This window comes from Salmo salar, chromosome ssa19 (genome assembly GCF_905237065.1).
Source record: "Salmo salar chromosome ssa19, Ssal_v3.1, whole genome shotgun sequence".
In the NCBI taxonomy this organism is placed as follows: domain Eukaryota; kingdom Metazoa; phylum Chordata; class Actinopteri; order Salmoniformes; family Salmonidae; genus Salmo; species Salmo salar.
In genome coordinates this window covers 1822046-1894134 of record NC_059460.1, presented here as the reverse complement: position 1 = coordinate 1894134, position 72089 = coordinate 1822046, and the positions used below count along the sequence as shown (strand labels likewise).

The window sequence follows — 72089 nt, the reverse complement described above, 5'->3', positions numbered from 1 at the left end:
CGCCCAGTATGTTAGGACTGTCTTGCAGCTTGCCCACACCTACCTGCTTGGGGCACAGCTGGGGATGGAGAAAACCAGGGAGCGGATCGGGAATCGGTTCCACTGGCCAAGATGTCAAGCGCGCCGTGGAGGACTACTGCCGTACCTGCCCGGAGTGTCAGATCACAGCTCCTAGGGGCACATTATAGAAACCCTTTGGTTCCCTTGCCAATCATAGGTGTGCCGTTTGAGTGGGTAGCGATGGATCTGGTGGGTCCATTGGGAGGGGACACCAATACATCCTGGTAATCGTGGATTACGCCCCCCTGAGGCGATCCCGTTATGCACGGCGGCAGCTAAAGTTATCGCGCGGGAGCTCTTCCATTTATTCAGCACAGTGACAGTTGGGAGTCACATCTCTATAGGTTACAGGCAGTGGTGGATGCGCTAAGGGATGTGGGGCTGACCGTGAACCCCCACAAGTACAAGCTGGGCTACGCCGAGGTGGAGTACCTGGGCTAGCAAATCGGGTGGGGAAATGTGAAGCCCCAATAAACAAAAATTGCCGCCATTTAGGAATGGCTGGTCCCCCGAATCAAGAGGCAGGTGAAGTTGTTCCTAGGGTTAGCAGGCTGCTACAGTCGATTTGTACCTAACTTTGCCGCAATAGCTTGTCCCCTCACAGACCTAATGAAGGCACGCCTACCCCAGACGGTGCGATGGACGGATGACACAGAGGTGGCATTCCAGGCCCTGAAGGACACGCTATGTTCGCACCTGGTACTCGTCACCCTGGACTTCTTAAAACACCTCCTGGTCCAGACAGACGCGTCTGACACAGGGGTAGGGGCCGTCTTGTCCCAAGAGCAGGAAGGCGAGGAGCACTCCATCATGCATGTCAGTAGGAAGCTCCTCCCGAGGGAGAAGAAGTACTCAATTGTCGAGATGGGGTGCCTCACTGTGAAGTGGGCACTGGACACCCTCAAGTATTACCTCCTTGGGAGGAAGTTCACCCTGATCACTGACCATGCCCCCCTTGTGTGGATGGCAAGAGGTAAGGACACGGATGACCATGTCACCTGGTTCCTGTCCTTTTTCTCTGTCATCCACAGGTCGGGGGCCCAGCACAGCAATGCGGATGTCCTCTCCAGGAGGGATGCAACCCTAGCCCTGAGCACGCCTCCATCCCGGGGTCAGGGCTAAGGGGGGAGGGAGGGGGGAGGGGGTATCCCAGGAGGTCTACCCTGGGGGTTGGTGATAGAGGGGAGGTACGTGGGAGTACTGGGAGTACACGGGCTGGGCACCCCGACACGGATGGCTCCAAGTAGAGGTAATTAGGGGAGAGTGCCGACCAGCTGTGGAGGCCACATAAAGGGAGCACCGTGGCACACCGCGGGAAAGAACAGAGAGACAGACACGGACCAGAAGCTGAGAAGAAGGACCAAGCCAAACCTACGTGATTTTGCTGTTATGTTTATTGTATTGTCTAGTAAAGTCATGTTTGCTGACTAGAACCTCCATCTCTGTGCTAATTTCTGCAAGCTCAACCCAACACCCCACGGTTTACCACACTGTGTTCTTTGTTTGTCTGTTGCCAGTTCGTCTTGTTTTGTCAGGTCTTACCAGCGTGTTTTCCCCGTCTCCCTGCTTTCTCAAGTTCTGTTCCCTAGTTTCCCCGGTTCTGACCATTGTGCCTGCCCTGACCCCCGAGCCTGCCTGCCGTTCTGTACCTGCCTGACTGACCAGTTTACGAACCTCTGCCTGTCTCGGCCCCGAGCCTGCCTGCTGTTCTGTACCTTATTGACTCTTCCCTGGATTACGGACCTCTGCCTGCCTCTGACCTGTCTTTTGCATTTGACATCTGTGACTCTAGCTGTCTGCATCTGGGTCTTATCCTGAGTTCTGATGTCCCCAAAGCACACACATCCCTGGGTCGCTCCTCTTTTCAGTTCACTGCAGCTAGAGACTGGAACGAGCTGCAAAAAACACTCAAACTGGACCGTTTTATCTCCATCTCTTCATTCAAAGATTCAATCATGGACACTCTTACTGACAGTTGTGGCTGCTTCGTGCGATGTATTGTTGTCTCTACCTTCTTGCCCTTTGTGCTGTTGTCTGTGCCCAATAATGTTTGTGCCATGTTTTGTGCTGCTACCATGTTGTTCTGCTTTTATGTTGTGTTGCTACCATGCTGTGTTGTCATGTGTTGCTGCCTTGCTATGTTGTCTTAGGTCTCTTTTAAAGTAGTGTTATGGTGTTTCTGTCACATGAAGACCAGTAAAGGGGTTATTTGTTATTATAGTTTGGTCAGGACGTGGCAGGGGGTATTTGTTTTATATGGTTTTGAGTGTGTGTTTATGTAGAGGGGTGTTTGATTAATGTATTCTGGGGTTTTTGGTTTAGTTCTATGTTGTATAGTTCTATGTCTGTTCTGGGGTATTTAGATCTATGTTAGGTAATTGGGATTGGGGCCTTCAATTGGAGGCAGCTGGTTATCGTTGCCTCTGATTGAAGTCCTTTAATTAGGAGTATGTTTGTTTTGGGAATTGTGGGAGGTTGTTCTTAGCACTGCTGTATTTAGCCTGCAAGACTGTTAGCTCGGTTCTTGTTTTGTTTATTGAAGTGTTCACAAATAAAAGTTAAGATGAGCACTCGACCCGCTGCGCCTTGGTCCATTTACTACGACGATCGTGACAGTCTCTCTTGTTGTGATGTGTGTTTTTCCTTATTTTTTTAATCCCCCATCCCCGCAGGATGCCTTTTGCCTTCTGGTCAGTGTAAATAAGAATTTGTTCTTAACTGACTTGCCTAGTTAAAGGTTCCAAAAAAATAATAATTCTGTTGTCAGAGTTTTGGTTGCACACATGTAAATTCTGCTGTTAAGAAATGTACTGAAATACCCAATGTAAACCTGACACACAACATTTTTTGGAATATCTTTAAATTATGTCTGAGGTACAGGAAAATAAACTCACACGGCTGACCTATGACCTATGTTCTGACTTCCTGGTGAGGCCTGATCACCTTCACTAGAAAGACTGGAGACATTGGGTGAGATTTAAATGGGCTGTGTAAACACCAATTAGAAGAAGTGTATAATGTATCAATATTCCTGTGTGTTTGGACCACGAGAAGGACAGAGCACTGCCCCTGAATGAGGACCAACTGTCTAATCTATTTTACCATTACCTTATGTGATACAATTATGTCCTTCTGGAGTTCCCCTACTTTGTCTACTGGGTTTTGTGGTGCTTACTTCCTGCAGGAGATTGGTGGGCGGAGCTGGGAGGGTCGTCAGTGCTGATGGGGCACACCTGTGAAAGCTCAGCTGTGGCATAAAGCCACTGTTTCCCCATTCAGCAAGATATTCCTATCTTCATGTATACATTTGGTTGTTTCACTGTGGCTTTGGCAGTTGACACCTAATTTACTGACCTTCACGCCTCATCTGATTACTGTTGAGTGTTCACTTTATTTATAGAATACATTTATTTTGTTATTCCTTTACTCAGTGAGTGGTTTCCCATTGTTTGTTACAGTCTTGAGCCAGGTTGTAGCAAGTGGGGGCTTGTCTGGGATCTCTGTGGAGTTATTCCCTGGAATTGCATTTGTTTGGTGGCATTTGCTAACTCGTATTTCAAAGTAAAGTGCTCTGTGATTTATTGTTTGGCCAACCCTTCTGTCTATGGGATTATGTTGTGGGCACTATTTTGATTGGGAGTTACACACTGAGGTACAAAGTATTTGTGACATTTGGATACTGCCTGTTGCTACTTTCTTTGGTTACATGCCTGTGGTTGGTGTTGAATTAGTGTTGGTTTGTGCTGCAGTGGAGTGAGGACCACAGTTTATCTTCATCCCCTGTTCCGGTTGGAGACCCTGCTTGTGTGTTTGTGCAGTGTTAGCAGTGAGAGATTGTTGGGCTAGTGTGGATTGGCTACCTGGACTCTTCTCCCCTGGTAGGTTTAGCGATGTGTGTCCCTTACAACACACATTGGGCAGCATTTGCTCTTTGTTGTTTTTGTGTGTTGCCCGAGGCTGGAGCAGTTGTCTCGGGAGCACATCCGTGGCTGAGGGTTAACCAGCTTGCTGGGAACTTTTTCGGTGACAGTGGGCTTAAGGGTATATAAATACCCACCGCCAGTAACTTCATGAAGACTAGGGTTGCGCTAGTAATAGGTCTTGGGGAAACTACATTTTTATTTAACTTTGTGTGGTTGACACTGCTTCTGTTTTTGTTTGGTGTACTCAATTGGGGCGAGAGCAGGTTGTTGTTCATCCATAGTTGGTTGACTGTTTGACTACGGCTAACATTGAGGAATTCTTCCAAGTCCTGAGGGAGGAGCTTCTGGATTGCTATACTAAAGACCAATTGTTATGAATTGCGACACATAACATTGAGTGATGACAAATGTCTGAAAGAGACGGTTAACCTGTTGGGGTGTAGGGGGCAGTATTTTCACGGCCGGATGAAAAACGTACCCAATTTAAACAGGTTACTACTCTGGCCCGGAAACTAGAATATGCATATTATTAGTAGATGGATATAAAATATTCTGAAGTTTCTAAAACTGTTTGAATGGTGTCTGTGAGTATAACAGAATTCATATGGCAGGCAAAAACCTGAGAAACATCCAAGCAGGAAGTGAAAAGTCTGAGAATTGTAGTTCTTCTTCTGATTCTCTATCGAAGCTACAGTATCTGTGGGTGACGTTGCACTTCCTAACGCTTCCATTGGCTGTCTAAAGCCTTCAGAAAGTGGTTTGAGCATTTTCCTGTCACTGGGCAGATAATAGGAGCTCAGTTACTGAGTGGTCTGCCTGGCAACAAAGGGATTGGATATGCTCGGTCCCGTGAGCGCGCCCCTCCTTCTTTTTCTTCTTGAATGAATATGCTATTGTCCGGTTGAAATATTATCACAATTTTACGTTAAAAATACCATAAAGATTGATTTTAAACAGCGTTTGACATGCTTCTAAGTATGGTAATGGAACATTTTGACTTTTCGTCTCTCGTTCCGCACTCGCGCGTTATGCCTTTGGATAAGTGATCTGTACGCACAAACAAAATGGTATTTGGACATAAATATGGATTATTTGGAACAAAAACAACATTTATTGTGGAAGTAGCAGTCCTGGGAGTGCATTCTGACGAAGATCAGCAAAGGTAATACAATATTTCTAATACTAATTCTGAGTTTAGGTTGCCCCGAACTTGGCGGGTGTCTGTATAGCTCGCTGTGATGGCTGAGCCATGTACTCAGAATATTGAAAAATGTGCTTTCTCCGTAAAGCTATTTTAAAATCTGACACAGCGGTTGCATAAAGGAGTAGTCTATCTATAATTCTTAAAATAATTATGTATTTTGTCAACGTTTATGATGAGTATTTTTGTAAATTGATGTGCACATTCACCGGACGTTTTGGTGGGAATACATTTTCTGAATATCACACGCCAATGTAAAATGCTGTTTTTGGATATAAATATGAACTTTATCGAACAAAACATACATGTATTGAGTAACATAATGTCCTAGGAGTGTCATCTGATGAAGATCGTCAAAGGTTAGTGCTTCATTTCGCTGTGTTTTGGGTTTTATTGACACATGTCCTTGCTTGGAAAATGGCTGTTATTATTTTGTCTATGTACTCTCCTAATCTAATGTTTTGCTTTCGCTGTAAAGCCTTTTTGAAATCGGTCAATGTGGTTAGATTAACGAGAAGTGTATCTTTAAAATGGTGTAAAATAGTCGTATGTTTGAGAAAGTTGAATTATCACATTTTGTTGTTTTTGAATTTTCCGCTCTGATATTTCACTGGCTGTGTCCCGCAGGTGGGACGCTGGCGTCCCACCTAGCCCATAGAAGTTAAGGCTCCTATCGAAATTCAGTGAAAAGGAATCAGAGATTTTTTTGTTCACTGTTTGAAAGGGTAGCAGATTCCAGGAATTGGCCTGACACTGACTGTACGTTGATGTTGCAATGTGCTAACTGGGAAAGCACGATGTCTACTTGGCTCTTAATGTTCCTGACAGCCAAAACTATGGCAAAGTTAAAGCTGTCATGTTGCACGCCTATGAGTTAGTTCCTGAAGTGTATGGCCAGCGGTTTAGAACCTGGAAAAAAGCTGACAGACTTATGTGGAGTTAGCATTGGATTTGCACACCCCTAGTCTGAAAGGGTTTGAGAAGGTCCTCCCGGCTGATGTTCCAAGTGTAGTACAGGGACACTACTTACAGCTTCAATTGTTGGTGAGGAAATGGCTGCCTCATGGTGACCATTTTCTGGGTGACCCTGTCATTCAAATTGTAGTACCATATACCTTCCGTGATTTGGTTTTGCAGTCCTCTCATGGGGATATTGCTGGTCATTTGGGTGTTCGGAAGACCTATAACCGTATTGTCATTTTTTTTTTTGGCCTCGGATGAAAAGTCTCAGCATTTATCAAACTTTGCCATACTTGTCAGTTGACTGGGAAGCCTAACCAGATATTAAAGCCAACCCTTCGAGCATCGAATTATTGATTATTGGCTCATTGCCTCGTTCCAAATAAGGTAGTATTTACCTGTTGACGGTTATGTGCCAGTGACCTGTTATCCCGCTGCTTATACTCTCCGTACCGTAACAACCAAGTCTGTTAGGGCATTGACTCAGTTTCTGTTTTTAGAATACCCCAAATTATCCAAAGTGATCAAGGTTCCAACTTCACTTCTCACATGTTTGCACAGGTGTTACACCAACTTCGCATCAGACACAATCTTGTGACCCCCCCCATATCCTGCACAGTCAGGGATCCCTGGAACAGTTCCATCAGACCTTGAAGTTGCTGCGTGCTTACTGCACTGAGCTGGACTGGGAGGAGGGGTTGCCTTGGTTGACGCTTGCAGCTAGAGCTTTTACAGGAAAGCACAGGATTTAGCCCTAACGACCAATTTTTAGGCACACCGTACATGGTCCACCAGCCGTTTTACGAGATGGCTGGGGTACTACAGAGCCCCCTAAGATTCTCATCTTATGTAAATTGCGTCAGGCAACGCCTGTATGCAGCTGGGGAGATGGCTAAGGAAAACTTAACATATTCTCAGTGTAAGATGAAGCAACTGTTTGACTGGCGAGCTGAGCGCTGCCAGTTCAGTCCTGGTGACCAAGTCCTTGCTCTGTTACGTATTGTTGGTTCTCCGTTTCAAGCTAAATTTAGTGGGTCATATACAATGGTACGTCAGGTTTCGAGTTGAACTATGTGGTTGCAACTCCTCAAAGGAAACAGGCTACACAGCTGTCATGTGAACTTGTTGAAGCCTTACTATGCATGTCCTTCCATCCCATTCTCTATTGCCTCAGATTTGCCTGTACCTGCAGGGGACACTAAACCTGTTCTTTTAACGTGTTTAGGACCTGAATTGTTATTGGGTCCTTCTGTTTCACCCACGGTGGCAGTGTGTTGTGAGGGGGAGGGTTGCTTAACCTGTTATGGCTAGGGGGCAGTATTTTCACGGCTGGATTAAAAACGTACCCAATTTAATCTGATTATTACTCCTGCCCAGAAACTAGAATATGCATATAATTATTAGCTTTGGATAGAAAACACTCAAGTTTCTAAAACTGTTTGAATGGTGTCTGTGAGTATAACAGAACTCATTTGGCAGGCCAAAACCTGAAGATTCTGTACAGGAAGTACCCTGTCTGACCATTTCTTGGCGGGGGGTATGCTAGTTCTGAACGTCACATGCTAATGTAAAAAGCTGTTTTTTGATATAAATATGAACTTGATTGAACAAAACATGCATGTATTGTATAACATAATGTCCTAGGTGTGTCATCTGATGAAGATCATCAAAGGTTAGTGCTGCATTTAGCTGTCTTCTAGGTTTTTGTGACATTATATGCTAGCTTGAAAAATGGGTGTCTGATTATTTCTGGCTTGGTACTCTGCTGACATAATCTAATGTTTTGCTTTCGTTGTAAAGCCTTTTTGAAATCGGACAGTGTGGTTAGATTAACGAGAGTCTTGTCTTTAAATAGCTGTAAAATAGTCATATGTTTGAGAAATTGAAGTAATAGGATTTTTAAGGTATTTGAAAATCGCGCCACAGGCTTCAACTGGCTGTTACGTAGGTTGGACGAATTCGTTCCCGCCTAGCCCATAGAGGTTAACTTCTATGGGCTAGGTGAGACGCTTGCGTCCCACCTACTCAACAGCCAGTGTAATCCCGTGGCGCAATATTCCAATACCTCAAATGCAAAAACTTCAATTTTTCAAACATATGACTATTTTACACCATTTTAAAGACAAGACTCTCGTTAATCTAACCACACTGTCCGATTTCAAAAAGGCTTTACAACGAAAGCAAAACATTAGATTATGTCAGCAGAGTACCCAGCCAGAAATAATCAGACACCCATTTTAAGCTAGCATATAATGTCACAAAAACCCAGAAGACAGCTAAATGCAGCACTAACCTTTGATCTTCATCAGATGACAACCCTAGGACATTATGTTATACAATACATGCATGTTTTGTTCAATCAAGTTCATATTTATATCAAAACCCAGCTTTTTACACTAGCATGTGACTAGCATTCCCACCGACCACTGCCGGTGAATTTACTAAATTACTCACGATAAACGTTCACAAAAAACATAACAATTATTTTAAGAATTCTAGATACAGAACTCCTCTATGCACTCGATATGTCCGATTTTAAAATAGCTTTTCGGTGAAAGCACATTTTGCAATATTCTCAGTAGATAGCCCGGCATCACAGGGCTAGCTATTTAGACACCCAGCAAGTTTAGCACTCATCCAATATCAGATTTACTATATGAAAAATGTTATTACCTTTGCTGTTCTTCGTCAGAATGCACTCCCAGGACTTCTACTTCAATAACAAATGTTGGTTTGGTCCCAAATAATCCATTGTTATATCCAAACAGCGGCGTTTTGTTCGTGCGTTCAAGACAATATCCGAAAGGGTAAATAAGGGTGACGAGCATGGCGCATTTCGTGACCGTACTTCGAAGCATGTCAACCGCTGTTTAAAATCTATTTTTATGCAATTTTTCTCATAAAAAAGCGATAATATTCCGACCGGGAAAGCCTGTATACGTACAAAGAGAGAAAATAAATACATCTCGTGCCCTCGTGCACGAGCGTGAGTCTCAGAGTACTCTGACCAGCCACTATCCAAACGCGATAATGTGTTTCAGCCAGAGGCTAACTCGATTTCATTCAGCTTTTTCCCAGGTTCTGAGAGCCTATGGGAGCCGTAGGAAATGTCACGTTACGGCAAAGATCCTCAGTCTTCAATAAAAAGAGCCAAGATGAACACCAACTTGTCAGAGAGGGCGCTTCCTGTTTGGAATCTTCTCAGGTTTTTGCCTGCCATATGAGTTCTGTTATACTCAGACACCATTCAAACAGTTTTAGAAACTTTATGGTGTTTTCTATCCAAAGCCAATAATTATATGCATATTCTAGTTACTGGGCAGGAGTAGTAACCAGATTAAATCGGGTACGTTTTTTATCCGGCCGTGTCAATACTGCCCCCTAGCCCTAACAGGTTAAGTATTGCGGTCAGTTTGTATTACCTTGTAAATTAAATAAAAATATAGTGGCTGGTGAGGGTCTACTTGGGTACAGTGGGTCCATCGAGAGACTGAAGTGAGATGAGTGGCGGCCTCACACACACCTCAGAGGTGTCTGGTTCCCTCCCAGTCACCCCATCCCAATGTCTCAGAGCTCCACTCTCACCAATAACCACCATTGAATCTTAGCTCATCGTCCTCATCTGTCCAGAACTCTAATTCATTTCACAGCAGGTTTGTAAGTCAAAAGCAAATACAATTACATTGTAGTATAGTTAAATCTTTCCTTCTCTCTCTGCGAAACCCATCCCTCTCTACCTTCCCCTCTGTGTTCCCCTCCTTACTCCACCCAAGCTAACGTTGTCCCAACCTACCATATTTCCCACCCTCCCTACCTCAGACACACTTACATCCATCCATTTTCATTCATTCCCGCCCAACATATACCCTATGCATCCAAACACCCATTCTAGCCCACCTTTCTACCCACATTCATATATTCACCATCCCTCACACTCCCATTCATACACACCTATACCCCCTCCCCCACCACACACATCCATAGAGCTGTTATTGACATACTGTATATAGCGCACTGCTAATTTCCCTTGTGATGAAGGACTCCTCCTCAACCATCTAGGAACAAGGTTGGTCTAACCAATAGAAATATAATTACTAGAATGGGTAAAGCCCCTGAGACCATATCCTTACACGCAATATGTTTCAGGGTAATGCTATATTTCCCCCTTTGAATTGTCTTTTCAGTGTCCATTTAGCCCATTGGCTACTTCTATCGTTACTTTACAGAGAATAACAGTTATTTGGGGAAAGTAGAGTATAAATTGTATTGGTTGGAGGGGGAAATGTTATTGTCTCAACTTACAATAAGTTGGTCTTAGGCATCACTGTATATAGCTTAGTGTGCTCATCGTTTTTCCTACTTCGTCCTCTTCTCAGAGCAGGGGGCTCTCCTTTAACTGGGAAGGTTTCTGTAGATTGATATGGCTTCATGTAACGGAATCATTTGATAATGCTATTGAGGCAAAAAAAAATCCTGAAAACAAATGTGCTTTTTGGTCTTAATTTAAGGTTAGGGTTAGGCATAAGGTTAGCAGTGTGGTTAGGTTTAATATCACATTTTAGAAATAGGCGGCCTGTATGACTTTGTGGCTGTGGTAACTAGTGACGACCTAGAGTTAGCTTGATCCGAGTTACTGCCCTGATGACACAGACGGCTTCATCAACAACGGTAATATGTGTTATGTGAAAAGTTGTATTAAAAAAAAAAAAAAACCTGTTTTGATAAACAAGTAGGTTAATTACCCTGCCAAGCAGATGCAGTAGTAGAGTAATTTTGGATAAGTGCATTATTAAAAAGCTTAGTCTTTTCCTTATAACAAAATGCAATTTACACTTCTGTCACAGGCCCTCCCAGTCATCACCACCACATAAGATGAGTACATTTTTTTACGAGGATTGCCTGCTGCAGTTGTTCAAGACATGTCCGGTTTGCAACCGAACATACAACATAACATTTGATTTGAGAAGACCAGCAAGGGTCCCCTCAGCATCATGCAGACATGCCCTCTCTGTGAGCATTCCTATAAAAGGAACAGGGAGGACACTTCAGGTTGGTGATATTTGACATTGTCAATTGTCAAAACAGTTTTGAGTTCTGTCGCAATTCACCTTCATACCCTAGCCTGGTGGAACTACCCTGATTGCTGCATTAACCATTCTATTTCACTTCACATATCATATCTGAAGTGAAATAGAAAGGTGAATGCAGTGATCGGGTTGGTTCCACCATGCTAATCATAACCACCATTGATGGTGTAATCAGTGCTCTGTGTGTTTGACCGACCAGTATCAATGAGGGGCCAGAAGCTGATCTACGCTGCCATGCCCATCAATGGGGCGAAGACCTTACTTTCAGCCTCACCTCTTGCCTGCTCACCAACGGTCATTTGATGGGGAGCCCATAATTGGGTAGGTTTAATCTGACCTGTTCAAACTTCAGCATAGTACAAGCTAATGATGGCGCCGACAGACATGGTCGCCTTGCTTTGCGTTCTTAGGAAACTATGCAGTATTTAGTTTTTTTAGGTATTATTTCTTAGATTGTTACCCCAGGAAATCTTAAGTCTTTTTACATACAGCTGGGAAGAACTGTTGGATTTAAGAGCAAAGTCAACTTACCAACATTACGACCAGGAATACAACTTTCCCGAAGTGGATCCTCTGTTCACCACCACCCAGGACAATGGATCTGATCCCAGTAGGTGACCCAAAACAACGACGCCGCAGACGGAGCGGCCTTCTGGTCAGGTTCCGTAGACCTGCACATCGCTCAACGCTCCTGAGTATACTACTCGCCAATGTCCAGTCTCTTGACAACAAGGTAGACGAAATTCGAGCAAGGGTTGCCTTCCAGAGAGACATCAGAGATTATAACATTCTCTGTTTCACGGAAACATGGCTCTCTCGGGATGTTGTCAGAATCGGTTCAGCCACCAGGCTTCTCCATGCATCACGCCAACAAAGATAAGCACCTCTTTGGGAAGAGGAAGGGTGTGGGTGTATGCTTTATGATTAATGACTCATGGTGTAATCATAACATACAGGAACTCAAGTCCTTCTGCTCACCCGACCTAGAATTCCTTACAATCAAATGACGGCCATTTTACCTACCAAGAGAATTCTCGGCAGTTAGTCACAGCTGTGTACATTCCCCCTAAAGCGAACACCAAGACGGCCCTCAAGGAACTTCACTGGACTCTATGTATACTGGATACCGTATATCCGGAGGATGCATTTATTGGAGCTGGGGATTTTAACAAAGAAAATTTGAGAACAAGAATACCTCAATTCTATTAGCATATTGATTGCACAACTCGCAGGGCTAATACTCTCGATCACTGCTACTCTAACTTCCGCGATGCATACAGAGCCCTCCCCCGACCTCCTTTGGCAAATCCGACCATGACGCCATCTCGCTTGTTCCATCTTATAGGCAGAAACTCAAACAGGATGTACCAGTGATGAGAACCATTCAACGCTGGTCTGACCAATCAGGAGCCACGCTTCAAGATTGTTTTGATCACGCGGACTGGAATATGTTCCGGTCAGCCTTGGAGAACTTCATTGACCCATACACTGACTCAGTGAGTGCATTTATTAAGAAGTGCATTGGAGATGTTGTACCCACTGACTATTAAAACCTACCCTAACCAGAAACTGTGGCTGGATGGCAGGATTCGCGCAAAACTGAATGCGTGATTCCTCGCATTTAACCATGGAAAGAGGTCTGGAAATGTGGCTGAATTTAAACAGTGTAGTTATTCCATCCGGTCAATCAAACAAGGAAATGCCGGTACAGGGTCAAGGTGGAGTCTCAATGCAACTGCTCAGACACGAGACGTATGCGGCAGGGTTTACAGAACATCACGGACTAAAAAAACAAAAACAGCCACCTCACGGACACCGAAGTCACGCTTCCAGACAAACTAAACACCTTTGCCCGCTTTGAGGATAATACAGTGCCACCGTCGCAGCTCACTAACAAAGACTGCATCCCCCCCTCTCCTTCTCCGTGGCTGACGTGAGTAAAACATTTAAACTTGTTAACCCTCGCAAGGCTGCTGGCCCGGACGGCATCCCGAGCCCCGTCCTGAGAGCATGCGCAGACCAGCTGGCTGGTGTGTTTACAGACGTATTCAATCGCTCCCTATCCCAGTCTGTTGTCCCAACATGCTTCAAGATGGCTACCATTGTTCCTGTACCCAAGAAGGCAAAGATAACTGAACTAAATGACTACCGCCCTGTAGCACTCACTTCTGTCATCATGAAGTGCTTTGAGAGGCTAGTCAAAGATCATATCACCGCCACCCTAGACCCACTTCAGTTTGCATACCGCCGCAACAGGTCCACAGATGATGCAATCGCCATCACACTGCACACTGCCCTATCCCATCTGGATAAAATAAATACCTATGTAAGAATGCTGTTCATTGACTACAGCTCAGCATTTAACACCATAATACCCCCCCAAGCTCAAGCTGGAGGCCCTGGGTCTCAACCCCTCCCTGTGCAACTGGGTCTTGGACTTTCTGGCTGGCCGCCCCCAGGTGGTGAAGGTAGGAAACATCTCCACTTCGCTGACCCTCAACACTGGGGCCTCTCAAGGGTGTGTGCTCAGCCCTCTCCTGTATTCCCTGTTCAACCACGACTGCGTGTCCATGCACGCCTCCAACTCAATCATCATTTACAGACGACACAACAGTAGTGGGCCTGATCACCAACAACAACGAGACAGACTACGGGGAGGAGGTGAGGGCACTCGGGAGTGTGGTGTCAGGAAAACAACCTCTCACTCAACGTCAACAAAACAATTTAGAAGATCGTGGACTTCATGAAACAGCAGAGGGAGCACCCCCTTATCCACAACGAAGGGACAGCAGTGGTGAAGGTGGACAGTTTTCTTAAAGTTCCTGGGCGTACACATCACAGACAAACTGAAATGGTCCACCCACACAGACAGTGTGGTGAAGAAGGCGCAACAGTGCCTCTTCAACCTCAGGAGGCTAAAGAAACCCTGACAAACTTTTACAGATGCACAATTGAGAGCATCCCGTCGGGCTGTATCACAGCCTGGTACGGCAACTGCACCGCTCTCAACTGCAAGGCTCTCCACAGGTTGGTGCGGTCTGCACAACACATCACATGGGGCAAACTACCCGCTCTCCAGGACACCTAGAGCACCCAATGTCACAGGAAGACCAAAAAGATCATCAAGGACAACAACCACCCGAGCCACTACCTGTTCACACTGCTATCACCCAGAAGGTGAGGTCAGTACAGGTGCATCAAAGCTGGGACCGAGAGATTGGAAAACAGCTTCTATCTCAAAGCCATCAGACTGCTAATCAGCAATCACTAACTCAGAGAGGCTGCTGCCTACATTGAGACCCAATCACTGGACACTTTTAATAAATGGATCACTAGTCACTTTAAACAATGCCACTTTATTGTTTACATGTCTTACATTACTCATCACATGTATATACTGTATTTTATACCATCTACTGCACCTTGCCTATGCCGCTCGGCCATCGCTCATCCATATACTTATATGTACATATTCTCATTCACCCTTTTTATAGTTGTGCTTATTAGGTACTTGTTGGGGAATTGTTAGATTACTTTTTAGATATTACTGCGCTGTCGGAACTAGAAGCACAAGCATTTCGCTACACTCACATTAACATCTGCTAACCATGTGTGACCAGTAAAATTTGATTTAGTACCTGTTTGTCAGATATTACCTATCCTAACTGCCATTGGTAATAGAACAGTGACTGCGTGTATGGGCCAGCACAAAGAGACTTGCAAGATGTCATGAAGTTCACACTGACAGAAGGACTTGATACTGATGTCTCTAAATGGCGAGAGATCTGGTGTTCTGCATGAAGAAAATGTTACTAGACACAACTTTTACTTGTATTGTCTTTATTGAATTGAATGGTATCAGTCAATACGGGGAGGTAGAGACCATGTGTGTTCTGCACCAGGGTCAGGGAATTCCTGTTGTTTACGGGACCCCACGCAGGAAGATATGACCACTGACATGTTTGCCAAAGTAGCCCCATTACTACCAGACAAAATGCAGATTGGCACAGTATCTGTATCGGCTGGGAATGACAATGAAAAGTGAAAGGTGCACATTGTTATATTAGTAAAACACTGCTTCTATGGTATTATGTAAAGGGTTGTTTATTTTACATGGACCTGTTACTACATTTGAAAGTTATTAAAACACTTTGTTTAGAATATCTACATAAATTCAGCAATTGCATTCCTCTCATGTACTCTGTAGGCTACTGACCTATTCAAAGCTTCTTCTGGCATCTCACTGTACATCTGCCTGTAGTTATTGAACTCAACCAGCAGGAGGTTTGCTTGTTGTGATTGAGTGGGGAGAAACAGCTGCGGGCATTGTTCTGACAGATGGGTGTGTCTTGGTGGTGGCAAGGACACACCCAAGAAACACCCACATCAAACCACACCCCCAAGCCAACTCACGTTTGACTTCTGTCATGGCCACCAGCTTTTCTTGAGTAGCCAGCCAAAAAACGTGGCCAAATCAGCTGGTGTAGTTCCCTTTTAAAGGAGAATGGAGAGTCTTCATCTTTAATATAGAAGCTTTTATGTGAAGGTCAAAAGAGAAATGCTTCTACTTGTTCTTCAGGGGATCTTCTATCTCATAATCCAGTGTTTCCCAAACTCTGTCCTTGGGACCCCAAGGGGTGCACATTTTGTGTTTTGCCCTAACACTACACAGCTTATTCAAATGATTAAAGCATGATTATTTTAATCAGCAGTGTAGTGCTAGGGCAAAAACCAAAATGTGCACCCCTTGGTTTCCCAAACTCACCCCGGTCATAACCCCACTGAACAATAGAATACACTTCTGTAAGTATATTGTACAGTAGGTTAAATTGTGACAACCACTAAGTTCAAATGACATGTTATATGATTGTCACCTCGGCTTTAGAGCATAGAACAGAAAGAGTGAGAACGAAAGATTAAGTACACTAAGTCAGGGCATGGACTCTACAAGGTGTCAAGCGTTCCACAGGAATGCTGGCCCATGTTGACTCCAATGCTTCCCACATTTGTCAAGTTGGCTGGATGTCTTTTGAATGATGGACCATTCTTGATACACACGGGAAACTGTTGAGCGTGAAAACTAGCAGCGTTGCAGTTCTTGACACAACTCGGTGCGTTTTGCACCAACTACCATAACCTGTTCAAAGCCACTTAAATATTTTGTCTTGCTCATTCACCCTCTGAATGGCACACATACACAATTCATTGCTTAATTGTCTCAAGGCTTAAAAATCCTTCGTTAACCCGTCTCCTCTCCTTCATCTACACTGATTTAAAGTGGATTTAACAACTGACATCAATAAGGGATGGTAGCTTTTACCTGGATTCACCTGGTCAGTCTATGTCAGGGATAGCGCAGGTGTCCTTAATGTTTTGGACACTCGGTGTATATACAGAGGGGAGAAAGACAAAATGAAAACAGCAACTTATATAGATGTAGGGGACCTAAAGGAGCATCTTAGTCTTAACATAGGAGCTTTTATCCTTTCATCTGAAGGTCAACAGGGCAATGCTTCTACAGTACTCCTGCTGGTGCTTTGGGGGATCTGCCTTTTTTGTCCCCACTCAGACATAAACTATATTTCTTACTAGGTAAGAATCAAGGACTGATAAGAATTGTGTATGGTCAAAGAGGGAGTGCAGCAGGAGAAGCTCTCTCTTGTTAAAGACTCCCCCATCCCGAGGGAGTCAGACCAGACCTCTTCCCTATACAACCCCACAGACGAGCAACCCCACGTGGAAAGTGTAAAGTCAACCTCCCAGCACAGAGCACTACTCCCTCATTGAAAAGAAGGATGAATTCACCCAGCTAGAGGTAAGACCGGTGGAGCTGGAACAGCAGGTGAACACACAACAACACCCCCTCAACCAGACCCGGAGAGCTGGAGGGGGGAGAGACATGTCTGCACTCTGGACTGTGGTGAGACAACTTCATCAGGAGAAAGAGCAGAAGCAGAAGGAGACCCTGTGGCTGGAGAAGATGAGGGCACTAGAGCAGAAGGTGAGAAAGATGACGTGTGACAGAGAACAACCCATGAGAGAGCTGGCCACCCCTGCAGAGAAGCCAACAGAACAGCACACCTCAGATCCTGACCATAGCCTCAACATCACATCAGGACAGATAAATTAAGTACTCCAGGCCCAGGGGACCCCACCCCTCATAGAAACCACCCTGTCAGCCCCCCTGATAGCCCTCCTGACATCCTCCACCCACCGAAAACACACAAAAGCCACAGATTGTAGTCATTATGGACAAAGAGGAAATATATACATGAAAATACACTTTTTCCCAAACACCCAGTGCGCCCTAGACCTGTCTGAGGACCAACTAGGGTCACCCAGCCACATAATGCACACGGGCACAAACGACCTGAGAGCACAACAGGAAAGGGTGGCCACAGCACTTAAAGGAGTGATATGAAAAGCTGACTCTACTTTCCCCATGTATATCTCCATCCTGCTACCACAAAAAATGTAATGGTTCCACCTGTCACCAGAGGGCTGCAGAGACTGTCCTAGAAACATTAATGACACTCAGGTGTGTCCTATTAGCTCCTTATGACGTGTGTTTTCTGTTGTCCTTTGCAGAAGCTTGACTTGTTTGTCGTGTACGTTCGTGTGAGTTTGAAACTTAGTGTTTGTTGTTTTTCAAGTGTACTGTGATCCTGCGGCTACCGTTTCTCAGTAAATGTTTATTCTTAACCACTGACTCCCCGTCTGGTCTCTTCCCTGCACCTGGGTCCAATCTCACCACGTCACAGCAAACTTCTGCCTCAACATGGACCCAGCAGAGATCACCCACATCCAGAATGCTATAACCCAACAAGGAACACTGCTGGGGCGGCAGCAAGAACAACTCTCCCAAATATCAGAGACCCTCCGGGCACTTACCGCTTCCCTCCAACCACAGCCCAACCCTAACCCAGGAGGAGCCAATGCCCAAGTCTCATCGCCCAGTGCTACAGGCATCGCCGTAGTTCCTCCTGGGTACCTGCACCGGGAACCCAAGATCCCAGCCCCTGAGCGGTATGACGGCCCCCCTGGAGGATGCAAGGGGTCAGTTCTCATTCCACACCAATCGGGCCATGAGCGCCTAAATAATTTATTGTGGGCAACGGCGGTGTGGGAATAGCAGCCACCATCCTGCCACTCCATATTAGCCTTCACTGCTGAGCTGCGATGAGTCTTCAACCACCCAGTCGGTGGACGAGAAGCAGCAAGCTAACTGTTCAACCTCTGCCAAGGGGCCAGACCAGTGGCTGACTTCGCCATTGATTTCTGTACCCTCGCAGCTGAGTGGGTGGAATACTGAGACACTGGTCACCGCTTTCTACCAGGGTCTGTCTAACTCCATCAAGGATGAACTAGCTGCTCGGGAACTGGGAGAGGACCTCGAGTCCCTGATAACGCTGGCCAACAGGATTGACAACCACATCTGAGAATGTGTGAGACAGCGCCTTTTTGACACCACCCCCGTATTCCGGTTTCTGGAGTACCCCAAGCCCCCCGAGCCCAACATTGAGGAGCCCAGACAGCTGGGATGCACACGCCTGAGCCCAGAGGAACATGACAGGCACGTGCACGATGGCTGCTGCCTGTACTGCGGAGGTCTCGGCCATCTCCATTCTACATGCCCAGAGTTGACGGGAAACACTGGGGCTCTCCAGGACAAGGGGAGAACCTGACGAGTTGTGCAGTTACACCCCAACTACCTGGTCACTGTCTGACACTACCTGCAACCCTCCATTGGGACAAACGTCAGCACCACTTTCAAGCCTTCGTGGACTCCTGGGCCGTGGATAATTGATCATTGACCAAGACTTCTCCAGAGAATTACAAGTCCCCTGCGTGAAGTGTCCCATCCATCTGCAGATTCAAGCCCTCGGTGGACGCCCCATCGGCTCCGTCCAAGTGGGGTGAACCGCTCAGACTCTTAGCTTTCTTTTGATCACTGCTCCCGAGAACCCCCTTATCTTAGGGTATCCCTGGCTAGTGCTACATAACCCACTATTCTCCTGATCCATGGGACACCTACTAGACTGGGGTAAGAACTGCCAGACTAAATGCCTAAATGCCATCCATTGAAGACCAAGACTTTTCCGCTATCCCTCCGGAATACTTCGACCTCCGGGAGGCCTTCAGTAAGAGGCAATCCGCCACCTTCGCTCCCTCATTGTCCATATGACTGCGCAAGATAACTCCTATCCAGCTCCACCCCTCCCCGGGGCCGTTTGTACTCCCTCTTGACCCCTGAAGCAGCGGTCATGGACAGTTGCATCTGGGGGTTGCTGGAGGCAGGTTTCATTCGCTCCGCTACATCCCCAGCTGGTGCAGGCTTCTTTGTGGGGAAAAAGGATGGAGGTCTGCGTCCCTGCATTGATTACAGAGGGCAGAACAGGATTACGATTAAGAATCGTTACCCCCTACCCCTGATGTCTGCCGCCTTTCAGTTGGCCCTGGGGCCCAATACTTCACCAAACTGGACCTTTGCACATTTAAAATCTGGTAAGAATCAGAGAGGGAGATGAATGGAAGACTGCCTTTAACACCCCGAGTGGGTACTTGGAGTGTTTAGTCACGCCCTTCGAATTATTGAACTCATCGGCAGTCTTCCAAGCATTGGTCATTGACACGCTTAGGGATATGTTGAATCAGTTCATCTTTGTTTACCTCGACGACATCCTGATCTTCTCCAAGACCCTTCCGGAACAAATCCTGCACATCCCCAAGTCCTGAGACGCCTCCTGCAGAGTCAACAATACATCAAGATAGAGAAGTGTGAGTTCCATGTATCCCAAGTTTCTTTCCTGGGCCAAATGATCTCTTCCGCCGGCATCCAAATGGCCCCGTAAAGGTGAGGGTGGTCACCGACTGGCCTCATCTAGCCTCACTCAAACAAGTCCAGCGGTTCCTAGGGTATGCCCATTTTTACAGCCGTTTTATATGCAACTTTGGTGTGGTGGCAGTGCCTCTCATGGCCTTAACGTGCAAGTACCAGAACCCTTTTTGATGGACCCCTGAGGCTGACAGGGCATTTAGGGCGCTCAATGAACGTTTCACCTCCGGACCCATCCTCGTCCGTCCTGATCCTACCCGTCCCTTCGTGGTAGAGGTAGATGCCTCGGACACCGGATCAGGGGCGGTCCTTTCACAGCGGGAACAAGGGGGAAAAGAAACTGCACCCATGTGCCTTTTCTCTCCAAGCGGTTCTCGCCAGAGGAACGCAACTATGATGTAGGCAACTGGGAGCTCTTGGCAGTTAAGTGGGCCCTTGAGGGGTGGAGACACTTGTTGGTGGGGGCACCTCATCCTTTCGTGATCTGGACGGACCATAAGAACTTGGTCTCCATTCAAGCCAAGAGATTGAACGCTCACCAGGCTAGGTGGGCTCTGTTCTTTAACAGCTTCACACTATCCAAGTATCAGAAAGCAGATGCCCTGTTCCGCCGACCTGATTTCTCTAACGAGGAGAGGGACTCCGAGCCCATCATCCCCAGCTCCCGCATTGTGGCCCCCGTGATATGGAGTATTGAGACCACGGTCCGACAAGCCCAGACTTGAGAACCTGACCCCGGCGGGGGTCCCACTAACAGAATGTATGTTCTGCGATCAGCTTGTTCCCGAGTACTTCAATGGGGACACTCCTATAAATTAACTGGGCATCCAGGGGTTAATTGGACAATGGAGTTCCTGAGCTGGAAATTCTGGCGGCCCAACATGATTGAGGATGTGAGATCCTTCGTTACGGCTTGCTCCACCTGTGCCCAAAGCAAGACCTCACGACAGCAACCGGCTGGGTTGCTCCAACCTCTGCCCATCCCCAGCCGGCCCTGGTTCCATCTATCTGTAGACTTTATCACAGGGTTACTCCCATCCCAAGGGCTTACCCCTATCCTGGTGTTAGTCGATCGGTTTTCCAAGGCAGCCCATTTCATCGCCTTATCCAACTTGCCCTCAGCGAAGGAGACCACTGATCTCTTGATTACCCATGTCTTTCGACTACACGGACTTCCCCAGGACATTTGTCTCAGATCGTGGTCCCCAGTTCGTCGCACGGTATTGTAAAGCCTTCTGTTCCCTGTTGGGGGCGTCGATGAGTCTCCACTCTGGGTTCCACCCACAGTCGAATGGGCAAACGAAGCGGGCCAACCAGGAGCTGGAGATGTTCCTCCGCTGTTTAGTCTCCACCCAGGCCAGCAATTTGAGAAAGTTCCACGTCTGGGCAGAGTATGCTCACAGCACACCGCCGAACTTGTCCACTGGACTGTCGCCATTCGAGTGTCAGTTCGGGTTTGCCCCTCAACACCAGGCAAACTGGCATCGAAGGCCTCTTCGGCTCCTCTGACTGGGTCAACTGGTGTGGCTGTCCACCCGTGATCTTCCATTAAAGGTGGACTCGTGGAAGCTCGCTCCACGCTACATAGGACTATACAAGAGCCTGAGTCGTCTCCAGATTCCCAGGTCTGCGGGACTGTCCATCCTTCCATGTCTCCCATCTCAAACTGGTAAGGACCAGTCCCTTCTCTCCCCCCACACCTGCCCCTCCGCCCCCTCGACTTGTTTAATAGGTCGCCCGGCCTACACCCTCCAGCGTTTGTTGCTGGCACTCTGCAGTACCTGGTGGACTGGGAGGGCTACAGCCCCGAGGAGCGGGCGTGGGTGCCTGCCCGAGACATCCGGGACTAGTTCGGGACTTCAACCAACTACCTGGTGATTGCCCTGGCTCGCCGGCTGCAGCCGCTCCTAGAAAGGGTACTGTCATAGTTCCACCTGTCACCAGAGGGCATATATAGTCTGTGGTGACCTACAGTGGCAGTCCAAAATTTGGACACACTTACTCATTCAAGGTTTTTTCTTTATTTGACTATTTTCTACATTGTAGAATAATAGTGAAGACATCAAAACTATGAAATAACACGTATGGAATCATCTAGTAACCAAACAAAGTGTTAAACAAATCAAAATAAATCTAAGATTCTTGAAAGTAGCCACCCTTTGCTTTGATGACAGATTTGTACACCCTTGGCATTCTCTCAACCACCTTAACCTGGAATGCTTTTCCAACAGTCTTGAAGGAGTTCCCACTGTCGTAACTTTGTATTGATTAATGTGATGACCGCTGCTCATCGAATGATTTACGGTTTATAATTACGTGATTAAATTAATCAGGTAATTATTAACTCATTAACCTGGGGCACCATGGGGAAGTTTTGGCTTTATTAATTTTCTATTTCCCAAATTAACTCAAAGAATATCAATTTTTACAAGAGTAGCTAATTAATTAATTTCCTCTACAGTCTCATTCTGAACGTCGCATAATCCGGGAATCTGCGCAAACCCGAGTCTCACTAAAGTCCATACCACACCAATTGAGTTGATTATTTATTTACTATCAAGCTAAAATGATACACCACACACACACACACACACACACAGTCTAAGCTTTTGATTAGAACTTACTACAATGAAACAGGTCCCTAGCAGGCCAACACAATATGACACGTGTTACACAAAATGGGTATTTCAAAAGAGAGAGAAAGAGAGGGAGTGCATGAGAGAAAAGCACACTTGGGTACATTTGTCAACTATGCTTATTTTTACCCTAACCTTGCCACGAACTACCGCTCTTATGGGTCAGAAGATAATGATGTAATTACTTGTTGAAGGTCTCCGATGGGGTGTCTCTTCGTGGACCGGGTTCCGACTTCTCTGATGATGGTACGTCTTCGGTTACCGGGTGTAACTCTCTGTTTGTCCTCACGATGTCAGTGTCCTTTCTCTTAGTGGTCTGTTTCCTCGCCCTTGTTCTGAAAAGGGGTCTTCGGAGAAGGGCTAATCAGTCGTGTGGATGGTTCCAGCGTGGGAATGAAAGCAGTGTAGACATGATTCCTTGGAGAGTGGGCCTGCTTGACTTTTGGGTTTACAACTAATTCGGGCCTTGGTTGCAGCTCGTGGTCACTTAGTCTGATATGTTAAGGCTTAACTCACATGTTTTATACCCTCGGGTATAAATGGGCGTTTCCGCCTTTAGGGCGAGTTCTCTCGGTGTAACTAGTTACGAGGCAAGGGCTAGATTTTACTCAGATCCAATTTTAGACAACTTCACATTTCATCTTTACAAAAATTCTTTTTTCTGGACATTTTCCACACAAGTACATAGTGTGAAAACTCTTCAATTTACAATATTTTCGTTATAATGTTGTCATTTAACCCCCCCATTGCAGTTTTGCAGCAATGGCATCTTCCTTGCTGAGCAGCCTTTCAAGTTATGTCAATATAGGACGTTTTACTGTGGATATAGATACTTTTGTACCTGTTTCCTCCAGCATCTTCACAAGGTCCTTTGCTGTTGTTCTGGGATTGATTTGCACTTTTTGCACCAGAGTACGTTAATCTCTAGAAGACAGAACGCGTCTCCTTCCTGAGCAGTATGACGGTTGCGTGTCCCATGGTGTTTATACTTGCGTACTATTGTTTGTACAGATGAACGTGGTACCTTCAGGCATTTGGAAATTGCTCCCAAGGATGAACCAGACATGTGGAGGTCTACAGTGAGGGAAAAAAGTATTTGATCCCCTGCTGATTTTGTACGTTTGCCCACTGACAAAGAAATGATCAGTCTATAATTTTTATGGTAGGTTTATTTGAGCAGTGAGAGACAGAATAACAACAAATAAATCCAGAAAAACGCATGTCAAAAATGTTATAAATTGATTTGCATTTTAATGAGAGAAATAAGTATTTGACCCCCCTCTCAGTCAAACATTTGCAAAAATGTCCCAAGAACTGTTTTTGCTTTGTCATTATGGGGTATTGTGTGTAGATAAATACATTTTAGAATAAGGCTGTTACGTAACAAAGTGGAAAAAGTCAAGGGGTCTGAATACTTTCCGAATGCACTGTACAATTTAGTTAAGCCTAAAATGGCAATTCATATTATTTTTCCAAAAATAATTATTGCTAACTTTTTGCAAAGCCATGCATGCAAGAAACATTGACCTGATGCGCACACATTTCTCTGTCCTCAGTTTGATTAAAGGCCTGACTCTGTCTTTTTGCCTTGTAACTGATTACTTCTAGAAAGAGAGAAGGGACAACACATGATCAAGATGAGCTAGGTACTAGTTTAAAGCACTGAAAGATCTAATTGTTACAAAGAATGAATGTATGGGCTACATTTATGAGAATAATACATGCATTTACTTAGCATATCAATCTTAAAGATGATGCACTTATTTATCACTCAAAAAAGTGTTACGAGGGTGTTGATGCATCCTCCTCCCAATACAGCCTCTTCCAACACCACAGGTAGGGGAAAGGTATCTATCTGCAAAAGTGAAGTTTTGCTTTGATGTCAAGTCAGCTCATATTGTTGCTATCTTAGTTGTTGTGCTAGCTAACATGCTACTGAACAGTGACACTAGCTTATTGACATACATATTGGTATTAAAATAGAGCAACGTATTCACCAAAAAATGTGTTTATTCAAATCATTAGCTAGCTAGCTAGTTAACTATCACATGAATAGTGAATAAATATGATAGCTAATGTTAGCTAGCTATCTAGGCGCTGGCCAGTCAGTGGCACTGACAGATTGAAACTGTTATCAACAAAATGGGCTTCACTCTATCCTATAAAACATGACATAGCTAAAAATTTGAAAGTGTATTAGGAAGTTTAAGTTAGAAACAACCAGACAACTTTGGTTGGTAACTAGATAGATAGCTTGGTTTCCATTTTCCAACAAATCTTTCTAATCCACCTGATTGGTCATCAACGGTTACTGGTCTTGGAACTCGTGTTCACCAGAAACGTTTTTTGGTAAATTGTTGGACACTAGTGGCAATAAATATTATTTCCACAGGTTTTCCACAGATTCAAATACAATTTGATAGAATTATTTGAAAAAAACCTCTGGCAAACTTTTTGCCACTAGTGGTATTGAATATGATTGTTGCCATAGGTTTGCTGCAGATTCACCACCAGTGGCAAACATTTGCAAACTTTTGGCAACATTTTGTGGCACACTATTTGGTTCGCACCAAATTTGCCACAAACTTATTGGAAGTTTGCCACAACAAATTAATTTTATAAAGGGTTTTTAACTGGGTTAGAAAATATTACCTTTGGTAGAATGACGATTCGCTAAGTATGTCAAAACCATAATTAATTTATTTTCCCTGAGTCTATGAATCAAATAAAACTTTACTTAAAGTGCATTTAAAATTGTAAGAAGCACCACACCCTAATGGGGTAATTTTTCCCATTAATCATATCACAATGAACTTTTACCAGTTAAATATCGACACCAATATATAAAAAAAATGTGTATGACAACTTTTTGGAAATATTGTATTAAAATATGCAAATAGGGCAATATCTCATAAAATATGCGCATATTTACATATACCACAAATAAATGTTTCTGGACACTGGATGAAGTCAGTCAAAATTTTGGGGTTTCATTTTGTTAAGACACTCCAGGACCGGTTGTCACGCCCTAACCTTGGAGATCCTCTATTTTGGTTAGGTCGGGGTGTGACTAGGGTGGGCATTCTAGTTTCTTTATTTCTAGGTTGGCCTGATATGGTTCCCAATCAGAGGCAGCTGTCTATCATTGTCTCTGATTGGGGATCATATTTAGGCAGCCTTTTCCCACCTGTTGTTTGTGGGATCTTGTTTTTGGTACTGTGCTGTTTAGCCCTACTTACTTTACGTTTCGTTTGTATTTGTTGGGTTTTTTTCGGTGTTCATTTAATAAAGAAAGATGTACGCCTACCACGCTGCACCTTGGTCCAATCCTTCCATCAATGAGCGTAACACCGGTCTTGTATTGAGCAGATTGTGGATATATACTTTCTATCTTCTTCTTTTTTCTTATCTTATCCAACTGTTACCATGCACCTGCAAAAAAAGATAGCTTAGATGTGCGAGTGCCTTTTGAATTTATCTTTCCATCTGTAAAATACTAAAGACATAAGCATTTTTGGTGCATATTTCCAAAGAAAATGTTATCTAGAATAAAAAACTTGACAACATATCAACAATTCCCTCTATACAAGTCTAGAGAAAACGTGGTGAATGCAGATGCTTAAGAAGTTGAGAAAAATTTGTTGGCGTGTGGGAAGAGTCTGACTTTCGGGAAATGGCAGATAAAGAAAGTACAATGAATTTAGCCTACCAATCGCCAAAGGCCTATTTAGACCCAATCTCTTCAAAGTAAGTTACTACATATAGTCAAGTTTGTAATATTCTAAATTAAATTGGCTTTTAAATTATGTATGATATGTAGTGAGCTTTTAAATTATGGATTGTGCCTTCAGAAAGTATTCATATCTCTTGACTTATTCCACAATTTGTTGTGTTACAGTCTGAATTCAAAATGGATTAAATAAATCTACACCCATCTACACACAATACCCCATAATGACAAAGTGAAAACATGTTTTTAGAAATATCTCATTTATTCAGAGTCAATACTTTGTAGGAGCACCTTTTAGCAGCGATTACAGCTGTGAGTTTTTTTCTCGAGAAGTCTCGAAGAACTTTCCACACCTGGATTGTGCAACATTTGCCCATTGTTATTTAGCAAAATCTTCAAGCTCTATCAAATTGGTTGTTCATCATTGCTAGCCAAACATTTTCAGGGCTTTTTGTTTCTCAAAGAGGGGCCAGCCATGTGGCCTTTCATGTTCCTGGTGAAATCCTGATTTGGTTATAAAAATCTTGTATATGTATATTTCTAGAGAAAAAGTTATAAATGTGTTATGATGAAGTCAAATAAATAAAGTGTTACCCAAAAGTATTTTAAGTTCAGCTAGACATATTATCAATGAACCACTAGATATTGTTCATGTTAGCATAATTGGTCTCAGCTATATGGCAAGTGGTGCAGGTGTGTGAACAAGATATCAGATGGTTCATTTTTTGTCACACATAAAAAGACACACATTAAATAGGTTTGTGAATAATTTTATTCAATGGCTTTTCTTGCTAACGGTACATCAAGCAATATTTAGTACCAGGAGTCCATGATACACTTCATGCTCATGAACCTCATAGCTCCCATTCCTATGCTGCTGCTGAAGTTCTTGCACTCTCCAGGCCTCATGTACATCATCCTGCCTCTGAAGTGGTTCTGCTCGTACATCAGCCAATGGCCATCCATCACGTTGCAGGACTGGCAGTCGGACATGCGGTAACGATCCATGATGGAGTCACAGTCGTCCATCATCTCGTGCATCTGACCTCCGAAGTTCTCTCTCTCGTAGATTCTCATCCTGTAGTTTCCTCTGTACTGTTAGGATAAAAGTACAGGTTTCACTGATCAGATCAATTATATATACAATTGTTTAATATGAGAGTATAACTATTAAAATGTTTTACTTTCAATGAAAATATGACTATTTTAAGCTGAAATATTTTCAAACTACCATGGGGATCATGTGACAGGACTTGATGCAATCACTCATTCCAAAGTTGCGCATGTAGTCAGGGTAGTCGCCCCTCCTTATGAAGTACTGGTTTCCCATGTAGTCGTTGCGGTCATAGACCATGAAGCAGCCATTCTCAACCCTGCAGGATTGGCACCTGCTCAGGTAGGAGGTCATGTCAGTGCAGTCGCTGCTGCACTCATAGGAACGACCCTGGAAGTTCTTGTCCTCGTAGAAGACCATCTAAAAATAAAAAGGAATCATTTCTATGAATAATACGTATGAAAGAAACATTTTAGAGAAATGTGGGATGCTATTCAGTCACACCGGTATCCAGGTTATTGGGATAAGTAAAACTATGATGTTGTAGTTTGGGGTACTAGAGCCCTTTTGTATAAAGATCTATGACAATTAAATGTAGAAAACTATAAGAGACCTTCCCAGTGCTTACCTATGTTCATTCTGGTGTTGGACATGTTTGCTGTCTGTGCTGCTGGTTGCTGCTCCTGAACTGACTTCCTACCTGGTTTAACCCTTTCTTTTATACCTGACCGAACCTAAAGAATCCCTAGCTCCATTGTTCAAACCCCTGACCCAGCAACATGCTATAGAGGCCTACTGAGTCCACAGAGGTCACGTCCACATTTAGAAAGGCTGTTTCTCAAACAAAGTAACAAAGGCTTTTGAGAGTTTACAACAGATAGTAACAGCTTTGACATTGAAAATTCTCCATACATCACCCAATACTTTCATAAGTTTTGTAAGCTTATTTGAAATATGCCTTTTTATTAATATATATGTCTCGATTTTATATTGTAAGCTCATTTAAGACAAAAAAGCAGAAATCACATATTCCCTTAAGAGTGGAAGTCTGTGGTTAACCTGTGAGGTTAAACTATGTAATACTTATCTTTAGCACCGACATTCCTAACCAATGAATAATCAAAAGTGAGTTGTTACTTAACTAACCTTTGTGGTTAATAACCATGATACTGGAGTCATCTTTACAACATTTAAGAAATTTCAACAACAATCCATTAATTTATTAATTCATTAAAAAAATACATTTGATTAAAATAAGTGTTAAGAACCCTATATAAAGGGTTTATAAAGGGTCTGTAGGGGTTAATAAGAGTAGTTTATTATAGAGTAGTTATTGCAAGTAAAGTAGTTTACAACTGCAAAATAAAAAGATTGTCAGTTACCCCCCCAGGGGTACCTTATTGTAAAGTGTGACCAATAATTTATATTAGTATCTCTGTACAAACTATGGTAGCAGTGGCACTTTGTTTGGGTACCCTAGTACTTACTTAATTTAACTGAACTTCCTGGTACCATGGTACCCTGTAATACTGAATCTCAAAGATGTGTGTAAATACCACTTTACCAAGTAATTTCTAAGTAAATAGCTGGTTATTTCTGTGCCGTAAAATAAAGTGCCCAAATTATTAACATTATTAATATTTCAAAGCATATAGATACACATAAGTAATTACAATAAGTATTTACAAATTCAAGATTTTGAAATGCTTCTCTCCATGATACCCCGCACAGATAGACACCAATAGAGCTCTCTGTTTCACTGTAGACAGGGATCCTGGACCCAGATTAAGTCTAATCCTGAACTACTGTATAAAGCATGTTGCTATGATAGCTATCTAATGTTAGCTATCTGATAGCAAATATTACCAGACTAGCTATAGAAACTTTGTCTGCCTTGTTATCAAGCACATTGCACATGGGAATATGTAGCTACAAGGTGTGTATTTCGGTCAGTTTTAACATTCCAATTTACTTCATAGTTCTAATTGTTAGATCTATATAATGTACTCAGCATGTGACCATGTGGTTGAATAAGGTCCCTTCCAAAAACAATATGTACTTCAAAATGCAAGATTACAATATCAATAAGTACATACAGAGAAAGATCTGAAAACCCAGGCAGTTTGTGTCATGGGTAATTCTGTGTAACTGCTGTTGAGTATAATGCCAATTCTGAGTTATCATGAAAAACAAGGACAGACCACATAGCTATGACTCTGCTATCCCCTATCGTTCACAGATACACACAGCAGTTTACAAAAGACACTAGTTGAGTCCACAGATAGCACCTACTGGCCAGGCCTATGAGTAAATGAAAGGTGGTTCCAGTGGAGAATGACTGCCCTCTGTCATGCAGGCCTTGTTTGCAGAAAACAGGATCCCCCGTTAGTGAATGGAAAAATGACAATCTTCGTGTACATTTTTGTTTATTTATATTATACCAGATGTATGTTTAGTTGCTAATGGAAGCCTGTAGTACCCCAGTCGGGTATATATATTATAAACACACCATATGTGATGGTGTGTATAGACAGTATACAAAACAATACAGAATACAAAACAATATGCACATAATCCAAAAAGTAAAAGAAATTGAAGAAATATCAGAACGAGCAATGTCAGAGTCCGGAATACAGTATATACAAATAAAGTGGGTAAAACAGTATGTAAACATTATTAAAGTTCAATGACTATGTACATAGGGCAAAGAGGTTTCTAAGGTGCAGGGTAGAGTACCTGGTGGTAGCCGGTTAGTAACAGTGACTAAGGTTCAGGGCAGGGTACTGGGTGGTCTGATGGCCAGGAGATAAAAAGCTTCTATCAGTCTCTCGACCCTGGTGTTGATGCACCTGTACCGTCTCCTCCTTCTAGATGGTAGGAGGGTGAACAGGCCATGGCTGGGGTGGCTGAGGTCCTTGATGGTCTTCTTGGTCTTCATGTGACACCGGGTGCTGTAGATATCCTGGAGGGTAGGGAGTGTTCCACCCTCTGGAGAGTCCAGCGGTTTTTCCATACCAGGTGGTGATACAGCCCAACAGCATGCTCTCAATGGTGCATCTGTAGAAGTTCGTGAGGGTCAAGCCAAATTTCTTCTTTCCTCCTGAGGTTGAAGAGGAGCAGTTTCATCTTCTTCACCACACTGTCTGTGTGAAGGGACCATTTCAGGTCATCAGTAATGTACATTTACATTTGTCATTTAGCAGACGCTCTTATCCAGAGCGACTTACAGTAGTGAATGCATACATTTATTTTTTTATTTTCTTTAACTGGCCCCCAGTGGGAATCAAACCCACAACCCTGGCGTTGCACACACCATGCTGGTGTTGCAAACACCATGCTCTACCAACTGAGCCACAGGGAAGGCCAAGCAAAGCCGAGGAACTAGAAGCTTTTGACCCTCTCCACTATGGTAGATAGTTCACTCAGGCCGTTTACCATTGGAAAAAAAAGTTAAGTTCCGGTCTACTTAGACACCAATGCAATAGCAGCTGGGTCTGGTTTACTTAGTTCACTAACTTTGATTGAACCACAAAAAAACTTGGGGAAAAAACAGAGAGTGGGGTGTCTTGGTCTCTGCTTGAGATGCTCAATGAGAGGGGGCAGCACTGAGCTAGCCTGCAATGTCACTTTCTGGAGCAACTCAAACTGCTCATGTTATGTATCCATGAGATGCCATCTTAACCAACCTTTTTTGCTTCAACCCAACATTTGTCCACAAAAATAACCCCATGAACCCCTTTTTGTATGGAGTGTAAAAAAAATAAAAAAATAAAATGGTAATTGCTAATTTGCTATGTGAGGCTTATTTGATCAAATAGAAGTTTCATAATGGTTAGGTTGTTACTAATGCACTGATATAAGTGGAGGCATGTGGCATTGACAACTTTGAAAAAAACTATGTTAAATTGAAGTTGTGCGTGTTGTTCACACATGTATCTGCTCTCTGTGGCTACAATGGTCCCACCCGATCTCGCCTCCTCCCGCCTGCCTTCCATCTTTGAGGACATGTATTTTCATTGTTAGAGTTGTCGATCAACTATCTTGTCAATATAAAATAAAATCTTTGCTTCAAATGCTCTGTTGAGTCTTCACAGGAGAATTTATGGTGTCATGTGATCGATGGCTTTGTCCATTCATATACAGTCATTGGGTGGTTCTCTCTTGCATTCAAGTAGATTACATAATTGGAATAACAAAAGGTACATCTGTTATTTTGAGTGTACTACAAACTGCATCCATTTAAATAAGACAAAGGTACACAAGACAGATTATAAAACATGAATTCACAAGTCACAAAAACGGCTTTGCAAACCCCTGTGCACACACACACACACGAATCAGTCAAAAGATGGTTGTTCTCAGTCTCTCACTACAGATGGTATCAGACAGTGTGTGTGTTGGGGCATGGGTCATGCAACATTCAAGTTTCAAGTTAATGTCACATAGACAAGTACAGTGAAATGCCTTTCTTGCAAACTCAAAACTGAACAAAGCAATAATCAATAACAATGTATTACTGGAGTGATGGAGGTAGATATGTATAGGGGTAAGGTGACTAGGTAACAGTATATAAGATGAACAGAGTAGCAGCAGCTTACATGTGAGTGGGTGTGAAGGTATGTAGAGTCACTTTAAATGTATGTGCATATTATGTGTGAGTGAACAAATGGAGTGAGTGTTTCAGTGTGTGTTGGAGTGACAGTGTGTGTGTAGGGAACTGTTAGTGTGCATAGAGACAGTGCAAATACTGAAATAAAGGTCAATAAAGATACAAAGTTAACAAATTCTTAAAATGGAAACCCTCACATGGAACTATGTAGGCCACCAAGAAATGTAGCTGAGCCCGTTCTCATTCCAAAGGTACAAAGGTTCAGTCAAACAGAAATTAAATTATGAAAATTACGTAGCCATGCAGCTCATATGCACTTATTGTACAAAACAATATTAATGTTGAGGACAGACGTTCCGCTAGCGGAACGCCTCGCCAAATATCCAATGGAAGAACGTGGCGGGAAATACAAAAACCTCAGAAATGCAATAATTTAAATTTTTCAAACATACGACTATTTTACACCATTTTAAAGACAAGACTCTCGTTAATCTAACCACATTTTGAAATCGGACAAAGGCTTTACAGCGAAAGCAAAACATTAGATTATGTTAGGAGAGTACATAGCCCAAAATAATCACAGCCATTTTCCAAGCAAGCATATATGTCACATAAACCCAAAACACAGCTAAATGAAGCACTAACCTTTGATGATCTTCATCAAATGACACTCCTAGGACATTATGTTATACAATACATGCATGTTTTGTTCAATCAAGTTCATATTTATATCCAAAAACAGCTTTTTACATTGGCATTTGATGTTCAGAACATGCATTCCCACCCAAAACTTCTGGTGAATTTACTAAATTACTCAGCATAAACGTTGACAAAATACATAACAATTATAGATACAGAACTCCTTTATGCAATCGCTATGTCAGATTTTAAAATAGCTTTTCGGCGAAAGCACATTTTGCAATATTCTGAGTACATAGCTCAGCCATCACGGCTAGCTAGTTTGACACCCGCCAACTTCGAGGCACACTAAACTCAGAATTACTATTAGAAAAATTGTATTACCTTTGCTGATCTTCGTCAGAATGCACTCCCAGGACTGCTACTTCAACAAGAAATGTTGTTTTTGTTCCAAATAATCCATAGTTATGTTCAAATACCTCTGTTTTGTTCGTGCAGGTCACTATCCAAAGAGTAACGCGCGAGCGCATATCGAGACAAAAAAATTCAAAATGTCCTTTACCATACTTAGAAGCATGTCAAACGCTGTTTAAAATCCATTTTTATGGTATTTTTCTCGTAAAATAGCGATAATATTCCAACCAGACAATAGTGTATTCATTCAAAGAGGAAAAGAAAAAAACAGCATGGTCGCGGGACCGCGCATATCCAAATCTCTTAGTCACCAGGCAGACCACTGACAAACTGAGCTACTATACTCTGCCCAGAGACAGGAGATGCCTCAATCCACTTTCTGAAGGCTTTAGAGAGCCAATTCGCAGACAGGCCACTTCCTGCTTGGAATCTTCAGGTTTTTGCCTGCCATATGAGTTCTGTTATACTCACAGACACCATTCAAACAGTTTTAGAAACTTCCAAGTGTTTTCTATCCAAATCTACTAATAATATGCATATTCTCGTTTCTGGGCAAGAGTAGAAACCAGCTTAAAATCGGGTACATTTTTTTTTTCATCCGGCCGTGAAAATACTGCCCCCTATCCCAAACAGGTTATGTGTGTGGTTAAACCGGCCACGATGAAAGTCACCCTGTTTTAGGTGCGGGGCCGTTGGTCATTGGAAAAGTGAGTGTAGGGGCAATAGAGCTCGAAATTGGCAAAAATTACGACAGGAAAAGTATTATATTTAGTAGGGTAACAGGAAGAATCTTAAGCGATACAGCTACTACCTATATCTTTGAACACAGGTTCAATACCCGATAATGTTACATGACGGAAGTGGAGACGATTTTGGGGTTGGATAGTCCTTGCTAAGAATTCGTTTCAAACTCTTGGGGCAGTGCTTTATTTCATATCAGAACTATAGTGTGTAGGCTATTGGCTACTACTGTATGATGCTGTCCCCCAAATAATAGATATAGGGCTGGAAGTGCATGTTCTACCCACATTAAATACAGACATGAGGACGACTGCATACTCAAAAGAAACTCCAAGATGGTAATTTGTTAATGGTCCTTAAGGGTCACATAGCAGCTGTAAATGAACTGCATGATTAATTATGCACCTACAATATGTTTGCTGGCCTGTCCATGTGTAAAGTGGAGCAGTGAGACTATGTACTCAGTGGGAAAGTGTGGTTGTTTTCAATCAGTACGTTGACTAAGAGTCAATCCACTATTCGAATGAACCAATGTTGGAGGGATACACAAACACACTTGTCAATTAACAGACAGTGCATTCATCTTAAGATAGCTAGGACAACCACATCACAGGCATAGAAAATACATTTTCTCTAACGTGCAGTACCAGTCAAACACTTGGACTCCTAACCATTCAAGGGCTTTCCTTATTTTTACTATTTTCTACACTTTAAAATAATAGAAGACAAACTATGCAGTAACACTTGGAATCATGTAACTAGGCAAGTCAGTTAAGAACAAATTCTTATTTTCAATGAAGTGATAAACAAATCAAAATATATTTTAGATTCTTCAAAGTAGCCACCCTTTGCCTTGATGACAGCTTGGCACGCTCTTAGCATTCTCTGAACCAGCTTCATGAGGTAGTCAGCTGGAAGGCATTTCAATTAACAGGTGTGCTTTGTTAAGTTAATGTGGTAATACGTTTGAGCCAGTCAGTTGTGACAGTATACAGAAGATAGAAGTCCATATTATGGCAAGAACAGCTCAAGTAAACAAAGAACCAGTACATCAATACTTTAAGTAGGGTGACCATATTTTAGTTTTCAAAAAAGAGGACATGTCCGGGAAAAAGAGGACGTATGGTCACCCTAGTATCAGCTTTCTCATTTGGAGTGTTTTTAACTTCGACTAATTTACTTTGCACGGCACCATTCTTCCAATCAAAATACTGACTAAGCAGAGGGAATATTTTCACAGCACCGTGATTGCTCCCATCAGTAGAAACACAACAGTAAGGCATGTCTTCTAGTGCTTTCTGAGCTATGTCGACAGAATGTGATGCTATCACAGTGTTAACAATTGCGTCGGTCTTAGTACGAGCGCTTAAAAATGTTCACGCAGTCTCGGAATCAGGGAAAGCCTTTTTTAACAAGGCAGACGTGCAGTCCATTGATCTGTAGCTATTGTGATGCTTCGTGGTGTGGAATGCGAAAACTCCCTCCGCAGCAGTAACACCATCTTCTGTTTTACCTGCTCTCACAAAATAGTCAGTTAATTTACCTGACGAACTCTCTCCTGTAATTTTGTGTTTTGCGGAGCTTATGTGGGCTTCTAGGTCGCTAGCACCTTTATTTGACACTGACACGTACGTGCCAGCTTTGCAGGTCATGCATTCTGCTTCACACGGATCCCGACCAAGACGAAAACACGGGAATTTTCTCTGTAAATCGTCTGTGAATTTACATTTGCATTTGGGCATTTTTACACTGTTCTGGACCCATGTGCCACTGTTGACAAGCAAGCTGCTGCTCTGTCTCTTGGCTGTTGCCATGGTGAGGGTAATGATTGAGATGCAGTTTGACCAATGTTTGCGTAGGCCTACATGACCCACCAATGGTGGCGTGTGAGAAGGCGGGACCTAAAGAGAAAGGTCAAAGCAATACAAAACCCCAAAAACGCACACAATGAATGGCGACTGTAGAAAGCAAAAGCCGAATCCCAGACATTTTGGGCAATTTAGAAATCCCGGCCGGACGCATTTTTTTAGGTCCAAAAAGAGGACATGTCTGGGAAAAAGAGGACGTATGGTCACCCCACTTTAAGACATGAAGGTCAGTAAATACAGACAATTAAGAACTTACATTTCTTCAAGCGCTACAATGATACTGGCTTTCATGAGGACCGCCACAGGAGAGTTACCTCTGCTGCAAAGGATAAGTTATAGTTAACTGCACCGCAGATTGCATCCCAAATAAATGCTTCAGAGTTCAACTTCATCGCTGAATTGCTGCAAAAGAAACCACTAAAGGACACCAATAAGAAGAGGCTTGCTTGGGCCAAGAAACAGGCAGTGAACATTAGACTGGTGGAAGTCTGTCCTTTTGGTCTGATGAGTTCAAATGTGAGATTTTTGGTTCCAACCACCATGGCTTTGAGAGACGCAGAGTAGGTGAACGGATGATCTCTGCATGTGTGGTTCCCACCATGAAGGAGGTGTGAGGGTGCTTTGCTGATGATACTGTCGGTGATTTATTTAGAATTCAAGGCACACTTAACCAGCATGGCTACCACAGCATTCTGCAGCGATACTCCATCCCATCTGTTTGCGGGGAGACCCGAGTTGGCAGAACAGAGTGCTCAGGTTTTTAACCTTTTTAACTAGGCAAGTTAAGAACAAATTCTTACTTTACAATGACGGCCTCCCCCGGCCAAACCCTCCCCTAACCCAGACAACGCTGAGCCTATTGTGAGCCGCCCTATGAGACTCCTGATCACAGCCAATTATGATACAGCCCGGGATCGAACCAGGGTCTGCAGTGCCGCGTCTAGCACTGAGATGCAGTGCCTTAGACATCCGCACCACTCTGGAGTTGGTGTAGGGTTTGATCATAGCCTGAAGGTAGGGAAGGGCAGTTATTCTTGCTGTTCTGTAGGTAAGCACCATGGTCTTGTAGTGGAAGCCAGTAGAGTGTGAGGAGGAGTGGGGTGACATGAAAGAACTTGGGAAGGTTGAAAGGCAGGCGTTCTGGATAAGTTGCAGGGGTTTGATGGCACAAGCGGGGAGCCCAGCCAACACCAAGTTAGAGGAGAGGACAAGTGCCAGGATTAGGACCTTTGCCGCTTCCTGTGTGAGGTAGGGTCATACTCTACGGATGTTTTTGAGCATGAACCTGCAGGAGCGGGAGGGCGACACTGGAGTTGTCAACCGTGATGGAAAGGTCTTTGTGCAGGCAGGCCTTCCCCGGAAGAAGAGATGTTCCGTCTTGTCGAGGTTGAACTTTAAGTGGTGGGCCGACATCCCAGTTGAGATATCTGCCAGGCACGTTAAGATACATTTTGCCACCTGGGTGTCAGAAGGGGGAAGGTGAAAAGTCATTGAGTGTCATCCTCATAGCAATGATAGGAGAGACCATGTGAGGATATGATGGAGCCGAGTGACTTGGTGTACAGAGAAAATAGGAGAGGGCCTAGAACTGAGCCCTGGGGGACAACAGCAGTGAGTGTATGTGGTGCAGACACAGATCCTCTCAACGTCGCCTGGTAGGAGCGGCCTAACAGGTAGGATGCAATCCAAGAGTGTGCAGAGCCTGAGACGCCCAGCCCTGAGAAGGTGGAGAGGAGGATCTGATGGTTCACGGTGTCGAAGGCAGCGAACAGATCTCGGAGGATGAGAACAAAGAAGAGAGAGTCAGCTTTGGCAGTGCGGAGAGCCTCCATGACACAGAAGAGCAGTCTCGGTTGAGTGACCCGTCTTGAAGCCTGACTGTTTGGGTCAAGATGATCGTTCTGAGAGGGATAACAAGAAAGTTGATCAGAGACAGCATGCTCAAATGCTTTGGAAAGAAAAGGGAACAGGTCTATAGTTTGATAGGCTGAGTGAATGAGTAGCGATGTCAGTCTTTTTTTCAAAGTGAAGATGGAAAAGAGTTTCCTAGGGTTAGAGGCAGAACCTTAATTTAGAGTGATAGAAAGTGGCTCTAGCAGCGAATACAGAGGAAGAGAAGGTAGAGAGGGAGTGAAAGGATGATAGGTCCTCCGGAAGTTTAGTTTTCCTCCATTTTTGCTCATCTGCCCACAGCCCTGTTCTGTAAGCTCACAATGAGTCACTCAGCCAGAGCAGGTGCGGAGGGCCGAGCCGGCGGAAAGAGGACAGTGCGAGTCAAAGGAGGAGAGTAGGGTCAACGAGGCAGAATTAGTAAACAGGAGGGAGAAGGATTTAGCAGAAGAGAGAGATGATAGGATAGAGGAGAGCGAGAGAAGATTGTGACGGGTCATGACCATCTGGGAAGGGGCTGAATGGTTAGGGTTTGAGGAAAGGGAAACAAAAGGAAACAAAGTAGTGATCAGAGACCTGAAGGGGGGTTGCAGTGAGATTAGCAGGCGAGCAGCCTATAGTAAAGATGAGATCAAGCATATTGCCTGCCTTGTGAGTTGTAGGGGATTGGGAAAGAGTGAGGTCAAGAGGCGAGGAGGGGAAAGAGAGTTGGAAAGAAATGAATCAACTACCGCAAAAATCAGCAGTTCCAAATGCTGCCAGAGACCCGGAATTCCATATGGGTTGTGCGTGCAGGGTACACTAAATTTAAGGGTTGTAGCCAAGGGGTGGGGAGCATCTAAAGCCTACAGGGAGAGGCGCGAACAGGTATAGAAAACACACACAGTTGACAAAGCTACAAAAGAGCAAAATTAGATCTGTAAGGTAAGATACTCAAGTGAGAGAGTGGTGTGGAGCCTTCCTCTCTTTCCTTCCTGGAACAACAGGGCAGGACTGTCTTTGTTTTGCGTTTAAAATCGCCCCTGACACAGCTGCCGCTGAGAAACCAGGGGTGACTGAAGAACTGACATTAATTGCTAATTACCTAGCAGAGGTGGACAGCACATCTCCCTGTACTAATTGCTGATTGCCTAAGAAAGGTGAAACCACTCCCCTCCAATAGTCACTGATTACCAAAACAAGTCACAAATTGCCCTGCCCCTTGATCCTGGTTGATGCGTCAACAATCATCTGCAAATGATGAGCAGTCAGAAGTTTACACACCAAGTAGGCTACTGGGAAGACAGGCAGCACTTAAAGTACTGTAGATGGCCTTAGCTAGCAAAAAGACAGTACTAGACCACGACAGATAAAGACAATTTTTTTAATACTTATCACTCCTGTAGATATCAGGAGTCATCTAGCTATAGAATGAAGCGCACACACACACACACACACACACACACACACACACACACACACACACACACACACACACACACACACACACACACACACACACACACACACACACACACACACACACACACACTTGTTGTTCTATCCTTTTGGGGACCTAAAATTGATTTCCATGCAAAATCCTATTTTTCCCAACTCCTAACCTTAACCCTAACCTTAATCCTAACCCCTAACCCTAATTCTAACCCTAATTGTAACCTTAACCCTAACCCCTAAGCTTAAAATAGACTTTGTCCTCAATGGGGATGTAGGAAATGCCTACACGAGGGATAATTTTCCTTGTTTTAGTGGGGATATGGGGATATTTGGGGATTTCAGGTCCCCACGAGGATAGAAGAACAAGACCGCACACACACACACACACACCGTCTCTCACAGACCAGGGGGTAGACTTCAGAGTACACAAGCACGTTAAGCATCTGAATATAGAAGCCCATCTAAAGTTGAAGAGGCACATTAGTAATGTATTGAGATGGACACTCGCTGCCTGCCTCCCTTCCTGTTGACTTATTTATACTGTGTTTTCGGGCCTTGATCCAGTCTGACTGTTGTGGCAACCGGGGAGGTGGAAACTGGATTTGTTGCAGGTCTGCGGATAGCTGGATAGCTGTCTAACAGGGCTTTCTGGAGTTGCTTGATGTCGTCTGTCAGACAAGGATAGTCAGTGCTGGGGATAGTGTCTGCTTGCAATAAACCCTCCAAAAGCCTTTTACTGAGCAGTTGTAAAGGATGTCAGAAATGTATATGCAAAATGTTCAGTGTGTGTAAACTGTAATTCAGCTGACACAAGGGTCCCCGCTCTTTAACCCCTAGAGTCAATTTGTGCGGTCCCACAAACATCGAATTAGCATAATACAAAAATCCCCATAACAATCTGTCAGTTTAGGCTAGAGATATGTTATTGTTTTGCATTGGATGCATCTCAATCCACCGCATCCGCCAATGTCGCACTACTGCATATGCGGTGAAAGGTGACAGAGCTATAGCGGTGTTTGTCAGACCATGAGACATCCCGAAAATTGGTCTTCTCACAAAATCGTCTGTTGTGTCTGAACGATTGGAAAGATGAGACTTTCACGAACACTATTGTGTTTTCCGTTTTGCTCTACGACCCCCACAAGCATTTTGGGACTCGTCTGAAGTCGGTACAGCCGTTCTGCCAACATCTGTCTGTAGCATCTGAACAGTTTGGGCTACAGACTAATATGACCCCACTGTGGAAACGTGAGACTCTCACAAATGCGTACATGTCAGTTTCTGCTCTAGGACGCCCACAGGCCTCACAAGACTCATCTAAAGGTCCCCCGGAGACTGTTAGTGCCAAAAATAAGGGGTCTCTCAGATATAGGACAGACACTTCAGAAAAAAACATGATTTAGATTTTTTGGGGGGATTATCTGTTGTTCGATGTAGTGAATCTGCTATGCAATGCGTTTATTTGGGCTAATAGTAGTAAGGCCAATTTTTTTTTTATCAAATAATGTTTGAATATTTTTTTTTATAGGTCAAGGGTCTCAAAATTCAAAATCAAATAGCTAAATGATCCCTGGTATGACCTTCTTAAAACAATTCCATATAGCTTCCATATAGAACCATTGTGTTTTTTTGTGTGTGTCAAATCAAATGTTATTTGTCACATGCACTGAATACAACCTTACCATGAAATTCTTACTGTGTGTGCATGTGTGGTGTCAATATGCATGTGTGTGTGTTTTGTGTGTGAGCATATGTAGTGTGGGTGTGTTGGAGTGTCAGTGTCGTATGTGTGAGTGATTGGGTAGAGTCCAGTGAGTGTGCATAGAGCCGGTGCAATTGAATCAGTGCAAATACACTCTTAGAAAAAGGGTTCTAAAAGGATTCTTCGGCTGTCCCCATAGGATAACCCTTTTTGGTTTTATTTTATTTATTATATATTTTTTTTATTTAACCTTTATTTAACTAGGCAAGTCAGTTAAGAACAAACTCTTATTTACAATGATGGCCTACCCCAGCCAAACCCGGACGATGCTGGTTCCAGGTAGAACCATTTTTGGTTTCAGGTAAAACTCTTTTGGGTTCCATGTAGAACCCTCTGTGGAATGGGTTCTACCTGGAACCAAAAGGGTTGTTCAAAGGGTTCTCCTATGGGGGCAGCCGAAGATCCCTTCTAGGTTCGAGATTTCACATTTTGTCTAAGAGTGTAGTCAGGGTAGCCATTTGATTAACTGTTCAGCAGTCTTATGGGTGGGGGTAGAAGCTGTCTAGGAGCCTTTTGGTCCCAGACATAACGCTCCGGTACCGATTGCTGTGCGGTAGCAGAGAGAACAGTCTATGACTTAGGTGGCTGGCATCTTTGACAATTTTTAGGGCCTTCCTCTGACACCGTCTGGCATAGAGGACCTGGATGACAGGGAGTTCGGCCCCAGTGATGTACTGGGCAGTACCCTCTAGCATCTTACTGTTGGATGCCAAGCAATTGCCATACCAAGCGGTGGTGCAGCCAGTCAAGATGCTTTCAATAGTGCAGTTGTATAACTTTTTGAGGATCTGAGAACCCATGTCAAATATTTTCAGCCTCCTGAGGGGGAAGAAGCATTGTCGTGCCCTCTTCACAACAGTGTTGGTGTATGTGGTCCATGATAGGTCCTTAGTGATGTGAACACCGAGGAACTTGAAGTTCTTGACCCGTTTCACTACATGTGAATGGGGGCCTGCTCGGCCCTCTCTTTCCTGTAGTCCACGATCAGCTCCTTTGTCTTGCTGACACTGAGGGAGAGGTTGTTGTCCTGGCACCACACTCTCTATAGGCTGTCTTATTGCCATTGGTGATCAGGCCTACCACCGTCGTGTCATCGGCAAACACCAGCAAAAAAATGATGGTGTTGGAGTTGTGCGCGGCCACACAGTCGTAGGTGAACAGGGAGTACAGGAGGAGACTAAACACGCAGCCCTGAGGAGTCCCTGTGTTGAGCGTCAGCGTGGCAGTGGTTGTTGTTGTTGCCTACATTAAATCCAGTGTGGATGTTGTCTGTAATCCATGGCTTCTGGTTGGGATATGTACTGTGGGGACGACATCGTCGTAAACTCCTCACTGCCTTTGGATGAATCACGGAACATATGTATTCCAGTCTGTGCAAACAAAACAGTCCTGTAGCTTACATAGTAAACAGATAGTGATCATCCTATATCATATACAAAGTTTACACATCCTGAAACATGAATACATGATTTTAACATTGAGCATGTGATTTTAACATGAACACATGATTTTAACATTGAGCACGTGATTTTAACATTGAGCACGTGATTTTAACACTGAGCACGTGATTTTAACATCGAGCACGTGATTTTAACATTGAACACATGATTTTAACATTGAACACGGGATTTTTACATTGAGCACGTGATTTTAACATGAACACATGATTTTAACATTGAGCACATGATTTTAACATTGAACACATGATTTTAACATTGAGCACGTGATTATAACATGAACACATGATTTTAACATTGAACACATGATGTTAACATTGAGAACGTGATTTTAACATTGAACACATGATTTTAACATTGAACACGGGATTTTTACATTGAACACATTCTTTAACATTGAACACATGATTTTAACATTGAACACATGATTTTAACATTGAACACATGATTTTAACATTGAGCACGTGATTTTAACATTGAACACATTCTTTAACATTGAACACATGATTTTAACATTGAACACATGATTTTATCATTGAACACATGATTTTAACATTGAGCACGTGATTTTAACATTGATTTTAACATTGAGCACGTGATTTTAACATTGAACACATGATTTTAACATTGAACACATGATTTTAACATTGAGCAGGTGATTTTAACATTGAACACATGATTTTAACATTGAGCACGTGATTTTAACATTGAGCACGTGATTTTAACATTGAACCCATGATTTTAACATTGAACACATGATTTTAACATTGAGCACGTGATTTTAACATTGATTTTAACATTGAGCACGTGATTTTAACATCGAGCACGTGATTTTAACATTGAACACATGATTTTAACATTGAGCACGTGATTTTAACATTGAATACATGATTTTAACATTGAACACATGATTTTAACATTGGGCACGTGATTTTAACATTTATTTTAACATTTATTTTAACATTTAGCACGTGATTTTAACATTTAGCACGTGATTTAAACATCGAGCATGTGATTTTAACATTGAACACATGATTTTAACATTGAGCACGTGATTTTAACATTGAGCACGTGATTTTAACATTGAACACATTATTTTAACATTGAACACATTATTTTAACATTGAACACATGATTTTAACATTGGGCACGTGATTTTAACATTGATTTTAACATTGATTTTAACATTGAGCACGTGATTTTAACATTGAGCACGTGATTTTAACATTGAACACATGATTTTAACATTGAGCACATGATTTTAACATTGAGCACGTGATTTTAACATTGAGCACGTGATTTTAACATTGAACACATGATTTTAACATTGAACACGTGATTTTAACATTGAGCAAGTGATTTTAACATTGAACACATGATTTTAACATTGAACACATGATTTTAACATTTAGCACGCGATTTTAAGACCCACTCCTGTATTGCCCAAGCCACTCCCAGAATAAGTGCATTTGGATAGGTACACATGCAGTGACCTTTGAAGTGCATGCCCCTCCTTGCCTCTCTTTGTGAATATGCTTAAGACAATTAGAGGGTGAGAAATATTAGTCATGTTGAAAGAGAATTATAGGAAACAGGGTCAAGCATCTCTTTCCTGTCCCCAAAGCAAAGGCTAACATAATAATTTCTCAATGTGCACTTGTTTACAACCTCCGTCATTCTTTAGATGATACCCCATACTGACACCAGCCCAGTCAATGTAAATCCATTAGCCGCCAACTGTTGTTGTCCCACTATGTAAACATAACACGAGTGCTAGGACTGTATATAAACAAGGCCACAATATAGAAGTAAAAAACAGGTAGATGTTTTAAATTGATTTGCACCTGTTCAAATTTTTTCCCTCTACTCCTGTTGACAGATTATATCTGAGGGTTTGAGGGACGTGAAGATAAATTAGACAGTCTGGGAATGGATGTGTGCATGTGTCGTTGTGTCTGTGTGAGTCAGTCAAATCCCCATCTCTCTACAAGCCATTCACAAACTATCAGACACCACCACTTGATTCACAAATCCCTCCGGCCGGGTCTCCATCATTATTACATTTCCTGCAGGTTTGGGGTCAATTCAAATTGAAGGCAGTCAGGAAGTGATTTAAATGAAAAATTCTGAAATGTATAGATTTTTTAAATAAATGTCTTCTACTTTTCAGTTGATTGAGAAGTCATTGAAAATAAATGCCCTTTTCTACTCCATCCAGAGTGGTGCAGGGGTTAAGGGACTGCATCTCAGTGCAAGAGGTGTCACTGCAGTCCCTGGTTTGAATCCAGGCTGCATCACAGCCAGTCGTGATTGGGAGTCCCATAGGGCAGCGCACAATTGGCCCAGTGTCGTCTGAGGTAGGCCGTCATTGTAAATAAGAATTTGTTCTTAACTGACTTGCCTAGTTAAATAAAGGTTAAAAATTGTAATTTGAGTTTACTTCCTGAATTGACTGCCTTCAATTCGAATTGACACCAACCCTGATTGCCTGTGCATCTCAGGTCATGACTAACTGCAGAAGTTTTAAGAACTTTTTAGTAAGCTTGTCATATTCATAGCCCACTGATCATTTCCCTTGTGATGAAGGAATCATCTTCAACAATCTAGGAACAAGGTTGGTCTAACCAATAGAATTACTAGAACGGGTAAAGCCCCTGTGTCACATCCTGACCAGTAAAGGGGTCATTTGTAATTGTAGTATGGTCAGGGCGTGGCAGGGGGTGTTTGTTTTGTGTGTTTCTTTTTTATTTTTGGTTCTAGGGGATTTTGGTTCTAGTTTTCTATTTTGTATGTTTCTTTTTCTATGTGTGGCCAAGCATGGCTTCCAATCAGAGGCAGGTGTCTTTCATTGTCTCTAATTGGAAGCCATACTTAGGCAGCCCTTTTCTCCTTTGGGTTTGTGGGTGGTTATTTTCTGTATAGCCTGTGTGCCTTATGGAACTGTTTCGTCGTCTGTTTATTTTGTTTTGAGTGTTCTCTAAAATAAAGAAGAAAGATGAGCACTATACCCGCTGCATTTTGGTCACCGTTCATCGACGCCTGTGACACCCTGAGACCACAGCCTTACATGCAATATGCCTGACATGGTATTTTCGGTGTAATTCTATTTCTATGGCCTATGCATTTTCATACTTGGAAATACACTTAGATTACTCAACGCCTCAATAGGGAATCCATATAACAACTGTAATATATCACAAAGGAAACTATTTATAACTACACTACCAGTCAAAAGTTTTAGAGCAAGGGTTTTTCTTTATTTTTTACTATTTTCTACATTGTAAAATAATAGTGAAAACATCAAAACTACGAAATAACACAAATGGAATCATGTAGTAACCAAAAAAGTATAAAAACAAATCAAAATATATTTGAGATTCTTTAAATAGCCCCCCTGTGCCTTGATGTCAGCTTTGCAAACTCATTTTCGCATTTTCTCAACCAGCTTCATGAGGTAGTCACCTGGAATGCATTTCAATTAGCAGGTGTGCCGCCTTAAGTTAATTTGTGGAATTTCTTTCCTTCTTAATGTGTTTGAGCCAGTCAGTTGTGGTGTGACAATGTAGGGGGGTATACAGAAGATAACCCTATTTGGTAAAAGACCAAGTACATATCATGGCAAGAACAGCTCAAATAAGAAAAGAGAAAGAGTCCATTACTTTAAGACATGAAGGTCAGTCAATACAGAACATTTCAAGAACTTTGAAAGTTTCTTCAAGTGCAGTCACAAAAACCATCCAGCGCTATGATGATACTGGCTCTCATGAGGACCACCACCGCAGGAATGAAGCTGGTTGAGAGAATGCCAAGAGTGTGCAAAGCTGTCATCAAGGCAAAGGGTGGCTATTTGGAGAATCTAAAATATATTTGTTTAACACTTTTTTTTGGTTACTGCCTGATTCCATATGTGTTATTTCATAGTTTTGATGTCTTCACTATTATTCTACAATGCAGAAAATAGTAAAAATAAAGAAAAACCATTGAATGTGGTGTTCTAGAACTTTTAACTGGTAGTGTATGTCAAATTTTCACAGTGAGGTGCATTGTGTAACCGCATTGTAGACTTTGATTCGAGCGTTCCTCACAGATACGCCGACCTGCAGTAACTTTATTCCCTAAGGTGCTGGGGGAGAATTCCTTTAATATACTCTATTGTCATAGTCACAAAGACAAGGAAAGGCTTTGATCTTGGAGTGAGCTGGGAGCAGTGAGGAGAGAGTGAAGGAGGGAGAGACAGCGAGAGGGAGCCAGATGGAGTGAAGTGTAGCTCCTCTGATCATGGCACAACGTTCCCATGCCGTTGTTAATACAATGTTACATCAACCTCCCGGTAATGTTCTAACACATACAGTATGCACCTCAGCTGAGTTCACACTTAGTAGCACTGCAGCACCACCATGGCTGATTAGTAAGTTGTAGGCACCCTCTGTGTCCATGTTGATGGGATACTTTGGGATTTTGGCAATGAGGCCACTTCATCTACTTCCCCAGAGGCAGATGAACTCGTGGATACCATTTCTTTGTATCTATGTCAAGTATGAAGAAAGTTAGAGGTAGTTTTGTGAGCCAATGCTAACTAGTGTTAGCACAATGACTGGACATTTATGGGTTATCTACTAGCATGCTAGCAATTTCCTTCAAACTGCACACAGATGTAAAACTGGTATCCACGAGTTCATCTGACTCTGGGGAAGTAGATGAAGGGCCTCATTGCCAATATCCTGAAGTAACCCTTTATGGCAAAAATTAAAGGAGGGTGGGTGGTCGGGGTGGATGGGTAGGCATATAATGAGAACATCTAGCAACCGAAAGGTTGCGTGTTCGAATCTCATCACAAAAAACTTTATCATTTTAGCTAATTAGCAACTTTGCAACTACTTACTACTTTTCAACTATTTTGCAATAACTTAGCATATTAGCTAACCCTTCCACTACCCCTAACCTTGACCCTTTTTGCTAACCCTTCCCCTAACCTTTACCCTTTAACCTATCTTTAACCCTAACTGTCACCCTAACTTTAACGCCTAGCCTAGTTAACATTAACCAGCTAGATAACATTAGCGTTAGCAATCTAGCCACCTAGCTAACATTAGTCACAACAAATTGGAATTCGTAACATATCATACATTGTAATACCAAATGGATGATGGACATCCACAAATTAATACCATACAAAATGTAAGATGTCACACTAAATGGAGTGTCTCATTACGTACAGAATAATACGAAATGATCTGAAGCTACGTTGTTAATACTGACACACTACACTCCAAGCGATCCGATCCAATCAGCTGAGCCCCTACGGAGGAAGAGTAGCCTGGATCGCTCTATGTCCAGCAGTAAAAAATGGCGCCGGAAGAAATGGCAGCAGTCTTACGGGCGCCTAACCAATTGTGCTATTATGTGTTTTTTTTCGTGTTATTTGTAACTTATTTTGTTTCATAACGTTTCTGCCACCGTATCTTACGGCAAAAAAGAGCTTCTGGATATCAGGACAGCGGTCACTCACCTCGGATTAGACAAAGATTTTTTCTTCAACAAGCAGGACGCACAGGATGTACTTCGAACACCCGACAAGGCCAACATCCCCGTCATTGGCAAGAGAAAGAGACACAGGTGCAGAGGTACAGAGCGGGGTGCCTCGTAATGATCCGCAGACGGCGAGAGGGAAAGCTGCCGTTACCGTCAATATTACCTGCCAACGTGCAATCATTGGACAATAAATTAGACGAGATACGATCAAAAATATTCTACCAACGGGATATCTGAAACTGTAACATCTTATGTTTCAGGGAATCGTGACTGAATGATGACATGGATATTCAGCTAGCGGGATATCCTCTTACATCTAGACGTTCCGCTAGCGGAACACCTGCTCCAATATCCAATGATAGGCGTGGCGCGAATTACAAATTCCTCAAAAATACAAAAACTTCAATTTTTCAAACATATGACTATTTTAGACCATTTTAAAGACAAGACTCTCCTTTATCTAACCACACTGTCCGATTTCAAAAAGGCTTTACAGCGAAAGCAAAACATTAGATTATGTCAGCAGAGTACCCAGCCAGAAATAATCAGACACCCATTTTTCAAGTTAGCATATAATGTCACAAAAAACAAAACCACAGCTAAATGCAGCACTAACCTTTGATGATCTTCATCAGATGACACTCCTAGGACATTATGTTATACAATACATGCATGTTTTGTTCAATCAAGTTCATATTTATATCAAAAACCAGCTTTTTACATTAGCATGTGACGTTCAGAACTAGCATTCCCACCGAACACTTCCGGTGAATTTACTAAATTGCTCACGATAAACGTTCACAAAAAACATAACAATTATTTTAAGAATTATAGATACAGAACTCCTTTATGCAATCGCGGTGTCCGATTTTAAAATAGCTTTTCGGTGAAAGCACATTTTGCAATATTCTGAGTAGATTGCCCGGCCATCATGGCTAGCTATTTTGACACCCACCAAGTTCGGCCCTCACCAAACTCAGATTTACTATAAGAAAAATTGGATTACCTTTGCCCTTCTTCATCAGAATACACTCCCAGGACTTCTACTTCAATAACAAATGTTGGTTTGGTTCCAAATAATCCATAGTTATATCCAAATAGCGGCGTTTTGTTAGTGCGTTCAAGACACTATCAGAAGGGTAAAGAAGGGTGACGCGCCCGGCGCGTTTCGTGACAAAAAAATTCTAAATATTCCATTACCGTACTTAGAAGCATGTCAAATGCTGTTTAAAATCTATTTTTAAGCGATTTTTCTCGGAAAAAAGCGATAATATTCCGACCGGGAAACCCTGTTTTCGTTCAAAGACGAAAAAATAAAAACATGGAGTTGTCTCGTGCACACGCCCCCAGTCTCATTGTTCTCAGATCGACCACTATCCAAATGCGCTACTGTTTTTCAGCCATGGCCTGCAAAGTCATCATTCCCCGTTCTGGCGCCTTCTGAGAGCCTATGGGAGCGTTAGAAAATGTCACGTTACTGCAGAGATCCCCTGTTTAGGATAGAGATGATCAAGAAGGCCAAGAAATAGTCAGAGAGGGCGCTTCCTGTTTGGAATCTTCTCAGGTTTTGGCCTGCCGAATGAGTTCGTTTATACTCACAGACACCATTCAAACAGTTTTAGAAACTTTGGAGTGTTTTCTATCCAAAGCTAATAATTATATGCATATTCTAGTTTCTGGGCAGGAGTAATAATCAGATTAAATCAGGTACATTTTTTATCCGGACGTGAAAATACTGCCCCTTTTCCATAACAAGATATACGCTGCACCGGCAAGATGGAACTCCGGTAAGACTAGGGGGGCGGTCTGTGCATATTTGTAAACAGCTGGTGCACGAAATCTAAGGAAGTCTCTGGATTTTGCTCGCCTGAAGTAGAGTATCTTATGATAAACTATAGACCACACTATTTGCCAAGAGTGTTTTTATCCATACTTTTCGTGGCTGTTTATTTACCACCACAGACAGATGCTGGCACTAAGACTGCTCTCAGTCAGCTGTATGAGGAAATAAGCAAACAGGAAACCGCTCACCCAGAGGCGGCACTCCTAGTGGCCGGGGATTTTAATGCAGTGAAACTTAAATCAGTTTTACCTAATTTCTATCAACATGTCAAATGTGCAACCAGAGGGGAAAAAATTTCTAGATCACCTGTACTCCACACACAGAAACGCATACAAAGCTCTCCCTCGCCATCCATTTGGTAAATCTGACCACAATTCTGTCCTCCTGATTCCTGCTTACAAGCAAAAATTAAAGCAAGAAACACCAGTGACTCGGTCTATAGAAAAGTGGTCGGATGAAGCAGATGCCAAACTACAGGACTGTTTTGCTTGCACAGACTGGAACATGTTCCGGGATTCTTCCGATGGCATTGAGGAGTACACCACATCAGTCACTGGCTTTATCAATAAGTTCATTGAGGATGTCGTCCCCACAGTGACTGTATGTACATACCCCAACCAGAAGCCATGGATTACAGGCAACATTCGCACTGAGCTAAAGGGTAGAGCTGCCGCTTTCAAGGAGCGGGACTCTAACCCGGAAGCTTATAAGAAATCCTGTTATGCCCTCTGACGAACCATCAAACAGATACAGGGCTAAGAATGAATCGTACTACACCGGCTCCGACGCTCGTCTTATGTGGCAGGGCTTGCAAACTATTACAGACTACAAAGGGAAGCACAGACGCGAGCTGCCCAGTGACACAAGCCTACCAGACGAGCTAAATCACTTCTATGCTTGCTTCGAGGCAAGTAACACTGAGGCATGCATGAGAGCATCAGCTGTTCCGGACGACTGTGTGAACACTCTCTCCGTAGCCAATGTAAGTAAGACCTTTAAACAGGTTAACATTCACAAGGCCGCGGGGCCAGACGGATTACCAGGACATGTGCTCCGGGCATATGCTGACCAACTGGCAGGTGTCTTCACTGACATTTTCAACATGTCCCTGATTGAGTCTGTAATACCAACATGTTTCAAGCAGACCACCATAGTCCCTGTGCCCAAGAGCACTAAGGCAACCTGCCTAAATGTCTACAGACCCATAGCGCTCATGTCCATAGCCATGAAGTGCTTTGAAAGGCTGGTAATGGCTCACATTAACACCATTATCCTAGAAACCCTAGACCCACTCCAATATGCATACCGCACAAACAGATCCACAGATGATGCAATCTCTATTGCACTCCACACTGCCGTTTCCCACCTGGACAAAATGAACACCAACGTGAGAATGCTATTAATTGTCTACAGCTCAACTCAGTTCAACATCAAGGTACCCTCAAAAGTCATCACTGAGATAAGGATCCTGGGACTAAACACCTCCCTCTGCAACTGGATCCTGGACTTCCCGATGGGCTGGTGAGGTGGTGAGGGTAGGTGGCAACACATCCACCACACTGATCCTCAACACTGGAACCCCTCAGGGGTGCATGCTCAGTCCCCTCCTGTACTCCCTGTTCACCAACGACTGCGTGGCCAGGCACAACTCCAACACCATCATTAAGTTTGCAGATGACACAACAGTGGTAGGCCTGATCACAGACAACGACGAGACAGCCTATAGGGAGGAGATCAGAGACCTGGCCGGGTGGTGCCAGAATAACAACCTATCCCTCAACATAATCAAGACAAAGGAGATGATCGTGGACTACAGGAAAAGGAATGGCGAGCACCACCCTATTCTCATCAACGGGGCTGTAGTGGAGCAGGTTGAGAGCTTCAAGTTCCTTGGTGTCCACATCACCAACAAACTAGAATGGTCCAAACACACCAAGACAGTTGTGAAGAGAGCACGACAAAGCCTATTCCCCCTCAAGAAACTAAAAAGGTTTGGCATGGGTCCTCAGATCCTCAAAATGTTCTACAGCTGCAACATCAAGAGCATCCTAACTGGTTGCATCACTGCCTGGTACGGCAACTGCTCAGCCTCCGACCGCAAGGCACCACAGAGGGTAGTGCGTACGGCCCAGTACATCACTGGGGCTAAGCTGCCTGCCATCCAGGACCTCTACACCAGGCAATGTCAAAGGAAGGCCCTAAAAATTGTCAAAGACCCCAGCCACCCCAGTCAGACTGTTCTCTCTACTACCACAAGTCTAGGACAAAGGCTTCTCAACAGTTTTTCCCCCCAAGCCATAAGACTCCTGAACAAGCAAATGGCACTATTTGCCTTGTCCCGCCCCCAACCCCTCTTTTACGCTGCTGCTACTCTGTTTGTCATATATGCAAAGTCACTTTAACTATACATTCATGTACATACCACCTCAATTAGCCCGACATTGTGCCCCCGCACATTGGCTACACGGACTATCTGCATTGTGTCCCACCACCCACCACCCACCAACGGCCAACCCCTTTTTTACGCTACTGCTACTCTCTGTTTATCATATATGCATAGTCACTTTAACCATACCTACATGTACAGTACATACTACCTCAATTAGCCCGACTAACCGGTGCCTGTATATAGCCTCGCTACTGTCTTTTTACTGTTGTTTTTATTTCTTTACTTATCGATTGTTCACCTAATACCTATTTTTTTATTAAAAAGGTCTCCCCTGTTTAACTTTGTTAAACCAATACGTTTTTATGTGAGGCTGCCTGTAAGTTACAGTGTAACAGACGTTACGAGCTAGCTAACTTTAACGTTAACGGTGTCTTTTAAATTCAACATAAGTTATGTGGCAATGATATCTAGTTAACGTTGTATTTAATGCAGTTTTGCTATCTGTGCCAGGCTATAAATGAGACAGAGGACGTAACATAATGCACATATCTTTTCATACTCAATTGCTTTCATTCAGTAGGCCATTGCAAAACAATTATCAGTAGGTCATGTGTAGAAAAGGTGACATTGTGTTGATCACGATGTCATTGTATTATCCTCAACTTCTCAACTGTAGGCTAGCTAATGACTAATGTTAGATGGATATACGGAAATTCTTGAAGAGAGGCAATGCCAGAAGTTTTTCCAAAGGCCAATCCAGTGAGAAATTAAGGTTTTACCAGTTCAAACAAACAAATTAAAACTTAAACTGATTAATCTCCTATTAAGCCTTGAGTTATTGTAAATATGAGTTTAATAACAATACATGTCAAAACACAGCAGACAAGACTGAGGGAAAGAAGCTGGAGGCTAACAGGGCTGAGGGAGCATGTCTAATGAAGGTTAGTGGTAAAAAAAAAGCAAGTAGATGTTTAAGCTTTCAGTTCAATTTGTACAGCATATGACAGCATATATCTTTTGTTAGGCATAAATAAATTATGTTCATGATATCTTAAAGGGTCACGACAAACAGATCCAGACAGAGAGGGACAATAAACAGATCCAGACAGAGTGGGACAACAAACAGATCCAGACAGGGAGGGACAACAAACAGATCCAGACAGGGAGGGACAACAAACAGATCCAGACAGGGAGGGAAAACAAACAGATCCAGACAGGGAGGGACAACAAACAGATCCAGACAGGGAGGGACAACAAACAGATCCAGACAGGGAGGGAAAACAAACAGATCCAGACAGGGAGGGACAACAAACAGATCCAGACAGGGAGGGACAACAAACAGATCCAGACAGGGAGGTAGAACAAACAGATCCAGAGAGGGAGGTAGAACAAACAGATCCAGAGAGGGAGGGACAACAAACAGATCCAGACAGGGAGGGACAACAAACAGATCCAGACAGGGAGGGACAACAAACAGATCCAGAGAGGGAGGTAGAACAAACAGATCCAGAGAGGGAGGGACAACAAACAGATCCAGAGAGGGAGGTAGAACAAACAGATCCAGAGAGGGAGGTAGAACAAACAGATCCAGACAGGGAGGGACAACAAACAGATCCAGACAGGGAGGGACAACAAACAGATCCAGACAGGGAGGGACAACAAACAGATCCAGACAGAGAGGGACAACAAACAGATCCAGACAGGGAGGGACAACAAACAGATCCAGACAGAGAGGGACAACAAACAGATCCAGACAGGGAGGGACAACAAACATTTGGAAAAAAGCTTTGTTTATCTTCGGTAAACATGAAATGGCACAAACACACAGAGACAGTGTTGAGGCATGGCAAAGCTACCAGGCAACTAGCAGTCATGAGAACATTGCTCAGATTTAAATATCTGCCAATGCTAGTGATATTGCAGAGAGAAGGAAGTGTCTGAGGAGAATTGTTGCTGTCACCTCAATGTTAGGAAGACAGGGACTCTCTTTCCGTGCCAAAGACGAATCTAGTGAAAACACAAATAGAGGGAACTTTCTTGAATGTATGGAGCTTTTGAAGGAGTTTGACCCTTTCCTGCAATGGTACAATAGTCCATCAAATGCAACTTATCTCTCTCCAGAATCTCAGAATGATATGATCGAATGCTGTGCTCAAGAGATTATGGACACCATGGTCTCTGAGATGTCAAAGTCTGGAATGTATGCCATTATGGTGGATGAGGCCAGGGATGGGCAGTCTGAACAGTTGGCTCTGTGTGTTAGGTATGTGACAGAGGGGACAGTTAAGGAGCGTTTACTAGCACCTGCAGAAATCAAGTCATTTGATGACCAATCGATAGCAAATGAGTTGCAACAGCAGCTCCAAATGAGAGTGATAGCAGGCCTAAAGTGCGCTGCACAGACCTATGATGGTGCAGCTGTCATGAGTGGGTCCAAAGGAGGTGTGGAAGCACATTTCAGCGTGCTGCATCCGGAGGCAATTTATGTACATTGCTATGCTCATGAGCTTAATTTGGTGTTGTGTCATACTTGCAGGGCTATTTCGGAGGCTGCTGAGTTTTTCTGTTTCTTGGAGAATGTGTATTCGTTTTTCAGTAGTTAACCACCACAAGTTCAAAGAAGCTCAGTCCAAACTTGGAATAGCTTCAGCTGAACTTTTACAGCGCTCAAATACTAGCTGGGCATGCCAGATGCGGTCCTTAAATGCAGGCCTGGACACTTTTACTGCTATTTTTGATTGTCTATCTGCCATTGGATCCCCCATGGCTGTTGGTCTAAGAGCAAAGCTTCATAAGTTCTCCATCGTGTATTTGCAACTGATGTTTCAGTCCCTTCTTCCTATAACTGAGGGACTACATAAGTTCCTCCAGAAAGAGACTGTAGACCTGGCAGAAGCTTGTTTTGGCAAACAAGCTGTATGTGACACACTGATAGGCAAACACACAGATGCATTTGCCACAGAACTTTATGACAGAACCAAAGCACTCTGTGATATTCACAATATTCCTGAGGCAGATGCAGCAAGAAAGTGCAAACAAAGGAAAATTGGAGATTTTGTGGTGGAGACCTCCTTGGGTTTAGTCACAGAATTGTGGTGTTCCCAAACAATGAAAACAGAGTTGTTGCTCCCCTGCTTGGACAGGATGGTTTGTGAGCTTGACCAGCGATTCTCGACTGTAGATGCAGGTCTGCTCAAAGGCATGCAACCCCAACTCAAACTTCCTAGATACATCATTCTTAACTGAGTTTGCCAAGCACTACGGTATTGATGTTAAAACAGAAGAGATGTTGGTGGCCAGAAACTTTATTTCAGAGAGGCTGGAAGTCCTCCCAAAGATATGCTTGCTGTGCCTAACCTCCTGGATGATGACATGTTTCCTTCTCTGAAGGAAATCATTCAGGTTGCCCTCACAATTACTGTGAGCTGCTGCTCCTGTGAAAGGTCCTTTAGTGCACTGCGACGGCTGCACTCCTGGTTGCGTAAGACAATGGGTCAGAAAAGGCTTGCAAGTCTTGCAGTCATGTCCATTGCGGGTGAAGTGCCTGGGGAAATAAGCCACAATAGTGTTATTGACCACTTTGCCACCTTTAAAAATAGGAGGTACACTTGGATGCGTTCAACCACAAAATAATCATTAAAAGAGAGAAGCAGGAGAAGCAGTTCTGTAATATAGGTTGTAATATTTGTTTGGGATCTTACTTTTTTATCAAATTTTATTCCTAATTATTTTTCTGTTTTTTAAATTTTATTTAGCTCATTAGTTGAATTTAGTTTTGCCCCATTGTGGATGATACTGTTTGAAGATGTTCCGTGTGTCTGAATTATTGGGTTAATTTTGAGCAACAATTAACAAAAAGGTGAAATTTAAATAAAGATTTTTTTCTACTGGTATAGTATGACCTGCATGTCTTTACATTTTTCTCTCTCTCTCTCAAAATAACATCCATAAAGTATTTTGGCTAGATAGTACAGCCATTTGTGTGCCTTTTGTTGGTGTTGGATGGATGGGGACAGAGTGGACTTTAATTTCTTTATTTGGATAGAATTTAAGTCATATTAGATCAGTGTCTAACACAAACTATGAGACAGGTATACTTTTAGCCAACTTTGACCAAAAATAAGCTTATTTTGATAGATTTTACACCAGTTGTTACTCTAAAAATACATGATGAAAAGACGTTTTGGGGGCTTTAAATCAAATCCTGGGGGAGTATGCCAGACCCCCCTAAAAGAGGCTTAGCCCCCCATCCATGAATCTCTAGTGACGTCCCTGATACATGAAATTGGGTGCCATTTGGGACGCCGTCCCTCTCGACGATGAGAAACTAGTCACATTTTCTGCTGTTTCAGCTTCATATGCTTCATAATCCAGCCTCAATGATGTGTCCAATACATCACAATAGCAAGTCTCCCCGGGGGATAAAATACAAATGAAGTCCGTTCTTGATCTATTTTGCAAACACAAATACATTCAGTCCATTATTCAGTCACACACACATTCTGTTATTAACATTGATTTGTAGGTTTGAGGGGACATTGTGGGGGAGTTAGTTGGGGTGTTTCTATTAATTTAAATTCCATTAATACCTTCTGACTGCTTGCTTGGCAGCCACTCTCAGGCCCCAGCCTGTGTCTGTTATCACGGTGTGGTTTTGATTGGATGGCGTCCTTATCCGTTGGCAGCAGGCAGGAAGAGACCCGGACACAGCCAAATATCCACAGCACTGGCAGCGGGCAACACAGTACTGAAGCAACAACCTGCAGATCAAACATGATTAGTCAACCCCCCTTTCTTAAAGGTGCAATCTGCAGTTCAAACGATGACAATGCAGGTGCCTCCACACTGTTTTGGTAAATAGCTCAGGGATGGGCTGGAGAAATGTTACCACTCTCAAATTCATAGATGGAGCTATAGATGCAAGGACTGAATCAAAATGATAGTTTTAACCATGTTTTGCTACACTGTTTGTTTACAATGACATTGTTTGTAATTATTGGAGTAAAGCAAGCTACATGGAGAATGTAAGGTATTTGACAGACTGGTAATGCTCTCTCCTCCTCTTCCTTACTGCCTCCCAAGTGGCTCCATTTTCCCTATACACTGAGTGTAGAAAACATTAGGAACAAATTCCTAATATTGATGAGATACAACAGTTGAAATAAGCTCTTGAGGCATGTATAAGTTATATTATTCAAGAATCAATAGCTGTGTGTATGTGTGCAGTGTATTCTAATAAAACTCCAATATCAACTGTGTTATAACTCTTTTGAGAATGTTGAATAATCTCAGTTTACTATAGAGAATATATGGGACCACAGGTGGGGTACTTGAAGTCTGTAAAGCTGTTGGTCAAAATACAAGCTCTTGGAAGACGAGTTATAATACCATACAAATGGAGTTTCATTATTATGTAGGAAAATGATTTCAGATTTCAGTAGCCTATGTCCTTTCAGTGTGTAAATTCATTGCGCTCCGTGGCTTCCGCTTGCACTATCATTATTTGTCATAATTGGCAGGATCACACAGTTGGATGAAGCCATCCATAGGCGGCCTCACCTTGCGCGTCGTGTCCCTGCCAATTTCCGATGGCTACAGCTGTGTTGCTTCGTTTTCTGGTTGCGTGGAAACTAAAAGGCTGCATTGAGCGAGCACCCAAGTTAAGGTACATTACTGTGTGCCTACCGTTGCAGTGTGGCTCTTCGCACAAGTTGGCCGAATTGCAACAGAGGACCTCATGGATGCGATCGAAAGTATTGGCGAATTGCCGTTTGGAGTGGAATGAATTCTGATATATTTTGACAATTTGAAACTGTGTCTTGAAACTAAAGTGATTATGTTGTGTGCCACCCGCCATGCGAAGGAGAGGAAGAATGCTAAAGATGTAAGTGATGCTTGTGCATGTTCTTATTCAAAATGCATGCATTTTACTGTGACATCAATATACAGACATTAACATCTACTTTTAAATACAGCATGGGGTGTCTGATAGGCTATTTATTTGAGCTACACTTAGCCTATAACGGGAAATAAATAACTGCAACGTATTTAATACATTCAGGCTCAGAAAAGTACTGTTTAAGAATAAACCAAACACTATTAGCTTATCAAAAAGCTATCAATTCCCCAGGAGGCATTGGTGACACGCTTTTTGCTTACAATGACATTTCTGAATATTAAACCAGAGAAAAGGAGTGGGTCAAATATTTGTGAGTATGTAAATAACAGTAAAGAATAGATTAATAATATCCTAAGTGGTAATCATGGCATTATTTATGATTAAGTCATTTTATGTATGAATGTATTGTATGTCTGAATACTCTTCAAAGTGAACAATTTAATAAAATCCTTAAATAATTCCTTCATTGCTTTCATGGGGGGTAAACGTTCAACATGTAAATTCATTCCTGCAGCTGTACATTATTATATGGACTAATAAATCTAAATGATGTTCTTCTTAAAGGGACAATCTGTGATTTTTTTTTTTTTTTTTTTTTTTAAACTTTTCAATTACTTATGTATGATACCCATTGATTCTTGAAGAATATAACTTAAAAATGCCTCGAGCTTACCCCATCACAACCCAAAATATAATCTTGTTTTACTCCATTGTTTGTAAACCAATGTAATAAAAAAAAAACTAACTTTATAGCCCTATACTTTTATATATAATATCAAGTATGGTCAGTCCTTGTATCCATAGGTATGTCTATGAATTTGTGAGTGGTTACATTTCTCCAGCCATATCCCTTAGCTGTTTAATTAAGTAGTAGCGTGGTGACTCTTTTTATTATAGTTTGAACTGCGTATTGCCCCTTTAATGAAAATGTGTGTTCCTGTTTCTCTACCAGAATATATTATTCTGTAAATAAATGCACGAGGGCTTCCAATGGAAATCAGGCAGGCATTCAACAATAATCGGAGTCCCTAATCAGACACAAATGATTTCGTAATTTGGGTGGATAGGGACCGAAGAGTGGTGTTTGGAGAGCATGGTAATAAGATTGGACTCATATCTAAGTGTCTGCATCTCAAAATAACATTTTGATATTTCCCTCAAAGCTGTTCTCTCTCTCTCTCTCTCTCTCTCTCTCTCTCTCTCTCTCTCTCTCTCTCTCTCTCTCTCTCTCTCTCTCTCTCTCTCTCTCTCTCTCTCTCTCTCTCTCTCTCATGACTTGTTTAGACAGGTTAGGCCTATCATTGGTTGTCTCGACAGAAAGATAATACAATTAACAATCACCACAAATCATACAGGAACAACTTTGACAATCCTTTGCGTTGAGGACTTCGTAGTTTAATTCCTCAAGGATTATTATGTTGATTAATAATGAAAAGGGAACCTATATCTCATTCGGCTCAAGCTGTTGTTTGGCTGAGTTATGGAGCAAATTTAGGACCTGTTTAAATGATTACTCTTGCACACTTGGCGCCTGAGATGTAATATTGACTGCAGTCAATTTATGAACTGCCAAAACTGCGCTTTGGGCTGTTGTCTTGAGAGTCTTGTCAAATGAAATTATGAATCAACGATGTTTCCACGTCATTTAAAAAAAAACATTCAATGTGATGACGTTGAATTACATTTACGTAATTTAGCAGACGCTCTTATCTAAAGCGAATTACAAGAGCAGTTAGGGTTAAGTGCCTCGCTCAGGTGCACACTGACAGATTGTCCACCTTTTTTCTCACCCAACTTTTAACCTAAATCCAATGACATGGTGACATGTTCTGTTGATTTAACGTTGAAGTCACCTTAGTTGACAATTCAACCATATGTAAATCAAAACTACACATTGAAATTACGTCTGTGCCCAGTGGGTTGTGGACAGAATTAACTTAACCGGATTTTCTAAGTCCCAGTGCAGTCAAGAACGTGATTTACCTGTGTTTATAGATCTATTTCCACACTGAGGTTGAAAGTGAAAATGATGATAAGGCCCTTTTAGTATAAGAGCTGTTTGAATATATTGTTTTGGTGGGAGGGAATTTTGGCCATCCATGGTGATATCACCATGTGTTAAATTAGTTAACAGATCAATAAGAAAGAGTTCCAAAACTCCCTGCCAATTATTTGATATTGAGATAAACGGATTGGACCTTTAATGAGGTTGTTGTTGCTCTCTTTCTCTCCTCCTGTTGTCCCATAGCTTTATCCCGCACTCACTCTTGTCTCTCCATCACCATATCAATCCCTCTATCATCCATCCTCCACCTTTCATTGACAGCTATCCTCCTCAGCCTATGACATGCAAATATTTCCCTCTTTCCGCTATACATTTCATTAATCTCTCTTCAGTGTTCCTTCCTCTGTGTTCTTCTCCGTTGTCATTGTTATGTTACCTCCTCTCCTCAGATCTCTCCCCCTCTCTCTCTCTCTCTGTCATTCTCTCTCTTTGGACTCTCACAACTCTGTCCTCATGTGTCCAATTTCCTTGGGTCTCCATACCCCCGCCCCCTCCCTCCCCCAGTCAGTGAAATGTCAGGGCAACATGGAGCATGATGGAAAAACTACCACTTGTCTTACACAGGAACACCGTGTTACACCCCATTCAATTTAGGCAGCCTTTTCATATCCCTGGGCATTTGGTGTTATCAGTAGTCAGTGCTGTTCCACTATATCATATCCTTTCAATAAGTGCAGACTAAAATACGTTGGGCTTCTTTGTTTAGCACTAAGGAAGAATTGGGGATAATCATCTGAGTGGGTCTTTGTGAGGAGGAAGTACAGGGCAGGGCTGATAGGGACGGTCTTGATCTACTCTGGGTGCTTTGGATATATCTCTCTTTCTCCCCAGACTCATTACAAGGGCTATTGCCCTGGCATTCTTTCAACTGGTCTGGCCTATTGCGATGAGTCTTATTAGGATGCGTCCCTTAGACGACTCCCTCCGTCATGTGATACTAAGAGGTACTTAGAGATCGATTTCATTTTTTAATCTGGGTAAGTGGATCTTGCCCTGGTCTCCAGCCATTTTGAAGAACCAGCCAAAGTCAGAGAGTTTAAGTTCTATTGTTTTTACAGGAGAGGATATGGCTGCTAGCACCACATGCTAAGGCTGTTTAGATTGCCTTTGATGCTGTTTTAGCATTAAGCCTTACAATGGTGTTGGATGGCCAAAATACAATGACATTCCATTGACATTAAGTTCGTTTTTCCCTGAGAGGATTAGTAATGGGATAGCAGATGGTTGGTGTTCAGGTATTAATGAAGTGTGTTAAGGTGGGAGGACAGACTATTTTTAGAGGCTTACATGCAAAATAAAAAGTGTAAATTACAGGACACACAAACAAGTTGTTACCTCAGTGTTACTTGCACTTCAGACAAAATGACCCTGGTTCTGAGCGCATAAGCAGTTTATTGGTTAGCCTAATGAACACAGTGTTGGCACTGAATGACCAAATGGCCAAACGGCTCTGACAATGTTACTAAATACAGTAAACAATTTCGTCATAACACAAAGAATATACAAAGCTCAAAGAGAATGATAGATTCTGGAGTCCTTGTTGGTAGAATGTTAGAGGTATAGAACAAACGGCATTCCCATTGTGTATAATATAGTGTGGCGGGTATTTTTGTGAAATATGTCTAAGGACGAAAACATTTTGTTCATATCCCTGTCACTGTGGTGCAGACATGGATTATGTTAATGGTATCAGCAGCTCTGCACTGAAATAGGCCAGCACTGCAGGGATGTCAATTATCATAGACTCACGGTGACACCAAAGCTCTCGGCTTGATGCTTGTTTTTGCCAGTGTGATTTTTGATTTTGATCCTCATACTTTCCCTAAAGCTAGAAGTATAAACACGGTCTAGTCAACCAACTGTGCTGAAACAAGACTGCTAGATCCCCTCTGCCTCTTCACCGCAGGGCTAGTTATCCTGCATCTGTGTATGAAATAACTTTCTTGAGCACATCTACTTTTAACATTTTGACATTTACATTTTAGTCATTTAGCAGATTCTCTTATCCAATAAGGGTTCCTTGCTCAAGGGCACGTCAACAGACTTTTCACCTAGTCAGCTCAGGATTTGAACCAGCAACCTTTCAGTTACTGGCCAAACACTGTTTATCATAGATTTTTTGCATGGTTGGTGATGAATTGCAGCTACTGGAGGGTGTTCATTTGTACCTCTCCTATCAGTAGGTTGTGTTATCTCCCCCCACCAATCCTGCTTCCTGTTTCTCTATAGGCTTGACAGCTATTGGGGAGGTTGACACTGGCTCCGCCCCTTCTCCCAGGTTGGTCTTCTCTGGAACATGCCCATATCGCACCATGCCCCTTCTGGAGAGTGGCTGGCTACTGCGCCACTCGGTGGTCATGTGTCTGCTGCTGCACAGCTTGGTGCTGATGACCTTCTGCTTCCACCACGCCGCCACCAGCTGCTCCCAGGGCTGCTACTGCTCTGAGAGCGACGGCCGTGGCAAGACGGTGCGCTGCAGCAACCTGCGTCTCACGGAGATCCCCCAGGACCTGCCAAATGACACGCAACGCATCTACCTGGACTTCAACCTGCTCACTGTGGTCCCCAGCAACGCCTTCTGGGACCTGCCCATGCTCAGCGAGCTGGACCTTTCAAACAATGAGCTGGCCCAGCTGGAGCCAGGGGCCTTCAGGGGCCTGGGGCCCTCGCTCACCTTTCTAGACCTGTCCTCCAACAAACTGGTCAACTTTAACCCCGAGGCCTTCGAGGGGCTGCGGGCGCGCACCAACCTGACCAACAACCCGTGGCACTGCGACTGCAACCTGCAGCTGGCCATGCCCCTCATCGACCTGGAGCCCCTGTCGCTGACGGGCATCGTGTGCGAGACGTCAGAGCCGCCCGACGTGGGGGCAGAGGGCGTGCCCTTCCTGCTGGCCCAGGACCTGGACCTGTGCGTGGTGATGAAGAAGACCACAGACGTGGCCATGCTGGTCACAATGTTCGGCTGGTTCACCATGGTCATCTCCTACCTGGTCTACTACGTCCGGAACAACACAGAGGACGCCCGCCGCCACCTGGAGTACCTCAAGTCTCTGCCCACCAAGCAGGAACAGTCCGAGGCCTCTTCTACCATCAGCACTGTCGTATAGCCCAGGGCCAGGAGAACCCAGAGGGGAGCTAAGGCTGGAGGGATAAGCCTGGAGGGCTAAGACAGGTGGTTATAGGGCCGTATGTGGAGGCGAAAGAAACCGCACACCTGTTTAGGCGAGGTGCTGGCTAGCAGAGTAGAACACTTTAAAAAGAAAGGAGAGCCGCACACTCTTATAGAGCCGTAACCTAGCTATAGGGCCATAACCTAGCTGCACCCACACCCCAGGCCATTCAGTGCCAGCCAAGGACAGCTCTGCCTGGCTGTTACGTGGGTGCCACAGCGGCTACAGGATTTGTGCCCATGTATGCAGGAAGCCTGTCCAGACCTGGGCACCATACAGTACGTAATCCAGATGAATAATTCAACCAGAAGTGGCCCATTAAGAGTTTCTGTTGGCTGAGTGGATAGTCTGTCTGGGATTTAAAATGGATTAAATGGGATTCATCCAGTGGCGCATGCACCTTGATGCACTCTAATTAAAAGGGGGCCACTCAAGGGGCCTGTGATGGGTCCTTTGGACACGTCAAACAGCAATAACAACAGTGTAGCAACAAGCAGCAACACAAACTCTATTAACAACTCTGTCACTCATATCCTTCCATGTAGTATTATTGTTTTACGTACAACATCCATACAGTATACAGAGTCTATAAACAGGGACATGTGGTTATTTTCAATTAAATCAATGTATTTTATGAGTTTCATTTTTTATTATTGTTGGTTCTAAATTTGATTGGTCTATTTCTACCTCAAGAAATTCAGCAAATGTATGTGCATGTGTGAACTAGACCATCAATTGAATCTGCCTATACTGTATTCAGGCCACTGTACTAGAATATGATGCACATTAATAATTAATCAATGAAACACTCATACCGGTAAAAGGCTTAGAGATCTGATTGATGTACTGTACTGTGCATCATTTTACACACACACACACACACACACACACACACACACACACACACACACACACACACACACACACACACACACACACACACACACACACACACACACACACACACACACACACACACACACACACACACACAAGCTGCATTTCTGTTATGTACTTTTCAGTAGAAGGTCTGTACAGGAAACCCCTCCTAGCTGTACTGTAAGATCCTTTATTATTCTCACCAAGACAAAGAAACAGCCATCCCTATGTACTATGGCACAATGATCCTTCACGCATAAATAATCCCTACTGTGTTCCTACTGTGTTCCTTTTAGTTCGCTTCTGTTTCCTCTTGTTCATCGTGATGCTTCAAAAACTGTGGTGCGAGTCCGCCGGGACTAAAATTGTCCGAAAGAGTTCATACTCACATTCATTAGATAGAATATTTGAAAACAAAGGCTTAAAAAAAAATCTAATAATTAAATGTTTAGATTTTTTTTTATTCATCAGAACTAGCATCATGGTGGGTTCCAAGAAACAGAAAGAGATGAGATATGAGATTATACTTTATTAATCCCCAAAGGAAAGAAATTAGCTTGTCATACCCTGGTGGAAAAAAAGCTGCTGGGACACTGCTGGTAGTCCTAGTGAGAAAGTTTGGGAACCTCTGAGGAAGTGGTCGTCTATCCCTCTGTGGTGAGGGAAACACCATGACCGACTTATCATTACCTAGGGGTGAAGGGCGCAGTCAGTCAGTCTGCCGGTAGCTGAAATACACAAACTTCACACTACTGGCAGCCATGACATTAGTGGTCACATGATCAGGAAAACATCCCAGACATATCACAAATAAAAGGAGAAAAGGAATAGGAAGCTTTAGACTATTGGGACGCCTCGTGCCCTCTTCTTCCCCCTAGTGTCTCTGAGAGGTCCTGGGGTCATGGTGGGAGCCAAGCTGTCTGCCGAGGCCATTCCCTTGGGTTTTCTCAAACTGCATTGCAGAGTTCCATGACCTGCCAGTCCATTTGCTGCTGCGGTAGATATGAATTGCCTAATAAGACAGACTCGAGCACAAGGAAATGCATGTCCATTTCCCCTCAGTGTATTCTGATAGGAGAGGAAAGAGAAGAGAAGAAGTAGGGAAAGGGGAGTTAAGTAGAGTGAAATAAAACAAAATTGAACAAGACACAGCAGTGGGCTCCCGAGTGGCGCAGTGGTCTAAGGCACTGCATCTCAGTGCTAGAGGTGTCACTACAGACCCTGGTTCGATCCTGGGTTGTATCACAACCAGCCGTGATCGGGAGTAGCATAGGGCAGCGCACAATTGGCTCAGTGTTGTCCGGGTTAGGGGAGGGTTTGGCTGGGGTAGGCCATCATTGTAAATAAGACTTAACTGACTTGCCTAGCTAATTAAAGGTAAGTAAAAAAATACACCAAGAGAGAAAGCTCCTTATTCATTCTTGTTCCGCGGGCAGCTCTGCCTCCAGAGCAGATTCAATGTGATTGGTTGAATGAAAGCTCAACAATCAGCACACTAAGATTGAAATAAACAATAGGTTCACAGGTTGCCACACACAAGGACGCTAGTTAAAAGCCCACCCCAACCCCTAACCCTAAAAGGAACCAAATGAAGTTACCTGCCCTCGAGGCAGAGCTGCCCTTAGAACAAGATGGAATAAGGAAAACATAAATCTGCATTTAATAACTTTATTATTACTATTCAGGTTACAAAGGACACAAAATACTGTAATACTTTAATCTCTTATTAGAACAAGTAAAGGAACACATGTAAAATGCTGCATTTGTGTCTATTCTACATTCATTGGTGAGATTTAACTGAGAACATGATGATGAATAATGAAATTGGCTGTTAGAGCAGTATACCCTACAACTGGGTTTGTCAACAAGGGTATCCCTGGATCAAAAATACAAAATGCCTCCAGAGCAGATCACGCCAATAAACTATGTATGATGGCCATAAAAAGACTTGAGAGAAAGTCTGGGAAGGAATCCATCAACTTGGGTGACCCAGTTCTTGTGGTGAGGATGGAAAAGCGTGACCACCTGGCCCTCTCCGTGTTGCCTGGCCAGGAGGTGACCTGCCTGGGTAGAGCTCTCTCCGAGTGACTTTCAGCTGCCCAGCAAAGTGGCCGCCATCCATTGTCACATCCTTCTAACTCTTCCTTAGTCCCTAAGGCAACACCTCAGCTTTAAGAGTCCTCTCTCTCCGGTAGCTTGTTCATCCATTTCGCTTCCTCTTACTATAGAGGGTCATCTCAAGGACACTCGAAGACATTCTATAAGTACCTTTGTCATTTGTTTGTTGTGATATGAGCACATATAGTATATTCTCTTATGCATCAGCGTTTCTCCACATCACTGCTCCTCCTGGCTGCTTTACAGGGCAGTTTTATTGATCCTAACAGAGCTTATCTCAAGGAAGCCCAAATACAGCAGGCTCCCGTGATGAGCAGGAGGTTCAACAGCACTGAAATATAAATGGTAAGCCTCCCTCGCTGACATTTCCTACCACACACACAGCTAGATGGCCTGTCCCGCCCTCCCCAGTAAGCATGCTTATCTGTGTGTGGGTGTGTGGGGGGGGGGGGGAGGGGGCGGTTGTGGTAGAGAATAAATAAATTCTGTGTGTGTTTGTGTGTGTGACACAAATGAGTGTGTGATACAAATTAGTTCTATGTTTGTATTTGTGTATCTGCATGTATTTCTTTGTGAGTATGTGGGGTGGCACACATGTAATGTAACACCCCCTGTTCCCTAGCTGTCACTGTGGTTAATTTAAATGTAGATTTCAGGCCAGCTCAGCTCACCTTGCCCGCCCGCTACCCCCAGACACGTCACACTGGTGTGAGCATTACAACTGCTGGGTAATGGGACACAAAGTGGGGGATAGGGTGACACATCCAATCCCACAGAGCGCAGCTCCGCAGCCCCACTTGGCATTGGGTTGCAGATTAAAATGTGTCCAGCGGGGGCATGGTAGCGTGGGGGCTCACAGTAAGGGCTTGGATGGACATATTGTTTCCTCTTCCGGCCTGAAGTGAAGACTATTGATGAACAGTGAGTGAGGATGTCCCTGGGTACAAATCAATAGTGTAAAGTTTATTCCTGTCCTTGTCTGCTTTCCTTCACCTACAGTACCAGTCAAAAGTTTGGACACACCTAATCCTTAAAGGTTTTTTCTTTATTTTTACTATTTTATACATTGTGTAATAATATTGAAGACATCAGAACTATGAAATAACACATATGGAATCATGTAGTAACCAAAAAAAGTGCTAAACAAATCAAAATATCTTTTATATTTGAGATTCTTCAAAGTAGCCACCCTTTGCCTTGATGACAGCTTTGCACACTCTTGGCATTCTCTCACCAAAGTTGCGTAGAAAATACCTGTAAAAATTGGCAAACCTGAGGAACTGCTGGACCTGCTTGAGTTTTATTTATTTAAACTTTATTTAACTAGGTAAGCTAGTTGAGAACAAGTTCTCATTTACATCTGTGACCTGGCCAAGATAAAGCACAGCGACACAAATAACACCGAGTTATACATGGAATAAACAAGCGTACAGTCAATAACACAATAGAAAAGAAATTAAGTCTATATACAGTGTGTGCAAGTGGCATGAGGAGGTAAGGCAACAAATATGCCATAGTTGCAAAGTAATTGCAATTTAGCAGATTACCACTGGAGTGATAGATGAGCAGATGATGATGTGCAAATAGTGATACTGGTGTGCAAAAGAGCATAAAAGTAAATAAAAACAATATGGGGATGAGGTGGGTAGATTGGGTGGGCTATTTACAGATGGACTATGTACAGCTGCAGCGATCGGTTAGCTGCTCAGATAGCTGATGTTTAAAGTTAGTGAGGGAAATGTAAGTCTCCAACTTCAGCGATTTTTGCAATTCATTCCAGTCACTTGCAGCAGAGAACTGGAAGGAAAGGCGGCCAAAGGAGGTGTTGGCTTTGGGGATGACCAGTGAGATATACCTGCTGGAGCGTGTGCTGCGGGTGGGTGTTATCGTGACCAGTGCGCTGGGATAAGGCGGAGCTTTACCTAGCATAGTCTTATAGATGACCTGGAGCCAGTGGGTCTGGCGACGAATATGTAGCGAGGGCCAGCTGACTAGAGCATACAGATCGCAGTGGTGGATGGTATAAGGGGCTTTGGTAACAAAACGGATGTCACTGTGATAGACTGCATCCAGTTTGCTTAGTAGAGTATTGGAAGCTATTTTGTAAATGACATCGCCGAAGATCAGTAGGATAGTCAGTTTTACTAGGGTACATTTGGCGGCTTGAGTGAAGGAGGCTTTGTTGCGAAATAGAAAGCCGATTCTAGATTTGATTTTGGATTGGAGATGTTTGATATGAGTCTGAAAGGAGAGTTTACAGTCTAGCCAGACACCTAGGTATTTGTAGTTGTCCACGTATTCTAGGTCAGAACCGTCCAGAGTAGTGATGCTGGACAGGCAGGCGGGTGCGGGCAGCGAACGGTTGAAAAGCATGCATTTGGTTTTACTAGCGTTTAAGAGCAGTTGGAGGCCATGGAAGGAGCGTTGTATGGCATTGAAGCTCGTTTGGAGGTTAGTTAACACAGTGTCCAAAGAAGGGCCAGATGTTTACAGAATGGTGTCATCTGCATAGAGGTGGATCAGGGAATCACCCACAGCAAGAGCGGTATCGTTGATATATACAGAGAAAAGAGTCGGCCCGAGAATTGAACCCTGTGGTACCCCCATAGAGACTGCCAGAGGTCCGGACAACAGGCCCTCCGATTTGACACACTGAACTCTGTCTGCAAAGTAGTTGGTGAACCAGGCGGGGCAGTCACTTGAGAAATCAAGGCTATTAAGTCTGCTGATAAGAATGCAATGATTGACAGTCGAAATCCTTGGCCAGGTCGATGAAGACGGCTGCGCAGTACTGTCTTTCATCGATGGCGGTTATGATATCGTTTAGTACCTTGAGCGTGGCTGAGGTGCACCCATGACCAGCTCGGAAACCGGATTGCACAGCGGAGAAGGTACGGTGGGATTCGAAATGGTCAGTGATCTGTTTATTAACTTGGCTTTCGAAGACTTTAGAAAGGCAGGGCAGGATGGATATAGGTCTATAACAGTTTGGGTCTAGAGTGTCACCCCCTTTGAAGAGGGGGATGACTGCGGCAGCTTTCCAATCTTTAGGGATCTCGGATGATACTGAAAGAGAGGTTGAACAGACTGGTAATAGGGGTTGCAACAATGGTGGCGGATAATTTTAGAAAGAGAGGGTCCAGATTGTCTAGCCCAGCTGATTTGTACGGGTCCAGGTTTTTCAGCTCTTTCAGAACATCTGCTATCTGGATTTGGGTGAAGGAGAAGCTGGGGAGGCTTAGGCAAGTAGCTGCGGGGGGTGCGGAGCTGTTGGCCGGGGTAGCCAGGAGGAAAGCATGGCCAGCCGTAGAGAAATGCTTTTTGAAATGTTCGATTATCATGGATTTATCGGTGGTGACCGTGTTACCTAGTCTCAGTGCAGTGGGCAGCTGGGAGAAGGTGCTCTTGTTCTCCATGGACTTTACAGTGTCCCAAAACTTTTTGGAGTTAGAGCTACAGGATGCAAATTTCTGTTTGAAAAAGCTAGCCTTTGCTTTCCTGACTGACTGCTTGTATTGGTTCCTGACTTCCCTGAACAGTTCCATATCATGGGGACTATTCGATGCTATTGCAGTCCGCCACAGGATGTTTTTGTGCTGGTCAAGGGCAGTCAGGTCTGGAGTGAACCAAGGGCTATATCTATTCTTAGTTCTACATTTTTTGAAAGGGGCATGCTTATTTAAGATGGTGAGGAAATTACTTTTAAAGAACAACCAGGCATCCTCGACTGACGTTTGACAGTGATGAGGGGTGGTCGTTTGACCGCAGACCCATTACGGATGCAGGCAATGAGGCAGTGATCGCTGAGAACCTGAATGAAAACAGCAGAGGTGTATTTGGAGGGCAAGTTGGTCAGGATAATATCTATGAGGGTGCCCATGTTTACGGATTTAGTGTTGTGTCATAATCTTCGTCGTCTGAAGAGGCGAAATCATCGGACCAATGTGCAGCGGGTATATTGCTCATCTTCGTATTTATTGAAGGTAAACCCACTTGAACAAAATAACGACGATAACAGTCCAGTAAGGTGCACAGACTAAACCGGAAACAACCACCCACAAACACAAGTGAAAACGAACACACAAAATATGGCCTCCAATTAGAGACAACAACCACCAGCTGCCTCTAATTGGAGGTCATTGAAAAACCACAACATAGAAAGAGAAACCTAGAATAATCATAGAAATAGAAAATATAGAACATACATCAAAACCCCGAAACACACAAAACAAACACCCCCTGCCACGCCCTGACCAAACTACAATAACAAATAACTTTTACTGGTCAGGACGTGACAGGTTGTACCTGGTGGTTTCCTTGATAATTTGTGTGAGATTGAGGGGCTCTAGCTTAGATTGTAGAACTGCTGGGGTGTTAAGCATATCCCAGTTTAGGTCACCTAACAGAACGAACTCTGAAGATAGATGGGGGGCAATCAATTCACACATGGTGTCCAGGGCACAGCTGGGAGTTGAGGGGGGTCTATAACAGGCGGCAACAGTGAGATACTTATTTCTGGAGAGATACATTTTTAAAATTAGAAGCTCGAACTGTTTGGGCATAGACCTGGACTTTGCAAGCTAACTCCTCCCCCTTTGGCACTTCTATCTTGACGGAAAATGTTGTAGTTGGGTATGGAAATCTCAGAATTTTTGGTGGCCTTCCTAAGACTGGATTCAGACATGGCAAGGACATCAGGGTTGGCGGAGTGTGCTAAAGCAGTGAGTAAAACAAACTTAGGGAGGAGGCTTCTGATGTTAACATGCATGAAACCAAGGCTTTTTCGATTACAGAAGTCAACGAATGAGAGTGCCTGGGGACACACCGGGCCTGGGTTAACCTCCACATCACCCGAGGAACAGAGGAGGAGTAGGATGAGGGTATGGCTAAAGGATATCAAAACTGGTCGTCTAGTGCGTTGGGGACAGAGAATAAAAGGAGCAGATTTCTGGGCGTGGTAGAATAGATTCAGGGCATAATGTGCAGACAGGGGTATGGTGGGGTGCGGGTACAGTGGAGGTAAGCCCAGGCACTGAGTGATGATAAGAGAGGTTGCATCTCTGGACGTGCTGGTTATACTGGGTGAGGTCACCGCATGTGTGGGGGGTGGGACAAAGGAGGAATCTGAGAAATGTAGAGTGGGACTAGGGGCTCCACTGTAAACTAAAACAATGATAACTATACAAGGCATATTGACATTTGAGGGAGACAAAGCGAGGCATAAAGCAATCACAGGTGTTGATTGGGAGAGCTAGCTAAGACAACAACGGTTAAGACAACAGCTAATCAGCTAAGACAACAACAGGTAAAATGGCGATGAATGGGCAGAGAGGGTCGGTTAACTACACACAGGGCCTGAGTTCGGGGGTAGGGCTGACAGACATTTTTTAACATTTTAGTCATTTAGCAGACGCTCTTATCCAGAGCGACTTACAGTAGTGAATGCATACATTTCATTTCATACATTTTTTTTCTGTGCTGGCCCCCCGTGGGAATCGAACCCACAACCCTGGCGTTGCAAACACCATGCTCTACCAACTGAGCTACAGGGAAGGCACTGAGAAACAAAAGAGAAACAAAAGTAAACAAAGTGTAGTACCGTGATAATTGAACACAGCTATGTAGCCAAGTGATCATAGGGTCCAGTGAACAGCAATAGATGGAACAGGAAAGCCGCGGGTAGTCGTTGCTACGCTAGCATACGGGAGACACAGCGTTTAAAGTTAGCAGGCCGAGGTGAGTAGAAGCGTCTGCTCCGAGTGAGGTGGGACAGGGCCAGTCGGCGATCTCCTCAACCTTTACGGGGTCCATTTGGATGCCTGCGGTAGAGATAATGTGACCCAGGAAGGAAACTTGGGATACGTGGAACTCACATTTCTCTATCTTGACA

General features: G+C 43.4%; 2 protein-coding genes across 2 annotated transcripts; one reads left to right on the top strand and one right to left on the bottom strand.

Moving 5' to 3' along the window:
* Positions 1 to 27187: 27187 nt before the first annotated feature.
* On the bottom strand, positions 27188 to 28190 carry LOC106578289 (gamma-crystallin M2-like). The gene is made up of 3 exons (XM_014156965.2): positions 28116 to 28190; positions 27665 to 27907; positions 27188 to 27528 (listed from the first exon to the last, which is right to left on the bottom strand). Exons 2-3 carry the CDS (start codon positions 27905 to 27907, stop codon positions 27247 to 27249), a joined length of 525 nt encoding a protein of 174 aa, XP_014012440.2. The 5' UTR covers positions 28116 to 28190; the 3' UTR covers positions 27188 to 27246.
* Positions 28191 to 57690: 29500 nt separating this feature from the next.
* Positions 57691 to 64370, top strand: LOC106578287 (leucine-rich repeat-containing protein 3B-like). Its single transcript, XM_014156963.2, has 2 exons — positions 57691 to 57949; positions 62259 to 64370. Exon 2 carries the CDS (start codon positions 62342 to 62344, stop codon positions 63137 to 63139), a length of 798 nt encoding a protein of 265 aa, XP_014012438.1. The 5' UTR covers positions 57691 to 57949; positions 62259 to 62341; the 3' UTR covers positions 63140 to 64370.
* Positions 64371 to 72089: the final 7719 nt, after the last annotated feature.

Excerpts from the sequence above, each read along its gene's own strand:
- LOC106578289 (XM_014156965.2), bottom strand. The coding sequence starts at position 27,907 with ATGGTCTTCTACGAGGACAAGAACTTCCAGGGTCGTTCCTATGAGTGC. Across the intron at positions 27,529-27,664 it reads CCTGTCACATGATCCCCATG|TACAGAGGAAACTACAGGAT; the intron begins GTAGTTTGAAAA and ends TTATCCTAACAG.
- LOC106578287 (XM_014156963.2), top strand. The coding sequence starts at position 62,342 with ATGCCCCTTCTGGAGAGTGGCTGGCTACTGCGCCACTCGGTGGTCATG.